This window comes from Azolla caroliniana, unplaced genomic scaffold, assembly GCF_043228905.1.
Source record: "Azolla caroliniana isolate FFs.n. ecotype wild unplaced genomic scaffold, voAzoCaro1.0.p SCAF_12, whole genome shotgun sequence".
Lineage (NCBI taxonomy): Eukaryota > Viridiplantae > Streptophyta > Polypodiopsida > Salviniales > Salviniaceae > Azolla > Azolla caroliniana.
The window spans coordinates 11012044-11073934 of record NW_028230447.1 but is presented as its reverse complement, the minus strand read 5'-3'; the positions used below and the strand labels follow the sequence as shown (position 1 = coordinate 11073934).

Here is a 61891-nt window from a genome sequence, read left to right as displayed (position 1 = left end):
AAGAACCTGGCACCGTTGATCCGTTCTAAAAGACTTGAGATAAGGGGAAGAGCATACCTATTTCTTACTGTGACCTTATTCAAGCCACGGTAATCTACAACGAGTCGAAGCGAGCCATCTTTTTTCTTGACGAAGAAAATGGGTGCGCCGGCTGGAGATTTCGAATGCCGAATGAAACCGTTCTCCAAATTCTCCTCTATATAGGCTCGAAGGACTTCTAGCTCGGTTGGTGACAAATTGTAGATCGGTCCCCATGGCGGCTCTTTTCCCGGTTGTAAGTCGATGGCGCAATCGTACGGCCGATGATGAGGAAGTGTGTTGGCTTGTACTTTATCGAACACATCAGCATACTGACGATACTTCTCGGGAAGTTGAACGGTGGACTCCTCTTTGGTGGTGCTGGAGGGTTGTACTGATATTGCGAAGAGAAACATTTCCTCCTTGCGCCCTTCCTCACGCAACTGACATAGCGAAATGGTTGCAACCTTCTGGGTAGATCCTCGGGTTTGTCGCAACCGGATTTCCCTTGTCCTCCAATCTATGTCTGGGTTATGTAACTCGAACCATGGTAATCCTAAAACTATGGGATGTTCTGGAATACTAATAATATTAAATGATACTACACATGTTAAGTTATCTAGGACAATATTAACGGGTTCCGACTCTTCTATGATATTACCAGAAGCAATGGGACGACCATCAATGACTATTACTGAGGCTGGACATGGGAGCTTTCTGAGAGATATCTGATGAGCTCGGGCAAAATTCCTATCCATGAAGCAAGAATTAGCTCCGGAATCTAGAAGGGCTAAGGTATGTACTGGAGGGGTACTTTTAGTACTAACTGCTACTTGGGCTACGAACACATCACTAACTTGCTTAGAGGGAATGGAACCACTAATGGGCTGCACAGATCTAGGGCTGTCCAACCAAACGGCTCCTATTTTGGCTGGACTTAGTCGTTTAACTCTTCTTCTAATTGGCTAAGGACATCAAATTTGTTTGCGAGATTCGGACTACTATTAGGACTATTATGACTATGAGGACTATCAGAGATTCCTACTGAAATAGACTCGGGTTTAGTATAGTCAGAACTAACAACGACTTGGTTTACCTGCCTTCTTGGTCTATGGGGACAGTTTATCGCGATATGCCCTGGTCCACCGCAATAAAGGCATAATCGGTTTGTTCGGCGTCGTTGCTTTTCCTCCTCCGATAGCGGCCCACGACGACGTGTAGTGTCAATTTCCATTGGAGTTGGAGTACTTACTGGAGGCGCATTATGTGACTCCCTTTGAAAAGGTTTCGCTACCACTGAGGCATAGGTAGGCTCGGATCTTGCCCTCGGCATCTGAAATTGTCGTTCCGAACGTCGCTCGAAGAGGCGGTTGTCACATCTGACCGCTCGACTGATTGCTTCTGTTAATGATTTTGGCTCTTCAGGGAAAGTCAAGAGTAAATCCTTGACATCGTTGCGTAGACCATAGCGGAACTGCTCCATCAATGCTTGATCATCCCAGGGGATATCGGCGGCGAGTAGACGGAAATCTGCAGCATATGCGGAGGCTGGACGGTCACCTTGGCGTAATCGCCGGATTTTGTTGATTGCAGTCCTTATGCTGTCAGTATCTCCAAAACATGCTTTAAACTCACTTATGAATTCTTCAAAATTATTTAGTACTGGAGATTCCTTTTCTAGTAGCGGAGCGAACCATGCTAATGCTGAGCCATTTAACAACGTGCCTACTAAACCCACTCGTGATGCATCGGTGGGATATCGGGACGGATGCATTTGAATAACTAACCGTACCTGGTTAAGAAACCCTCTAAACTGCGATCGCGTTCCATCGAACTTCGTGGGAAGGCCAATCTTGGGTTCTTTATGAATCCCTTGTGCTCCGTGCCCTTGTTGTTGCATTGCTACGATGGTTGCTTCGAGTTGTTGCACGCGTAACGCAAGTTCCCCATGTTGTTGTTGCGTTTGCTGCTTTTCTAAGGAAATTTGCTGAAGATCCCCCAACAAGCGTTGATTTTCTTGTTCCAAAGCATGAAACTTCTCTTTCAAGCATTGAAATTCCGAGAAAACGGATTGATACTCTTCAGCGCTAACGGTGGCCATGGGATGAAGGAAAAGGGAAATAAGAGACTAGTAGGAAAGGAGGGAGACAGAAGGAAGAGGGAGAGAAAAGACCAGACAGGCACCCAGAAATCGGTTCAAACTGTCAGGAACTCTATTAAGGCAGAGAAGGAATTAGTACTAAAAGAAGGATTAGTACTATTGTTGGGGAATAGTACTAAGACAGAGAAGGATTAGTACTATGAGAGGTGTCGAACTTTGAGAGAAGGAATGAGTGAGTGAGAGAGAGAGAGAGAGAGAGAGAGAGAATGATGATGCGAAAGATATATGTATTATATGAAGGAAGATATACAACAGTAGTTAGAAGGCTTAAGACTGGCGTTGAACCGATTTGGTTCGAACTAATGCCTTGCGCCTCCTTTTATAGTGTCTTCAGGAATACTCCTGAAGTTTCTAGAATGTTCCAGAGAAATCTGGAATATACATCAATTTCCCAATAAAACCTAAATGAAAATAATATCCTTCAAATTACAATTCATAACCTAATGGTAAAGTCTCGACCCATGTAACAAAAGGTTATGGGTTCGAGTCTAGTTATGACACTCTCTTCACTTGCGCATACTTTCGTTGACGTCCGCTAAGTACCTTCGCACCAAATCGAATCGGATGTCTTTCTCCTTCCTCATCTTGTTGGCTTATTACCCACCCGATTCCAATCAGACTTGAGTCAACTGTGAGGATTATTGGTTGGGTGTAGTCAGGTTGTTTCAATGCAAGAGCTTTATCCAGATTCTCCTTCAGTCTTTTAATTGTATTTGAGTGTTCTTCTGTCCACTCAAATGCTTCCCCTTTTCTTAATAGCCGATACAATGGATCTGATATGTGGGCATAATGTGGAATCCACCTGCAATAGAAGACACATGCACCCAAGAACCTCCGAACTTCAGATACAGAGTTGCATTTTTCTTTCATATTCGGTATTGTGTTGATCTTTGTTGGTGCTGGCTTTCTTCCGTATGGCCCACACATATGTCCTACCACTAGTACTTCTTGAACCCCGAATATTGATTTTGGGGCCGAAAGTGTTAGGTGTACCTCCTCTAGTCTTGAAAGCACTTTATCACAATCTTCTATGTGATCCCTGACGAACTTCCAACATCCACTACTATCCAATTCTTCATTCTTCATTCTTTCCTCGCATCCTTTAATGGGTATATCATCCAAGAAAGGCATGGTTATGTGAGGAATAAAATCTCAGAGAACTTTGTGCACACCATTCATCATGTGAGCGACTGAGTTGGTCGCACCTTGAGGTAGGGTACACGTTCGAAGTAATCCAATAGGAGTCCTAATGGAGGTGATATCCCGACTATCGACCACAAGCTGGAACTGGTCATAACCGGAGTAGAGATCACCCATAGAGTAGATCGCTCTTCCAGCGAACATCTCTGCAAACTCATCTACTATCGGCCCTACTCCTGAATTCCGGATAGTAACTTGATTCATAGGTTGCATGTGTTGAATGAATCGAAGCCGCCCATCCTTCTTTTGCACCGTAAACCATCTACTCGAGCATGGAGCATTTGATGGTTCCAAGATGCCCATGTCCATTTTCTCTTTTAGAAGCTCGATTAATTGCGGTATCCTTGCTCTTGGCACTAGGATTGGCTTCAGATTCCACAGAATGTGTGGGATCGTGAAGATGACCATTGGTTCAACTACTTTCGGATTCACACATCCAATTTCTTCAGGGTTGAAGGAGAATGCTTTCCCATTCTGCCCTAGCATTTTTCTGAATTCTGCTTCTTCTATAGGTGTTAGGAAGTCCTCCCCTCCAATTCTTAGTTCTTTAATTGTTTCTTCCATGAACTTGTGCCCAATTCTCTTTGGATCCCGAAGAATTGGCTCGGTCGACACCTCCTTCATTATCTTTTCATTGTCTTCTGGAAGTGGTGTTGCTGTTGGCCGGACCTTCTTCTCCATCATTTTGTACTTGGTGTTTATTTGAGCTTTTTCATTTTGAACATACTCCTTGATGGTTTTGAATAGCTCGATGGAATTTACCACAGCGTATAATCCTGAGGCAAATGGAAAGATAGAAAGAGGTCATACCCCGATAGTTAAAGCACTTGCAAAAGCATGTAAAGGCAAAGTAGGTAATTGGCCAAAGGTCTTGCCATATGCATTGTGGGCGGATAGGACCACACACAGTTCGGTGACAGGATATATGTTGATAGAGCTCATGACAGGACAAAGGCCGATGATGCCGATTGAAGAGAAGATTGCTACATGGGCAATGCTACCATGGGAGTCAGAGAGGAGTAGAGAAGACTTGCTAGTAGTTCGTATCCGACAACTACAATGTCAAGCAGAAGATGTAGAAAAGGCTACTAAGAAATTGAAGGAAGCTCGGATAAAGAACAAAGCAAGATTTGACAAAGTAAATAGATTAAGACCACGAAAGATTCAAGAAGGAGATTGGGTGTTGGTACTGGATAGTAGCCTCGAGAACCAGTACAGTACAATGAGGAAGTTCGCAAAACGGTGGTTTGGGTCTTACAAAGTACGGAAGGTGACTGATAAGGCTACCTACTACCTAAATGAGTTGGATGGGACTGAGATCTAGACACCAATTGCGGGAAAAAGAATAAAGATTTTTAAAAGAAGAGAAGACACCGAAGCTAGTCTCATAGAAAATGAGGATAAAGAATTTTTCGAAGAGGATCAAAATGAAGTGGTGTGAACTCGCCCATAGGTGTGCAAGTTCAGAGGTGGTGGGTGTCGTGAAGTGTCAACTTCACGACACCGCTTATGGTGTCATCTTCCCCCAATAAATTACATTGTTTGAGATACCTTCCGTACCTCTTGTCCCTAGGCTTATCTCTATCACTTAAACTAGTAATTTTACAAGCTCCATTTTCGGAGAACCAAAATTGTTTCCTATTACATTTAATAGTTTTACAAGGGTTTAGGGTCTTAGTTTGCCTCGGGCTATTGCGGCCCCACTCTTTAATAGCCCGCATCAAAAATCCTCTTGGCTCTCCCCTTTGAGGGAGGCTCGATTGCGCTCATGGTTGGGCCTCACCGTAAGGAATTGGACCGAATGCTTCCCATCTTGGCTCTTGACCCTTGCATATGCCGACCTGTTGTCTAGCACCTTCGTCTCCATGCGAGCCGCCGTGATGTATGGTTCACCCAAGATGACCGGGTGCGAGGATGTCTCTTGAACAAAGAAATCTTGATCTATTTCTACGTCCCCCACCTTCACACGTACATTCGGGCAAGCCCCGTATAGCTCCTCGGTTGCTCAGGTCGCCGCTCTAATCTTCCACCCGTGCTTTGTGTTGATCAACCACTTTCCCTTTTTATAAAAGTTCATGGACATAAGGTTGATCTCAAAGCCATGGTCGATCAATGCTACAACCGGCTCTTGTACATATCCGAACCGTACCGGTGTCTCCGTTGTCGCTCTCGTCCAATGCGGCCTCGTGTAGTGACTATCCGCATAGTCTTTGTCTTCCTCAGGAACCTCAGTTGACAATACATTTACAATCGCAGGCTTTGCCACTTCTTGCTCCATCAAGAGCCGCTTCCTCTTCATTAGGTCAATGATGACCTCGTGGAATTCTTTCTTGGCAATTCCGAGGACCTCTCGCAGAGTAAACTCTACGCAACTATCGAGGATCCTTTCCTCCACTACCTTCTTCAAGTTCGTTGCTTGTTCAATCTCAGAGCAAAGCTTGAAAAGTTAGGGGGGTTCCCCTTCTCTTTCCATCTTTCGTGCATGCTTGAGACTGGTTCGGCTCTTCCCTTCTTCGTGCACCTCGAGCGTTGTATTTCCTTGATGAACCGGCTCCCTCGTCATTTCCTACCTCTCTTCTACCATTACTTCGTAGTTTTGGCAAGCGGCTTCCACGAAGCCTGTCTTTTCTTCCATCGGATCCTTCCACTCGGGTGCTTCTTGGACCCTTCTTTCCGCGTTGTCCACTTCTTCTCTTTTGAACTTTCCCCTAGAGAGGCTTCCAAGGATTGACGGCCAAAAGTCAAACTCTTTCTCCTCTTGCCTCCTCAACTCTTTCCCCACTCCAATCCCAGCCAACGCCGAGTAGTGGATGGCTTCAACATGTCATGCTTTGGCCTCCTCCATTAGCCTTCTCATGCCCCCTCGGCCTTGATTCAATCCTAAGGGGCACCTTGTCTCCATCGAATAGACCCTATTGTTCCAAAGATAGACAATATCCCTTCTTAGGGCCTCTTGAAAGTCTCCACACTCCCTTCGTAGGTGGTCGGGATTGTCGCACCACATACATCCTTGCACGAACGGGGGACGTCGATCTTGAGGGCCGCCACTCTCTCTCCTAGCTTGCGCTATTTGGAGATCTCATACCATCTTTGTGAGCTCGTCTATTGCCGACCCTCTCGACGGTGCTTCAACCACGTTTCTCTCGGGGACGAACCTTGCATTGGCTTGATCTCTTTCTTGATGTGCTCTACCACCACTGGTTTCGTATGTCTCACTAATGGAGCCTGTGGATGTTTGGTTGCTCGACGGAGACCCGTCGTTCCATTCCCTTCTCTTATCGAAGCGACTACAAACCCGTTTTACCATAGCCCAATCCGTTGTGAGCCCATCATCAGTTTCGAAGAGGAGCCCCACCTTCTCTTGGTCTCGTACATCAACAACTTTTATGAATAGGAGGACCTTGCTTGTGTCAAGCACCATCCTATCGAGAACCGAGAGTTGCGCGAAGCGCTTCTCAAATTCTTGTAGAAGTGCCACAGTATTTCTCCCCTTGCCGGGAACCTCAACCCACTCCATTAGATCCCTTTTCGAAATTCTGAGTGAGTCATCAAGGTCATACTTCTCGAGGAGTCTTTCTTCAAACTCCACCCAATTGCAACAGTCTGCTTGGATCTCGAGTACCTCAACGTGGATACTCGGCGTTACCACTCTAGTAAATCTGGTTAGCCGCATATCTTCAGGACGTTTTGCATAAGCATTTAGGCCTTATAGGCATCCAAGTAGCTTGTGGTATCTCTTCCATTGAACTGACCTGTTGTGTTGACCACCGTCTTTATGGCCTGGTCTAGGCCGGTGATGCCTTTTCGGGCAATTACCAAGCGGTCCACCACCGCCACCATCGCTTCAGCGAGTTCTCCTCCTCGCATCTCGGTTCTCCCTTTCCGCCCTTTCACATCGGGTTCCCCAATTTATGTCGTGATGTTTCACGCATGTGTGTTACTTGGGCAGGACCACGAGGGTCTTGGACTAGGGAGTATTGAAGGGATAAAGAAGACCCGAGGTTTGCTTTTTTCATGATAACACTCACATCATGCATCGAAAGGATCATGACACTCACATTATGACTCGAAAGGATTTGAACCCACAACCTTGTTGTACACATGTCAAATCCTTAACCATTGTATTAATATTCTTGTATGTATAGTTTGTAGAATATGAAATCTAATAACATAGGAATATTCTATATTACTCTACATTCTAGAATGACCTAGAATATTCTAGAGTGTTCTATACCACTAGAACTTTCTAGAATACTCTAGAGATCTTCTAGATTACTCTACATTCTAGGATAACCTAGAATATTCTAGAGTGTTCTCTATTACTTATAAATAGGGATCTACCACTCATCCCAAACCTAAATTGGTTCAATGCCATTTTGTAGCCTACTCTTTGTAATACATTTTACTCTTCAATATAATAATTCTCTTTCAATTATCTCTCTATCTCTCTTTCTCTCTCTCTCACTATCTCTATCTTGACAGTTTGAACCATTTTTTTCCTTTCATCTCTTCATCTTCCATAAACCCTAACAAGTTCTCTTCCTCCTTCTCCTCTCCCCTCATAAGCTATGGAGTCCATGAGCAAACAAGAATACATCCGTGCTCTTTCTGAGCTCAACATGGTCACAAATAAATTTTGTGGCATTAGAGCATGAGAATCAAAGGCTACTTGGAGACCTACAACACGTGAGCACCGAAAAAGCTCAACAATATGAAGAGTTATCACAGCGGGTTCATCAACTCGAGGCGACTATATTGTCATTACGAGAGCAAGCGTCAAGGACTCAGAACTCCCCTAGAGAGCCAAAGATCAGCCTCCCCGCCAAGTTTGATGGTACAAGGTCTTTATTTCGAGGCTTTTTGAATCAAGTTCGTCTGGTTATTCAGCTACATCCCAATCGGTATCCAACTGATGCTACTCGTGTGGGATTAGTGGGAACTTTGCTATGCGGTACGACGTTCGCATGGTTTGCACCACTTCTCGAGAAGAAATCACCATTATTGGAGGATTTCGAGGCATTTGTTAAAGAGTTTGAAGCTAGTTTCGGAGACACCAACAGCACTAGGACAGCGATAAACAAGATTCGAAGGCTCCGACAAGGAGATCGTCCCGCGTCAGCTTACGCAGCCGATTTCCGTCTCTTGGCATGTGATATCCCTTGGGATGAGGTGGCCTTAATGGATCAATTCCGTCAAGGTTTGCGAAATGATGTCAAAAATCTTCTTCTTACTTTCCATGAAGATCCGAAGTCGCTTACAGAAGCCATTAGTCGAGTCGTGCGATGTGATAATCGCCTATTTGAGCGACGTTCTGAGCGCCAACAAATGTTACACCACCAACCTGAGCAGACTTACACTTCCGTAGTCACAACGCGTCCACAAGTTTCTAGACCCATTACAAGGGATGGCCCAACTCCAATGGAAATAGAGTCAACACAACGTTGTGGGCCATTATCAGATGCTGAGAAGCAACGGCGTCGAGCGCATCGCCTCTGCCTGTATTGTGGCGGTCCAGGACATATAGTTGTAAATTGTCCACTCCTGAGAGTCCATGGAAATCTATTTCATTGGACTTCATTATGGATCAACCACCTTTCAAAAGTTTTGATTCTATTCTCGCGGTAGTAGATCGTTTTACGAAGATGGCACATTTTATTCCATACACGAAGGCCATTACTACCCAAGAGATAACCAAGTTACTCATGCAAGAGGTGTTTCGGAATCATGGTCTTCCCGATGATATTATGAGTGATCGAGGTCCCCAGTTCATCCAAAATTTTGGCGGCACATGTTCAAACTCTTACATACTTCTTGCAAAATCTCTTCCGGCTACCATCCAGAAACTAACGGGTAGAGTGAGCGCACCAACCAAACAGTAGAACAATATCTTCGTTGTTTTGTCAACTATCAACAAGATGATTGGGTTGATCTATTACATTTGGCGGAATTTTCTTACAACAACTCAAAACAGTCTTCTACTGGATATTCCCCATATTTTGCGAACATTGGGTACCATCCTCGTTGGATGATTCTTGAACATCCCGAACTCCCGACAATCCCGGATGCTGAAGATCGGCTCACCCAACTCAAAGAAAGTCAGGATATCATTTCGCATTATTTATGTGATGCTCAAAACACTCAAAAGAAGGTTGTCGACCGTCATCGACGTGATTCATCGACTACGTTTCAAGTGGGAGATCAAGTATGGCTCTTACAAGCATTAAAACCACCCGACCTTGCTACAAATTGGATTATCAACTTTTTGGCGCATATGTGATATCTAGTAACATCAATGATGTGGAATTTCGCCTTGATCTTCCTCCTCATATGCGTCTTCACCCGATCTTCCATGTTTCACTTTTGGAGCCCTACACAACCAGTTGTATTCCGGGTCGTCTTACATCTCCCCCGCATCCAGTCGAAGTTTTCGATGGCTCTGAATATGAAGTTGCTACCATTCTTGACTCCAAGATTATCCGCAACAAACTGTATTATTTGGCTGACTGGTTAGGTTATACACCTAATGATCGAAAATGGGAGCCTTCAAGAATCCTGCTAATACCTCCAACAAGGTTGTTGCATTTTCACAACAAATATCCCCATAAGCCTGAAGTTCGAAATCTTGTCTTCCGACTCATGGAACTCGTCGTCGAAAAGAGGGGATAATATCATGAAGACATACATTTCGGCTTACAAGGATTCTAACGCACAACATCTTAGTCTATATGTTAGACCTTTAACCATTATAATAACATATATGATATATACTTATAATAATTATATTATTAGTTATTACAAGATATTTAGAGTATTCTAGATTATTCCATGATTATATTAAATATCTAAAATATTCTAGAACATTCTAGAATACTTCATAAGGACCTATAAATAGGTGTTTATTCATTCATCATAACTCATTCGGTTCAACACTAGTCTTTAGCCCTTTAGCCTACTCTTTGTAACCTTTGTTCTCTTATAATATAAACTCTTTGTGATTTCTACTGTTCTTTCTCTCTCTCTCTCTCTATACTTTCTATCATCATCTTTTTATCTTTCTCTCTCCTACTCTCAAGTCACGACAATTGGCACCGGGCCAATAGTTCGAAAACCATTCGATGTTGGGGGTTACGTGAAATGTGGCACCGGAGTCTAGTAGCCACGTTTGTGTGTCGTGCACACTATAGAGGACTTCTCCAATCATCGATTCCTCTAGAGAGAATTTCTCTTGATCGGGAGCTGACAACATTGATTTGGTTGCCGACTGGAGAACAGTTCGAGTCGGATCATCCTGAGTTCCGCTCGAATCGTCAACTATTCTCCTTCCACTTGATCGACCACCCGTCGGAAATATTGTGACTAGCTTTTCTGCAATGTGTGCAAAAATCACTTGACCTACTATTCCTCGACTTCGACCATTGTCGGTCTCCCCTCTTTCTCGGCCGACTAGAGATTCGACTTCTTCATTCAACTTGTTCTCTCGATTGATTGGATCGCTCGATCGACTCGATCGAGTGGTGGGCTTCTGCCGACTGGTCGATGGTGAGTCCGATTGATTTTCGCCAAATGTCCTCTGTGAGGACTTGGTTGATTGTCTCATCCAGGTTCATCCTAGGGCAACTATTGGCAAAAGTCTTGTAGAATACCTCCCAACTCACCAGCAAGCTCAAAAGGAGGACAAGGGCCTTGACTTCTTCTTCAAAGTTGATCCCTTGGGAGGAGAGTTCAGACAACACCTGACGGAAGGTGTTGATGTGGGAAATTGTTGGATCTGTCTCTTTCATCTTCATGTTGAATAACTGTCGAATTAGTATCAACTTTGAAGAGCAGGACTTCTTCTCAGATATAACCTGTAACTTCTCCCACAAAAAGAATGATTTTGTCTCCTTAGCCATGCTAAAATAGACATTTTCAACCAGATGCATCCGAGTGGTGGAGTGTACTATTTCATCCATGGATCTCCACTCTTCAGCAGACATTGAAGCAGACTTTTCCCTATGCCAGATGGCTTCAACTTGTCTTCAAATTATTAGCACGTCTTGCATCATTTCATTCCATAAGGAGAAGTTCTTTCCATTGAACATCCAGATCTCCACATTTGTGACAGATTGTGTCGCCATTTTTCGGGAAGATGAAGGTCATTGACCTAGTCTTTTCTTTCTGCTTTTTCATTGTCGCAAAATAGGAAATCCCTTTTATACCACTTGAAGGAAGATATGCGGAAGAATGTGTGAGGACCTGTTGAGTTGTGCATAGCAAACAACACAGATAGATGACAAAGGGAGAAACATAAAATAGACTCAGATACGAGCTTCAATGGAAGTTCTTCTTCTTTCTCTCTGTAACTCATACACTCCAAGATTATTCTTTACAATGTTAGGGTTGAGCTCATATACTCAAGCCTTAGACAGAGGACATGTTCACACTAGGATACAAATTGGAAGGATTTGGCCTTTTTTGCGAACATCCTACGCATACTCTTAGTTACAGAGCCAACTACCCACAATAAATCATACATCATACCTACAAATGATTTGTCGTAAGTTGTATTTATACTAATACAACTTTAGGGTTATTTACAATTCTGGCCCAAAATAGGTGCGACAAAATCTATTTACGAATATGATTTGGATCTGGTTTTTCTTCTTCCTCGGATGCAACTAATACGACTCGATCTCGCTTCCCATCCGGAGGGACTTGCTTCCTAAAAAACCTAACACTAGTGACGTTTAGTTACATAACTATGTATGTCAAGATGCATCTTAGGCTAGTAATATGGAGTAGAGATGAGAACAAGTGTGTGATGTATTCCAGTGTGCCCTGTTGAGGGGTGCATCATGGCATTCAAAAAGAATTCTCTTTTTGACCTCAGGAAAATCTAGAGCACAAACCTTCCCATTACGGTAGAGTAGACCGTTAGCAATGTGGAAGGATTCCTTCAAGGATGTGGTGTTGTCTGTTCCAGACTCAACTCTTGCCCAGTATTTTCCAAAATAATTGTCATCAGGATACTTTCCTTGAAGGTGATCATAAAGATTTGATATTATTTCAATGAAGATAAGCATGTTAAGTTCACAAATGCGACTCAGTGCATCAACGATAGTGTTTATGGAACCTTTACGATATTGTGTGGAAAAATCAAAGTCCTGGATGAGATTTTCCCATCGTGCCTTACAACCCTTGAGGTCTTGTTGGTCACAAAAATATTTCAAGGACTCGTGGTTCGTAGTTACCACAAAACGATTTCCATAAAGATAATAGCACCATAACTTTGGCGCATGGATAACTGCAAATAATTCCTTACCGACATTGAGCATAATCAAGTTTCTTACTTTTAAATGTTATTGGCTTACCATCTCGATATAGGACAAAACCTATAGCATAATCACTTGTGTCGGTTTCAACCTGAAAAGGTTTGATGGATCTGGTAAAAGAAGTAAAGGAACCTTGCACACCTAGTCCTTTAGTTCCTTAAAGGCGAGGTCTAGTGTGGCATTCCATACAATAGGTTTTGTAGACTTACGCGTTTGACCTTTTAGAAGATCAGTAAACGGCATTGTCAATTGGGAGTAATTGCGAAGAGATTTTCCCAAAACCCCAACAAAACCAAGGAATGATCGAACTTCTCGAATATTCCGAAGAGTGGGCCAAAGTTTGACTTTCTCGATACGACAATGATCAATTTCAACTCCTCGTTCGGTTATGAGATGTCCAAGATAAGTAATTGATTTCTTCAAGAACTCGCATTATGAGATCTTCACATAGTTTTGTTTGTTGTGCAAGGTTTGTAAAACAAAGCGGGCATGTTTAGCATGTTCTTCTAATGTATGGCTATAGACTAGAATATCATCCAAGAAAATAACGACAAATTTCCAAGTTGGTCTCATAAAGTGTCATTCATTTATTGTTGAAATGTGGTCGGACCATTGGTCAAACCGAAAGGCATGACAAAAACTCATAATGGTCATAGCATATATGAAATGTTGTTTTAGGAACATCTTCCTCACTTATACGAATTTGAAGGTAACATGTACGAAGATCAAGTTTCGTAAAATATCAAGCTGCTTGAAGACAGTTAATCAGATCGTCGGCCTGGGGCAATGGTTATGAATTCTTGAGCGTCACTTTGTTCAAGCGTCGGTAATTAATACACATACACCATGTGCCCTCTTTCTTTTTTACCAAGAGAAAAGGTGCACCCGATTGAGATTTACTATAACGTATATAAACCATTCGTAAATAGTCCTTGAGTTGCTTAGATACCTCATCCTCTTCAGATTGACTTAAGCGATACGGAGGTATACTTATTGGTGCAATGCCAAGTACAAAATCTATACGATTGTCTATATTATGTTTAGGAGGTAACCCATGTGGTAGTTGACTCGAAAAAAACATCACGAAAATCATTTAAGATTTCATCAAGTTGTTGTTGTTCAAAATATGATAACTAACCTGAGACACTATCGATATTATAAACATGAATGCTTGGATCAGGTACACAATAAAATAAAGAAGAACAAGACAATTCAGATATTGATGGAGAGGAAACAATCGAAAGAGATTTTTCTTTTACACATTTTTTTCTCCCGTAAATTGCTTTAAGACAAATGATGGTTCACCTTGATGCTCATCGGGTCTATTAGTATCACGTTGTACACTAATGACATGTGCCTCAAGAGGACTATGAGATTGTTGAAATTAAGGTAGAATTAAGGAAATTTTGTATTTGTAAAAAATACGACTCAATGGGGATTGGGCTAGGAGGATTTCCTTGAATTCCTTCTGCTTGGGTGGATGCCATCGGGTCGTTATTATGAGCCATTAATTCATAATTTCTTGCAAAGAAATAGGATAAGGTCAAACAAATAGTAATAACATCATGTCGTGATGTAGACCTAAAGGCGAAACATGTTTTATAGTCATATGTATCAATAATGTTGGTCATATTTGAACTCAAGACCTCGAGAACAAATACATTAAACACTTAAGCTAACCAAATGGTATGCTCTGTTTGAATGTTTAACATTTTTGCGTATGAGAGATATGTGAAGGCATTTGCCCATATATGTTTTTTAAAAGAAAATATATGTGACTAGAAAGCTCATTTCCCCCTCTTTAACTAGACAACTATGTTGGTATGTTACCCAACCTCAAGTCTCGTCATTACAATGGCATACCATAAGGAGAAACAGAATGGCCAAGCCAACAGTAGCCAACTTTTTGTAGTAGGCCCACGTGGCCCATCACATGCTTATGTCATTACAAATACCTTTCGTAATGATGATCTCATGGTGGCATTGTAATCATGTAAGGAGTGAGGGATGTTGGATGGATGTGTCATAGGGGTGACCTCACATGAAGTGGATCAAGTCCTTACACTCACAACCTCATTGTGGGTAAGCTTTTTTTGTTCTAACGTGTCGCGAAATCGAGGTGACCAAGGGGAATAACAAAAAGAAATTTGTTTAAATGATGGTGACTATGCCTTTCTCACAAAAAATGTGAGGACGACCACCATGTTCCTTTCCCCGAAAAGGACAACCGTCGATATACCAATATCACGTAATAAATATTAATATCAAATGCATAAAAATTGAGGTATTGATCTCATACGCAGACTACTCAAATCACATATCAATCATATGTCAATTGAGGTATTGAGCTCATACACATACCTATGTACGTTTTATACAACCAATCGATTACCACTACAACACATTTTAATGATTGAAATTAATACATAATGACATAAACATGATTAGAATGGGAGAATAAAGAATATAAAAGAAAGAAAGAAAGGAATACTGAAGTTCTTTTGTTGCTACGTTCCTAGATCAAGTTGGACCGCACATTGATCGATAACCATCCAACCAAAACAAAACAATAAACAAAAGAAACATTAGGAATCAAGGCTCGGATACCAACTGTTAGAGCTAGATCCTAATGTAAGCATATGATAAGGATATAATAGGTAGATAGAAAAGAAAAGAGACACAGAAAGAAGGGTGACAATCCACCCGACCACCCCCGACCGAAGGGATCAATACGGAGTCGAGCCTCAATGAGCGTCCCATACCACCGTTATGGCATCGAGTCGTACCTGGTATTGGCGTGCTCGCTTACAAGAGTTTAATCACCGCGACGACAAAGTCTGGACATAGTCGATCATCCTCAAATTAGGGTAGCTAGGCCTCATTTTGATACCCAAACCTAAGGCCCCTAGGCAAGTTCACACTTGACCTTAATGGGTTGTCTCAATCCCAAGTATTAAAAGTAATCTATCCCTTCTTTACACTCCTGTTTAACCCTCACACGTCATCCACGTGTATAGATTACTATGGTATAATCTTAGCACAAGATATTTTATGGTCATGCCCGTAATAGCCATCCTCAACAAACAAAAGACACAGATTATCGCTCACGTCAACAAAAAACGAGAACACGAGGATTTTTTTCTAGGGGATCTCGTGCTTGTAAGTGCATCAAGCTGGCCATTTCCATAGAGATTAACGCCAAAGTTCAATAACAGGTTCTATGGTCTCATATGTATACGACTAAAATCACATATCAAGTATATGTCAATTGAGTGTAAAAGATAGTGTGTGGAAGCTTGACAAAACTAGTTTAGTCGGGCAACAACATAGAATAGAAAACACAGGTTCAATGGAAGCTTGAGAATATTTAGCATACACAGGAGAGACAGAGAGAGAGCAGAACATAAAACTCTATTCTAAAATAATAGTCCTCTGTGTACATAGTTTGTGCTCAGAGAGCACTTTTATACAAGTCCATAAAGGACTGACAAAAGTATTAAAAGGTACTTCAATGCTCATACGAGCGACTGGCACTGACTCCCAAAAATATGCCTACGTACTAGGCTGGATCCGTAGGCCTCTAATGGCCTACCGGTTTCAATCCGATCTGGCTCTCTGATATGGCTCCTGGTTCCGGACACCGATTCGGTTCTCCGTTCTGGATACCTATCCGGCTCTGGCTTATTCAGCCGATACGGATCCGGTTGAGCTTGCTCGCTCAACACTCTCCCTCAAGCTCAACTTGAGGTCGGATCGTGGTGCCAATGTCTGCAGTAGGCGGTCCTTTCCTCGGCCTCCTTCTTACGTCCTCCCGCCTTGTTCACGCTCCTCGTCCGGTCTAGTTCTGCCTCCCATGACCCGTCCGGTTTTGCACACCTCATCCTCCTTGGTCGACTTGTCTATTCAGCAAGCCCATCTCAGGTCCTTCACTGCTATGACTTTGGCGCTTGTCGACCCATCAAATCCTCCGTGTCGGTGTCGACTTCCTCTACCTTCTCGTCCGCTTGGCCTTTAGTTGATCTAGCTCTTCCGAATCCAACTGTTGCACCGAATCGGCTTCCTCCGATTTGTTCCAGCTCTTGTCCGAGTTGGTAGTTTCCAACTTGTCTTCCGTTTTTAGGCCCTTCACCACATCGGACCACGTCCAGGTCTTGGCCTTCATCTAGTCGGCTCTATCCTTCTTGACTCTGTCGTTGTTGCCGCTTCCTCCGACTTGTTTGGATGTACTGACTCCTTCGGTCGGCTCAACTTCCTTTGTCTGCTCATCTCCCCCCTTGGTTCTTTCTTCCTCTCCGGCTCCTTGTTTGGTGCCATCAGTTCCCGTTCCCGTTCTCCCCCTCAAGTGCGGCACATCGAGATGTTGAATGTCGAGCATCTCCGTAAAAATGTTGCAACTTGTCTGATCCGAGCGGCTTGGTGAAGATGTCGGCAACCTGCCGATCCGTGTGAACATACCGAAGTTCAACTTTACTGCTCAGGACCCGCTCACGAACAAAGTGATAATGCACTTCTATGTGCTTTGTCCGAGCATGGTATACAGGGTTCTTGGCGAGTTGTATGCTACTTACGTTGTCACAATAAATCCGGATCGGGGTCGGCACCTCGATCCGGAGGTCTCGCAGCAGTCGTCGAAGCGAGATGGCTTCACAGGTGGCAATGGTAGTGCCCCGGTACTCAGCCTCAATGCTCGACAGAGCCACTGTTGGCTGCTTTTTGCTACTCCATGCAACAGTCGCGGTACCAAGAGAAAACATGTAACCGGAGGTGGACCGGCGATCCGATGCATCACCAGCCCAGTCGGCATCGGTATACCCGACCAGCTTCCCAGCTATACTGTGTCGGTATAATAGTCCCCAGTCCTTCGTGCCACTCACATATCGCAATAGTTGATGCACGCACTGAAGGTGCTCCATGGTTGGCTTCTGCATAAACTGGCTGATCACCCCAACTAGATAATTGATGTCGGCTCGGGTGATCGTCAAGTATATAAGGCTTTCGACAATTTGCCAGAACCGTTTCTCATCGTAGGTCGGGCGGGAGTCCAGACGTAGCTTTACGTTCCAGTCCAAGGGTGTGGAGATCGATCGGCATTCCGTCATGCCAAACTTGTACAGCATATTCAACACATAGTGTCTTTGTGAGAGCAATATGCCATCGAGGGTCCGGATCACCTCGATCCCAAGAAAATAATGATGGTTCCCCAGGTCCTTCATTTCAAATGCATCTAACAACTGGAACTTCACACTGCCAATTTCATCTAGTCCAGGTCCGATGATGACTAAATCATCAACATATAGCAGGATACAAACCGGACTATCCGGACCTTTCCGGATGAACAGTGACGAGTCGGATTTTGAGGCCGCAAACCCCATCTTACGCAACCGGTGCATGATCTTCACATTCCAAGCTTGGGGGGCTTGTTTCAGACCGTAAAGCGGCTCCTTGAGTTGGCATACTATCGACTTGTTCATCTCCGATTGGAATCCGGGGGGTTGGATCATATAGACCCGTTCTTCAAGGTCACCTTGAAGAAATGCATTCTTCACATCCATTTGGTGAAGACGCCATCCCCTTGTCGCAGCAACAACCAGTACCACACGAACCGTCGTCATCTTAGCTACCGGAGCGAAGGTCTCATCGTAGTTGATTCCGTGGGTCTGTGTGTATCCCTTTGCCACTAATTGGGCCTTGTACCGGTTGACCAAACCGTCGGCATTGTACTTCACCTTATATACCCATTTGCAACCAATTGGCTTACACTGTTAGGGAGGGTCAACTAGGTCCCATGTGTCGTTGGCATCAAGTGCCCGCATTTCTTCCTCCATAGCAGCATGCCAATTTGTGTCTTTTTTCGCTTCTGCGTAGCTCTCCGGCTCACACACTTCCGCCACCTTAGTCATGTACGCATAGTGATGCGCCATGTACTCATTGTATCCGTACCTCTAGATGGGGTTCTTCTGGTAGATTGAGCGGTGTAACTTTTCGTTAGCCGGTTTGAGGCCCTTCTTGGCCGGTTCGGACTTCCTTTTTGAAGATCCGCCTTCTTCCTTTCCAGGGTCCAATTCGCTCCGATCCGACCCTTCACTGCCAGTATCATATTTCGGCATCTTCTTCTTCCCCTTCTCTTTGCGCGTGAACCGTCTCCTCAGTTCCTTGCGCAGGGAGAGCACGACAGAGTCTCCACTACTCATCAGTTCTTCATCCGAATGGTCATCCCGAATCAGCCGCTCATTCGGTCCACTTAGCCGGAATGAGATCGGACTCTCATCTAAAGTACCGAATCCTTCATCTTCTTCTTGAACCTCTCCGGGTTCACTAGCCTCATCCTCCAGAATCGGCTCTTCATCGGGAGTTCGATTCGGTAGGGAGTACCATGATGCCGACTCATCAAACTCAACATCTTGACTTACTCGTACCTGTTTAGTCTGGGGGTTATAACACTTATACCCCTTATGTTCATGCAAGTAGCCGACGAGTATGCACTTCTCCGATTTCAGATCCAGCTTCCTCCGCTTCTCAACTGGTACATGCACATATGCTATGCTACCGAGTATCCGAAGGTGTCTCAAATTCGGCTTCCGCCCGAAATACAACGTCCCCGATCCGGTTTTGGATGTAGGCATCCATCTAGACCGCCTCAGCCCGTAGAATTTGGGCATGCTCTTCTCCTCCAACATTGCCCTTGCCGCGTCGGCCACACCATTTTGTTCCGGTGTATATCAGTAGTTGAATTCTCTCTGAATTCCTTTTTGCTGCAGATAACTGTTGAATTGGCCGGAAAAGTATTCTTTTCCGCTATCCAACCGCAAGCACTTTATCTTCATCTCCGTTTCCCTTTCGACTAAGCTTTGAAGGTTCCGGAAACAGTCGAAGACTTCATTTTTCTTCTCAATGAGGTAGATCCACGTGTGCCGACTGTAGTCGTCGATGAAGGAGACGAAATACCGACTCCCGCCAAGACTAATGTTCTGTGCCAGTCCCCATACATCTGAATGGATTAGATCGAGCTTGTTATGGCACCGGTTTCGTTCGGTGGGGAATGGAAGCCGGTGTTGCTTCCCGAGTTGGCAAGCTTCACATATTTGGGCCTTCCGGCCACTAAACTTCGGCAATCCGAACACAACATGTTTCGATTGCAGATCTTGAAGCCTCTGGTAGTTGACGTGGCCGATCTGCTTATGCCAGATATCGATGTCTGATTCAATCTTCTGTCCTTTGGCAAAAATGGTGGTGCCAACATCATTTGTGTTGAGGATGAACATCCTCCCTTCCCTGCACCCTTGCGCGATTATCCGGCCTTCTTCCTCAATGAAGCACCCAAGGTGCGTAAACCGCACTTGCATTCCCTGGTCGACGATTTGTCTGACTGACATCAGGTTCTTTGTGATTGTCCCAATGTGTAGTACGTTCATCAGCTTTCCCTTTTGTCCAACATGGCTTAAAGGGACTTCTCTGACATGCACAATCGGGTGAGGGGGGTCGTCTCCAGTTTCGACGATTCTCGGTTGTTCCGATTTCTCCAAAAACGAGAACCACTCTTCGTGGCTCATCATCTAGTTTGACGCTCCGAAATCAACACACCATACTTCCTCCGATCCGGAAGTGGTCTTCTTCATCGAGTTCGCCTTGTGCTTCATCACGAAGACTAACCCTTTTCCGATCTTCTAGGTTCTGGATCCTTCCGATCCTTCTGCGTAGTGCGAGCTTTGCCGGTTCCCTTGTCCGGCCTTGCCGGATCTGGATTTATCCGAATCGGCACGCTTCTTCCAGCACTCCCTCTCTCTGTGGCCTTTCTTGCCACAGTACCAGCATTCCGTGTTAGTTTTCGACTGTCGGTTTTCTGCTCCGACTTGACTCCCCCTGCTTGTGGAGGGTCCTGAACTGTTGTCGACACCGTCTCTATGCCTTCGGTTCTGCTCTTGCCGGTCACCTCCATTGCGTGCTGACCCACCTCGTCCTCCACGCCCACGGGGTCGATCCACCTCTATGTACAACATCCGACTATCCAATTGAGTGGTCCTCGACCCACTCGCGTGGTTTTCTTCGAACGTCAACATGGATTGTAAGTCGAAGAAGGACTATGGTTTCTCCCACATGCAAATTGTCATCCGGATTGGCTCGTACCATTGTGCTAGACCACCAAGATAGATCTGGACCATCTCGTCTTCTTCCACCATTACGTTGATCGTAGATCTCCTTAATCTTGGTGGTATAGTCCGTAACCAACATATCTCTCTACTGGATGTTGTTCAGCTCTTGCCGGAGCTGCAACTTACGGGTTGTGGTACTTGCAGCGAAAATCTTCCGTAGATTTTCCCAGGCCTCCTTTGGCGTTTTTGCATCCTTGATGTAGCCGAGCATCTGATCATGCACACCGGACGCGAGGCAGTACAATACTCAGCTCGCTCCTTGCTCCCATGCCGGGAAGTCTTTGTGTGTCGGCTCCAGTGCTTCCTCGTTGGTTCCTTCCACATAGCTCCAATATCCATGCCCCAGCAGGTACTGGTGCATTTTATATGACCAAGATGTATAGTTGATTCGGTCGAGCTTTTCTGTGGGAAGCAAACTTGCCATACCTCTGTCCATTTCGGTTCTCTACTGTTCTTCACCGAGTGTTAGGGTTTGTCTTCGAAAGCATATGTCGGTTGCAGAGGAGTCTCAACCCTCGCGCTCTGATACGATGTAAAAGTTAGCGTGCAGAAGCTTGACAAAACCGGTTTTGCCGGGCAGCAACAGAGAATAGAAAACATAGGTTCAATGGAAGCTTGAGAATATTTAGCATACACGGGAGAGACAAAGAGAGAGCAGAACATAAAACTCTATTCTAAAATAATAATCTTCTATGTACATAGTATCTGCTCAAAGAGCACTTTTATACAAGTCCATAAAGGACTGATAGAAGTACTTACATGTACTTCAATGCTCATACGAGCGACTGTCACTGACTCCCAAAAATATGCCTACGTACTAGGTTGGATCAACAGCCTACCGGTTTCAATCCGATCCGGCTCTCTGATCTGGCTCCTGGTTCCCGATATCATCCAAACACCAATCCGGTTCTCCGTTCCGGATACCGATCCAGCTCTGGCTTATTTAGCCAATCTGGATCCGGTTGAGCTTGCTCGCTCAACATTGAGGTATTGACCTCATACGCTGTCGCGAAAATACGACGAGGATACGTGAACGTTGAGGCAAGACCCCGGGGCCTTTGTCTAGAGGATATCAAATTCGTGTATTTATGTACTAAGAATTAACCGAAATGAGAAAGATTAACAAATTTCATTAATAAAAGGGAAAGAAAGATTACAATCAATCCCAAGATTGGGATTACAAAAGTTTTATCTTATGGAGATGATTAGAATAATAGATTAGAGGAAATAAGAGATTATGATTCTTGAGTGATATGGCTTTTACAAGGAATTTTGGATTTTGAGAGCTTGCTTCCGTATGGAAATTATGGTTTACTTGAGAGATAACTTCCATATATAAATTTAGGGTTATTGGCTTCGATAATATAAGAGAGCTCCCAAAGAAAAGAAAAGAAAATTAAGATAACATGGAGAGTCCCCCCTAGTGTAGGAAAAAAATGGAATAAATATGGAGTTCTCTCTTGATCATAGCCTTTTCACTTTTTGTTGCATGGCCTCTACTTTTAGTTGCCTAGCTTTTTCTTTTGGTTGCATGTGACTGTCCACATGACCTTTACTTTTTCCATGCACTCCTTCTTTAGTTGCTTGTGTCCACATGGCCTTTACTTTAGTTCTCTTCACTTTACTTTAGTTTGTTGCATGATCCAATCTTTCGTCTGTCCGCATCCAACCTCGTCCGCTAGCCGGTTCCGATTTTGCTTGCCGACCGGTTCCGGTTTGCTTGCCGGATCCGATTCCGATTTTGCTTGCCGGCCGGTTCCGATTTTGCTTACCGGCCAGGTTCCGGTTTTGCTTGCCGGCCGGTTCCGGTTTTGCTTGCCGGTTCCGGTTCCAGTTTGCTTGCCGACCGGTTCCAGTTTTGCTTACCGGCCAGTTTCCGGTTTGCATACCCGTTCCAGTTCCGGTTTTGCTTGCCGGCCGGTTCCGGTTTTGCATACCGGTCGGTTTCCGGATTGCATATCGGCCGGTTTCCGGATTTGGGGGAATTTGGCTACCATCATCCATCAAGACAAAGTGGCCAAAGTGCTCTTAGCACAAATGAAAAATGAGGAAGCTCAAGGTGTTTATATAGTCAGGGCCTTAACTTTCCTATCTATGTGGGATAGTTCTAATTTCCCTATCTAATCAAACTTTATTTTCTCATAACTTGATATGTATTTCTCCATTTTGTATATAGTAAAATATATTTTGAAGCTCTTGAATATATCCATCTTTCTATAGTAAGCTACTAATCTAATCTATAATAATTATTTCATTTTATTTTTTACATAGTGTGTGAAGATTCACACGACAACGCATATATACATATGTACGTTTTATACAACCAATTTATTACTACTACAACATATTTTAATGATTGAAATTAATACATAATGACATAAACATGATTAGAATGGGAGAATAAAGAATATAAAAGAAAGGAAGGAAGGAATACCGAAGTTCTTTTGTTGCTATGTTTCTGGATCAAGCTTGACCGCACATCGAGCGATGACCATCCAACCAAAACAAAACAATCAACAAAAGAAACATTAGGAATCAAGGCTCGAATACCAACTGTTAGAGCTAGATCCTAATGTAAGCATATGATACGGATAAAATAGGTAGATAGAAAAGAAAGGAGAGAGAGAGAGAGAGAGAGAGAGAAAGAAGGATGTCGATCCACCCGACCACACCCGAGCGAAGGGATCGATATGGACTCGAGCCTAGATCGGTGTCCCATACCACCATTGTGGCGTTGAGTCGTACCTGATATTGGCGTGCTCGCTTACAAGAGTTTAATCACCGCGAGGACAGAGTCTCGACGTAGTCGATCATCCTCAAATGAGGGTAGCTAGGCCTCATATTTATACCTAGACCTAAGGCCCCTAGGCAAGTCCACACTTGACCTTAATGGGTTGTCTCAACCCCAAGTATTAAAAGTAATCTATCCCTTCTTAACACTCATTTAACCCTCACACTTCATTCACATGTATAGAATACTACGGTATAATCTTAGCATGAGATATTATATGGGCATGCCCATAACAACCATCCCCAACAAAACAAACACACAGATGATCGCTCGCATCAACAAGAAACGAGAACACGTGGAATTTTTTCCAGGGGATCTCGTGCTTGTAAGTGCATCAAGCTGGCCATTTACTTAGAGATTAACGCCAAAGTTCAATCACAGGTTCTATGGTACGTATGTCATCACAAAGAATATGAATAACGTGTCTTACAAACTTCAATTGCCAATGACATAAAAAATACATGACGTTTTTCACGTTAGTCTATTGAAAAGATTTCATTCAAATGCGACATGGAGCCGAGATGAGCACAATAACACGGCTTATGAGCCAAAGGGAATTTTGAAGAAGCAAGTCCGACGGGGAAATTTTCATTTCTTGGTCTCAAGTGGCAGGGACGATCAATAGCGGAAGCTTCATGGGTGACAAAAGAAGCATTGCATCAACCAGGGTTTGAATGGTTGATAGCACCATTAAATCAACCCGATCTTTGTTAGCTAGCAGTTATCCTAGTTTCATGGTCGAAACTCTCTTCCATGGTGGGAGATTGTTACGATTGTATAAAATAAAGAACTGTTAACTTAATATAAATATAAAAGAAGAGGAATCGTTTTAGTCATGAAGCGATCCCTATTCCTCATTCCTAGGTAAGATATTTAATAAACCTCATCTTCCTGGAAAAGGGGGCCTCCCATTTTTGGGAAGCGGAAATGTGCTCTAGCGTTCAATAACTATTAGTTATCATTCAATAAGTACTAGTTTGTGATTTCCTAAATTAATTTACCTTATCTCCTTTTATTTCTATGTCTCAACCTTACAAGTATTATACTTCCATAAAGAATTTTTGACATGGAAATTTGAGTTAGACAAAGTTATGGGAATTTGACGAAATCGACGTGCCATAATGAATTATTGAACTGTCTCACTAGAAAACTCATCTGGTCAACACGAAGACTTCGCTTCGAGGATAGTAATAGTTTTTTTGAATCTCAAATTTGACCATCAAGCAAGGAATTGAATCTACTCATAAAGTTTTGGGCGACGAGAGTCGAACCCGTCATGTCATGCCAGCCGAAACTAACGTCCCATCCACCGGATGACGCACGAGGACAAGGCCGAGACGCAATTTCTGAAACTACCCGCCTCCATGAGGGAGGGGGTACTTTTATTTTATAAACATTTTTATTCCCCCGCCTCAAGAGGGTTAAACAAGTAATAATAATAATAATAATAATAATAAATTCAATTTGAAAACGAAATTAAATAAAAACAAGCATTCGCCTCTAAATAGATTCGATTACTACCCACAAGTCCAAGGCGTTGCTGCCTTAGCCTTCTTCAAGTGGAAGATTCAAAGCTTCGACTAGAATGCACACTGTTATATCGAGGGTTCAACTTTGAGTTTTCGAGTGAAAGGCTCGGCTCGGTTGCTGTTGCAGCTGCCTATTGCCGTCAACCATCGCCCAAAAAGAGGTTGTTCAACCTTGAATGAACCTTTTTGACTTTGAGGCTTCGAGTCAAAGGGGCTCTCTCTTGCAACTGTCGTTGCCCACTTTGCGGTGCAGCGTGGCCATCCTTCTGATTGCCTGTTTCCAACATGATGGGTCTCAACACTATGGCCATTATCCCTCTATTCCTCTATTACATACTTTCTAATTGTCGTTGTCAACTACAACTATGTATGCATTGGTCGTGTCCGCCGCCAACACACATCACTACATATGTTGCTAGTCGTCGTCATCAGTCACTGCTCACTCACTCACTGTTGGACAACTAGATTATTATTACTAAATTTACATAGATACTATCTTATTCATTTAGTAATATATTGTGAAATGCACATAAGAGATCAAAACCTGCCTAGTTAGCTTCTTACTTCTTACTCAATTTATAGTTGATACAAAGGTACCCATTTGGGTTGGCTTAGCTAAAAAGGGTGTGCTAAAAGGGTGGGTCGGCTTAGGTACATGCATCCTAAAAAGGATGTGCTAAAACAATGACACAATGACACACATCCACACCACATTTCCCCCAAGAGAGAAACAAGGAGGTTTACAACATGGGGAAAGGATGGGGATCAGAAGATGGGCCTAGGGTGGCATGTTGCAGGTTTGGAATGGACGTCAATGGACGATTCTGGTGGGAGGCGAGGATCACGCCCATAGAGTGCTCGAAAAGGGTTGATTCGTGCGACAACCTCCTGCTTGAGGGTCTTGTTGAGGCGTTCGGTGAGGCCATTGGTCTAAGGATGGTATGAGGACGTAAACACTTGTTGGACACATAGTTGAGCTGGAACGACGTTGAGGACATCCTCGTGGAATTGGCGGCCATGATTAGATAATAGTTGGATGGGGCTAGTGACGAAAAATGAGCTAACAATTGGCGGATAGAGATAAATTCCTCTTGTAGACTGAGGGCCACCTTGACTTGGCTAACGTGGGGGATAGGAGGGCTATCATGTCGGAGGGGGATCGGGGAAAGGTCAATTGGCAGAGAAAGAGCAATTTCTCCTGTGGACTGAGGGTCACCTGGACTTGGCTGAGGTGGGGGACAAGAGGCCTATCGTGTAGGAGGGGGATCGTGGAAACTTGTGGGAGAAGAAGTTAGTGGGCAAACTAAGGTGAGGGGGAAGAAGTGGATGCTTGGATGTGGGGGACTGGTACCCCGCATCTCCACCAATATGTGAGAATGCACATAAGAGATCAAAACCAGCCTAATTAGCTTCTTACTTCTTACTCAATTTATAGTTGATAAAAGGTTACCCATTTGGGTTGGCTTAGCTAAAAAAAGGGTGTGCTAAAAGTGTGGGTCGGCTTAGGTACATGCATCCTAAAAAGGGTGTGCTAAAAGGGTGGCACAAAGGCACACATGCACACCACAATATGTATGTATTAAAAAAATTATAGTAAATAAATGTTTATTTAATTAAAATATTATTATTAATAAATATTGGTAAAAGTAAGAAAATAACAATAATAAAAGTACATAAACTTAATAATAATAATATGGAGTTTGGCAATATGTATGTACATATATAGAAGGAGGAGGATGGTGTGGACTAACTTTGTGTTTGGAGGTATCTATTGCCCAAGTTTGGTAGATTATTCAACTACAGACATGTCAACACTACCAATCTTGTTGAGAGATAGACATTTGGCAATAATTTATCAAGTACATACACACTGCTCCGAGAGGAAGAATAAACCATTCTATTACCGATCTTTTGCATGTCTTAATCAAGGACAGTGAAACATACACACTTGCATTGGGTAAATGCAAAGGCAAGAAAGATGTGAGTGGTATATTCGCACCCCATAAAATTTGTGAGGATCAAAGCTAAAAATTTAAAGACGCCTAGAGGATACTAAAAAGGTATGTGACTAATAACAACACAATGCATATTGTGGATGAGACCCGATATTGGTTTAGAATATTGAGCATGACCACTCTCAGTGTATGGTACAATATCTCCCTCCAATGCTCTTATTGTGATTGTCAAGACCTTGCAAGCAAACATAAGCATTTACTCGGGATTCAAATAACCATTGAGAGACATGTCATCCCTATGTGGGTCATTACCATTGGTGGCTAGAATTTCTTGGGTCTTTGAAATCGATTAACAATCAGCAACGGTTTGGTTCGGTTCGAGAGGGTTCAAACCGAATCGGTTTGGAACCGAACCGTGAAACCGCAAAACCGAACCGTTAAACATTTTTCAAACCGTTAAACCATTAAACTATAAAAACCGCAGTTTCATGGTTCGGTTTCGGTTTTCAACATAGGTCAAATTTTTTATTTTTTAAAATTTATAAAATTTCATTATTTAGACTTTTTAAAAATTTTAAGATATTCCTAAAATTTGAGAATAAGGTGTAAAAATGAAAAGATTGTTTAAAAACAATTTTTAAATTGTTTTAGAATTATTTTTTAAAATTTTAAAATTTTAAAATAAATAAATATAAATAAAAAAGTAAATAAATAAAAATTGTTAAACCATTAAACTAAATCGAAACCGAACCGAACCGTTAAAAAAAACCTAACCCTGAACTGAACTGTTGAAACCGTTAAGCCGTTAAACCGCGGTTTCGCGGTTCGGTTCGGTTCAAACCGAATCGTTGCCGATTGTTAAAATCAATCAAGGTTAGGTGTTTATGGTTATGCCAAATAGTGTGAACTTTGAAATTTGTGTAAGTTGAAGTTTCTCGTATCTTCAAAGAAAAATTTGGTTTTGAAATTTTCAATGTAGCTAAAATTTGTTGTGTCTCCAAAATCTCAAAAGGTTCGGTGATTATAATGGTTTTGCAAAATATGTGTGATCTTTGTTGATTTTCTTGGCTTAACTTTTATTTCATTTAAAGTTTCGAATATCTTCAAGAAAGGAGTTGGTGCTCAAAATTTAATTATTGTGGTTGAAATCTGAGAATGGCGTTTGGGAATGATCAGTGACTCCTTGTTTATGATGGATGGCCCAAGTTTTTGGTGAGTATTGTAGTTTTTATATTTATAACTCAAAGAATTTGATCTTTGAATATGTTTTACATTTTATTTATTTATTTATTATCTATCATCTTAGAGGAACTTTTTTATCTCAACAGAAAATTTACCTGTGCTAGTTGAGTTAGCCTTGACAAAGGTTGGACAAAGTCGGGTTAGTCGTGACACTGCAAGGGGCAAAGCAGGGTTATTAGTGACATAGGTTGATGAAAGTCGGGTGGCATGCACTTTTTTGGATGATGATATGACAGTGCAGTTCGCATGTGCTTTTGTGGATAATGATCTGAGAGTGTAGATCCAACGCGCCCATTCGAAACGTACCTTGCACCATCCGTGATTGTGATTCTCTCGCTAGCTAGACTTCTTTATGATTTGGTAGCAAATAGTCACGAGTAGGATAGATAGATATGTTTTTAATGTCGATGGAAGATCCATTGTGATGGGGGGCTGGCTGACTACGAATAGAATAGAATAGCGGGAGAAGAGGAGAGAAGGGTCCATGAGTCATGAGCATGAGCATGAGCATCCCATCCCATCCCATCCAAGAGAAGGGAAGGGCTCGGGAGGCAGGGGAATTAAAAGGTTTGGTTTAGTCAGTTTTTATTTTCAAAGAGGAAGTTTCTTTTGTTTTTTGTTTTTATCCTTTTTTAACTACATATGTATGTACATAGTTACTCGACACAACAACAAGATATGAGAGAGAGAGAGAGAGAGAGAGAGAGAGGTAGTGGAGTGAGAGAGTCTCCTTCCTTCCTCCCTTTCTTTGTTTTTTTGGTTTTGTTTTGGTTTTGGTATGTATTCATTCATTCATTGTCCAAGAAGAAGAATTGCAGTTGGAAGAAATTACATACATATACATACATACCCATTTCTCTCTCTGTCTCTCTCTCTATCATCATCATAACTCTCACTTACATACATACATACATACATACTTATAGCTTTAGCTTTCTTTCTACTCTTTAAGAAAGAGAGCGAGCACCTTCTGTCTCTGTCTCTGTCTCTGTCTCTCTGTCTCTCTCTCTCTCTCACAACGTTAGTAACATAGAGGAAAGCAGAGTGTTTTAGTCTCCGTCTTCTTCTTCTTCTTCTTCTCTTCCTTGGGATATGGATCCTTCGTCTTCTCCTTCTGACTCCACTCATAATCCTGGACTAACAACTAGAGGAACTTGGGCTAAACGGACTGGGTTCAAGAGTAATTTGTCTGGGGAGAGCATCAGTGATACAGAATCCAAAGATTTAGAGATGGGTTCAACAGGAATGGCAGCTCAGACAAAAGTATCAGAACCTCCAGATTTAATAGGAAATCCTCACCCTAACACTAAAAGGGAGCAAAATGGTAAAGAGAAAATGGCGAAACCTCCAGAGAGTCTCTTAAAGCCTCCTACTGCTCCTCATCAAGTTCCTTCTCCAAGAAGTTCAGGGAAAGGGGTTAAAAAAGAGGGCAATAATAAAAATACTAGTACTGGTGGTTACACCACCAATCATGGTAGCAATACCAATATTGATAATGATACTAGTAATATTGTAGAAAATAGCAGTGGGCATCCAGCAATCCGAATTGAGCCCATCAAAAGAGTTAAGGACTCTTCAGATGTGGATGCCACTTCGTTGTCCCAAGATTCAGATGATGATCACCTGGCCAAGCATTCCCACATCAAGTATGAGATTCGCGAGACTCCTCGATATGGTATGTATATGTGTACTGTCTGTCTATATGGCATGTATGTATGTACCTACGAGACATATGCAGGTAGGCATATAGTTTTTATTTTTTATTTTATTTTTATAGCAGTTAGTTTTTTCAGGTAATGCATACATGTATACATTCTACTGCTTATTTTTGTTAGCATTTCCTTTTATAAGGTAGTGTATGTATGTAGACTACTTCTTTTTGTTAGATTTTCATTTTAGAAGATGCTGTATGTATGCAGACATACTAACGCTTTTTTAGCTAGAATCTCTTTTTTGTAAGTCAAATTTATTTACATACGCATCCTCTTTATGTTTACAAATTTCCTTTTAGAAGGAAATGTAGGTATGTGTATACACTAATGTACGCATAGGACTCTTTCTTTCATTAGAAATTTTATCCTATTATAAGTAAGGCAATGTATGTGTTTCTGAATGTTGTGTGCATATATTTTTGTTTGAATTTCCTTTCATACGGCAATGCCATCATTTTTGAGCTTGCGTCAGTTTGGGGTATGTGTGGTGTTTATACCCATACTTCTTTCTTTTGCTAGCATCGGTAAGATAATGCTATCATTTGCCACTTCTTTATTTGCATTTATAAGGCAATGCAATTCTTTATAAACCTTTTGTTGTTGAAAATGAACTTACAAAACTATTATCTCTAATTAAAAATATGAAAGATTTCACCTGACATGATCTCAAACTAGAAATTTAAGTGAATTTGTAATTCTATTTTTTAATAGCAATCTGTCAAATTTGACATGATTTCCAAGAATCCTATGAATGCAATATCAGGCCCATTTCTCCAACTTTTAACCATCAACCTTGAAGGTTGGCTTTACTCTACATGATCAAGTTTATCTATTAAATTGAAGGATTTGAATAAGGCAAGCTAACGAATCTATAAGAAGGAAAGTAATATTATCATCCACAAAAGGCCAAAATGACCCATGAAGCTTAAGCTTATTCACAAATGTAAAGAAACATAGCAGTTCTTAGTAAGGTCAAACTGATAGAGAGTATCTAAAATTTCTCTCATATGATGCTTTAGAATGTAATATCTTGTTTTCTACAAAATCATCCATAATGTCTATGGCATGACGTTGTCGAGATTTGATGCAGGTTCCCTTGTTGTTTATGGAATTCAGCAGTTTGTTTCCATCATTGGTTCTCTTGTTTTGATCCCGCTAGTGATTGTCCCAGCCATGGGTGGAGATGATGTAAGTGGCAACAACTCTGCTGGCATAGGTGTGAAATAGCTAGGTTAGAATTCACAACATGCAATTCTAAGCAGTGGCACTGGTTATATATCTCTTTGCAGAAAGATACTGCTTATGTAGTGTCCACGGTATTATTTGTCTCTGGCATCTCAACCCTTCTGCATTCATCTTTTGGTTCAAGATTGCCTCTTATACAAGGTGCTTCCTTTGTTTATCTGGCACCTGCCCTTGCCATCATCAATTCATCAGATTTTACAAGTATAGGTAGCAATGTAAGGTCACACATACATATTACATCTTCTGTTTTGCTCATACCATTTGAAAAATTTGTGTGGATTTCATTGAAGTTTTTACACTCTTCTTCTTGAGGCTCATAGAGATTTAAAGAGACAATGAGAGAACTTCAAGGATGCATACTTGTAGCATCGATCTTTCAAATGTTCTTGGGCTACTCAGGATTAATGGCAGTGCTTCTAAGGTTTCTACAACAAGTTCTCAGTTTAAATATAGAATATTATTATTATTAATTTTAGATAAGACTTTCACTTTGGAAATTAACAATGACTTAGTAGATTCTCGTTCGCAGGTTAATTAATCCAGTGGTTGTTGCACCAACTGTGGCAGCAATCGGGCTTTCATTCTTTACGTATGGCTTCCCTGTTGTGGGTACATGCATTGAAATCGGTGTTCCACAGATTGTGATAATTATATTTTTTGCATTGGTTAGTATATCCTCCTCTCGCTGTAATAACTGACCAAGAACTTTGTTTGCAAGAAGATTGATCATATTTAAGTATGATTTCATCTCCTTATAAGATGTTTCTGTCTTGTAAAAACTGTTACTGACACAGTATTTGAGAAAGATCTCAATCATGGGTCATCGGATTTTTCAAGTTTATGCGGTAAGATACATATTTATTTATTGCTTGTGATCCTTGTCTATGCCATTTTTTGGAGACTACCATATATCATTTGTTTCTGTTTTCTATAGGTTCCACTAGGCCTCGCAATCACATGGGCATATGCATTCATACTTACAGAAATCGGAAACTATAATTATACAGGATGTGATTTTAGCATTCCTTCATCAAATATCTCATCTGAGAGCTGCCAAAAACATGTGTTTACGATGAAGCATTGTCGTACCGATACATCCGATGCATTCAAGACAACTGCATGGATTAGATTTCCATATCCTCTACAATGGGGAGCACCAACATTTCACTATAAATCATCAATTGTTATGATCGTTGTATCCATCATAGCATCAGTGGACTCTGTAAGTGTATTGCCATGAGAATGGTTATGGTTTTGGAACACTACTATTGCAAAAAAAAGGATGAGCTTTCACAGCACGAAAACTTTTACCACTTGAACTTTCCCTAAAGCTACAGCACAAATTCTTGTCACATTTGTTTAAGCATATTCTGTTCTTGTGCAGGTGGGAACATATCATGCATCATCCTTATTAGTAGCATCAGGAGCCCCTACACCTGGTGTGGTTAGCAGGGGAATTGGAATGGAAGGTATCACCAGTGCCATAGCTAGTCTTTGGGGCATCGGCACGGGGTGCACCACCCTCACAGAAAATGTACACACCATTGCCGTAACAAAGATGGGAAGCCGACGAGCTGTGGAGTTTGGGGCTTGCATGCTTATTCTCCTCTCCTTCATTGGTATTACACATTTTTATGCAAATTGATTCTTTAAAGAAACCAACAAATCACATTCACAGGTTTTACCTTTTCTTGTCTTTGGATAGTGAGACGTTTTAGGATGCATATGAGAAATATTAGAGGTCCAAAACTTCCCATGTCTTATATATAAAGTTATTTGGTTTTGTTCTGAGGACTTATTTTGGTGGTAGAAACATTTTAGATGTTGTTTTTCTGGAATCTGTATTGTACATAGTACCAAACATTACATTGTATGGAGAAAAAGAAGAGACATGTTTTATTTATTTCTATACAGGTAAAGTGGGTGCATTTATTGCTTCCATTCCACAAGTCATTGTTGCTGGGCTGCTATGTGTAATGTGGGCAATGTTAGCAGCTTTAGGTCTTTCAAATCTTCGCTACAGTGAGACTGGAAGCTCCCGGAATGTTGTCATTGTGGGGCTCGCGTTGTTCTTCTCTTTGTCGATTCCCACATTCTTTGAGGATTATGGTGTGAGCCCTGACTTTGTAGCCACCACATCAAGCTATCTCCAGCCTTACGTTGTTGCATCTCATGGGCCATTTAATACGAGTTCTTTGGGGGTGAGTATAATTTTGTCAAAAATCATAAGGTTCATATATATACACACAAACACACGTAACTCTTTCTATGCTATACATTTTTTTTGTGTCAAATCTTAATGTGAAGGTGAGAATCTACAAAAAAGACATTTTATTTGCACATATATATGTATATGTATATGTATACCTATATAAATGCTATTGGTTGGTGAGAAATCTGAATGAGTTGAAATAAATATCATTATCATTAGTAATCGGCAACAGTTTGGGAGTGGGAGTCTCAGACTCAAACCATTTAAAACTTTTCAAACTTAACCGAACCATGAAAATTTTAAACCAAAACCATTTAAACTGAAACTGTTCAAACCGAACTGTTTGAGGAATTTTCAAGCTCAAACCAAATAGTTCAAGAGATCTACAAACCTTTAAGCCATGGTTCCATGGTTTGGTTGCGGCTCAATTCAAATTATTGGCAGATGCACACTTAGTTTTTGACTTTTCAAGAAAGAAAACTAAACTTCAACGAATTATTCACGTTCAAAGTTAAAACTTCACATCAATATTACTTATCCCAAAATTTATAAAGTTATTTTATAAATATTTCAAAAATGTTCCCATGAACTGTTAAGTCATATAAGTTGTTAAACCATTAAGCTGTTAAGCCATTATACCATTAAGCTGATAAAGGCTCAAACCAAACTCTTTAACCCTCAAACCAAACCGGTTATAGATTTCTAAATTGAACTGAACGGAACCAGTGGTTAAGCTAAGGAGCTGCAGTTTGGTTCAAACCGTATCGGTGCTGATACCTAATCATCACATACACATGCACATGCACAATCTATATTCATACATGTCCACATGCATATGCCCTCTCTGTACATACATGAACACATACACATTTTTTTGTTTTTATGATACTAATATTATTAGGGAGACTACATTGTACTGAAATCTCAAGAAATAAATTGTTTTATAATGAATGATGAGTTGGTGTTTACTAATATACACATAAACGTTAATATTATTAATGGGAGACCACATTCTGAGGTGAAAACACAAGAAAAACAATGGTAACGACTGGTCAGTTATTATATCTATCTTCAGGTACACAGACATAGTCACAGGGACATGCACATGCATTTTTTGTACACATAGGCATGCATTCCTATCCGTATCCATGTACATATATATATATATGCATGTACATGTGTGCTTGGACATGGACTATATAAATACATATATAGATATATATTTTATACATACACCTGGACATATATTTTGTTTTGCACAAATCTTCATCTAACCATGGCTCTATTTCTTTATGCAGCTGAATTTTATACTGAACACACTTCTGTCCATGAATATGGTGATAGCATTCATTGTGGCATTTGTCCTTGACAATACAGTGCCTGGGAGTAAGCAAGAAAGGGGTGTCTATGTGTGGTTAAATCCGAAAGGTGCAAGGGATGAACCTGCTGTGGCCATGGATTATGGTCTTCCTCTTGGATTTGGACGATGTTTCCGATGGTTCAAGTGGGTAGGGTTGTAAAGGCGGTAAATATCCTTGTTAGCTTTCGATGTGTTTATTCATTGGGAGGACTTGGTACACATGAAATTCAGCTTTTTCTTCTTTCTTCGGCACCAGTTAGTAATGAAAAAATCATTCCAAGGATCGTGTTTTATGGTGCGAAAGCTATTCCACTTTGCAATGGTCTTTATATATGTATCATTATAGGAGTATTCAGAGTCAAGAATCTACCAATGACCTCAAACGCATCAATGGCATTGGTGGTGTTGCTAGTAATGAGCATACTAACATTTGTATACTCATTAAAGACCAAACAAAAGAACCAAGTCTCCTAACCCTTCATGTGCATAGTTTTCCACAAGGTATGAACGATGGAATTTGCTCATTATAAGATGATAGACTGACTCCTTGTTACAACTTACATGTGAGGTGTATATACACCAAACAAAATTTTATATTGCATGTATGATATCATTGTTACTACGTTTTTCCTTTGCAATTCAAAGAATTCTATACATTTTGCTACCTGTCATATGTATTGAATGAATGGGCCTAGATTCATTGACGCAATTTTTTCTTTTCTGCTTTTTTATCACCTTATGTTTTATACATAATAGAGATGTGAATGTCTAATGTAGTTGCAACTGCAGTTCTTTTAATATCTATAAAAATGAAATAATAGCTCAACATATGCTCTCTTGTAGGATAAGAGATGAATATTCCAATATGCATGTAAATGTAAATACTTCTTTATTTCATCTTAAGATTTTCACTGCCTTTTGATAAAAGATTAGAACTCTTTCAACACTAATCTAGATACACAAACCTTTCTGTTGGCAATGCAAGTTGTGAAATACTTCTTTATTTTATCTAAAGTGTCCCCCACTGCCTTTCTATAAAATAATAACACGCTTTCTACATTAACCGAGGTACAATTCTTCTTATGGTTCAATGATTCTTGATGTACACGACACTAGTACCTTTTTGGCATGGCAAAATTTGTGCAGCATATATCTCACCAAATTACAGTTTGGGAATAAATAGGAGCATGATTTCCCTTCAGGCACACCTATGCAATCTCAGTTGAGTTTCAATTACCATCAAAGAAACTGCTACATATAGTTTTTGTTGGCCACACTCACTAACAAAAGAAACAATCATCAAAATGAAGACAGCTGAAGGAATTATTCATGAAAATCTCCTCTGGTTGGAACTCTTAATCTTGGGCACCAAGTCCTTTCAAAAACAAATTGATAATATTCTTTGGTTCTCCATGTCACTTCTGGCTTAAGGGGAAATTTCAGAAGTGGTAACTATGCCTTCTTCTATATCAACATATTGTGGTGTACAGTAGCATATACATTTTGTTGGCCATAGTCACTAACAGAACAACCAATCATCAAAACGCAGACGGTAAGGAATTATGCATCAAAATCTCCTCTGGTTGGGATTCTTAATCTTGGGCGCTGTCCCCATGTCTTTTCCAACACATTGATAACATTCTTTTGTTCTCCATCACTTCTGGCTAGAGGGGAAATTTCAGGATTGGTAACCATGCTTTCTTCTATAGCAGCATAATCTGGTGTGTAGTACAAAGCTTGTCCTGACTGAACCTCCTTTTGCTAAAAACTATGACACAGATTGTAGAACCCAACATAACCAATAACAAGATTGAAAATCACACCCCACTTATAATCAGAAGCTTGATATCTACCTAAATACTTTTTAAATGCAAAAATGTAGATTATTAAAGCTCAACAGAATATTGACTCAACACTTAGAACCCCCATCATAGAATATAACAAACAAACTAGACAATTTCAAACCTAGATAAGAATGAGTGTAAATCACATAAAAATAATGATACAAATATTTTCATCAATTCTATTGAAAAAAAAACTGAAAAACCAACGCAAAATCTAGTAATATATCGTAGTATGTAAAAATAATGGTCATTCTTTTACAATGAGCTTGCATTATTGCCGGAACTTTGGATTAAAATACAAGGCTTCCTGGTAGATCAGATCTCGAATTTGATTCTCTGTTAGTCGATCTTCTTCAATATCGAAATTGAAGGGTTTGGGACAGATGGGCTCATTAGACACGTCATGGATAGATGCTAGGTAAGGATGAGCAAGGGCATCTTCCACTGAAGACAAAAAAATATAACATAGTAAAAAGTACATCAAGAATAATATGAGCCACCATTGCTACAGTTGGAATTCCTATTATTTGTAATTATGATCTGCTTTTTGGATACTTAAACATGAAAAGTGACTGCAGTAATGACCATCGCATCCCAGCTCGATCCCACACAAATAAATCATAATTCCAATAAAGTCAATAGGCAATCCATGTTGATACACAGATGAGTTACAGTTGGTATTTGTTGGGGATATTGAGATTATTATTCGTATCATTGCAGTTATTAATGAATATTTTTGGATATTTGCATAAACCCCAATACTAGTTACTTGCACATAGAATCTCCACAAACTAATCACAGTGACAAGAATTCCAATGTGTTAATACTCAAGATGAATTACCATTGGTATTGTTGGAACTGTGAGTAATTGAATTAGGGAAAAAATACGAAATAATATTTCCCAAAATACCTCTACGTTTCAGTTACTTCCCCAAATGCCCAGTTGAACTTTTCTTGAGCAATTATATGGTCATTTCATTGCATCTTTCTCGCTTACATGTGCTAGTTGTAATTATATGGTTAATCTGTCCCCTTTTTCTCTCTTTTGGGTGTTGACTGGGTATTTGACGAATTCAACAACGCTTCAGGGGCATTTTGGAAATAAATTAAAAATCAGGGTATTACTTTTGGGAGTTGTTCCCTGGAAAATTATTATTCAAGTTACAGTATTACTTTTGTATAACTAGCACTAGTGAAAATGTGCACAAACCCAATCCTCATTATCCCCATGGAAAAGATCCCAAAAGCAATCCTAACTACAACCAGTATTCCGCATTAATACCACAACATGAATTAGCATTAGAAGACCACTGGATCAATAAATGTGAATATACCTGTGATTCTCTTAGCCGGATCAAATTTCAGCATATTCTCAACAAGATCTAGAGCCAAAGGAGGCACCGTGGGGAATTTTTCCAGCAAAGATTGTTTCTCATAGCGTGGTAATTCACGAAGATATCTTCTCGCATTTTCACTCTTGACAAAGCTCAGGCTTGATTCATCCGGTACACCAATCAACTGTTGCTTTGAAATGTCATCATATAAAGAGAACGAACTGAAGAAAATGAAGGGGTCAAAACTGCTACAAAGAATTGTGATACTAACCTTTGCAATGGTTCGTAATTGATGCATATAATCCTTTCCTGGGAACAATGGCTCATGAATGAAAAGCTCCATAAAGATACACCCAACCGACCACACATCAATGGCAGCAGTATAGTCAGCTGAATTTAAGAGCAATTCAGGTGCTCTATACCATCTAGTCACCACGTACTCTGTCATATTGAAGTCTACTTCCGAGCTTGATGATGTTCGGGCCAATCCAAAGTCACCGATTTTCAGCTCACAATTTGCATTTATGAAGAGATTACCAGGCTTTAGGTCTCTATGCAAAACATTGGCAGAGTGGATATATTTCAATCCTCTAAGAATTTGGTACAGGAAATACTGTTAACAAAATACATACAAATACTTTTGTAAGTCCAAAGTGAAAGCAAACAGTACTCTCCAAGACGACATTTTTATAATGTGGTATATCATACACCAATCCAAAACAAAAGACGAATAGTTAATTCTTCCCTCAAGGTGAACAAACAGTAAAATATGCACTACAAACATTGATTTTCACTTCACAACTACCGATAAGAGCTGAGTGTACAACTTACTCGACAATGTCCCTCCGTCAAACTTTGCTTGGACTCTACGACCCGCAAAAGATCTGAATCCATAAGCTCATACACCACATAAACATCATCAAATTTTTGCCGATTAGGAGGTGGCAAAATATCCTTGATTGCAATAATCTGTCACAGAGACCACAGCTCAATAATAATAACACGTTGATATTGACACATTAAATCAGAAATGGACAAGGCTAACATTGTCATGCTTCATATGGCGAAGAAGCTTTATTTCTCTATAAGTTCTTTTGGCATCAACTCTATTGCTGAGAACATTGCCGATCTTCTTTATTGCAACATACTCATTAGTTTCAGAGTTAAATGCTGAGCTGTAACCAACAAACAAGATTATGTTCGAACAATTAGTTGTATTATATTATCGCTCATGCACAGAGATAAAAATACCAGAGTACTTGGATATCCATTCCATGTTTTGTATATAAGAGCATATGAGCAATTAACATTAATTTAAAATCACAGCAATTGATGTTCAACTAGTATGCACAAAATCCAAAATGAGAAAAGGGATCTACTTCCAAAGATATGTATTCCTCATTTCTCAATATTTAAAATGGGATCATTAAAAACAGCCTTTCACTTGCAGGACAAGATTTTGAAGCTACAATGTAGCAATACAAATCATAAAGAATAACCACTGAACAACGCTTTCATTTGCTTCTTTCTATCTCCCCCTTCAGCTAGCACTTTTGACATGTTGTCGTTTTCTCAGTGCTTCCTCTCTTCTTGTTTCATTGTGAGCTCGCCCCATTTAAGGCCACAAGTGCCCTCTTACTAGGCTCTGAAAACCTTAGATTTAGGTTTTACATCATTTTTGTTTTCCTTTCTTTTGCTTTGGATTTATCCTGTTCGGAACCTATGCTTTCACTAACATACATTTTAATAGTATCTTGATTTAGGCTCTTTTGCTTTTCCTTACTTTAATTTTTGAACCCTATGGTTCCACTAACATACATTTTAGTAATACCTTTACTCAAATAGTTTTTCCAAAATACTCCATATTGCAGTAAGAACCTTTACATAGTCACATGCACACATTAGAAAACATATAAAAGCACATATGCTCTCACACTCATACTCTACACACACATACGAAAGCACTTAGGATGCACAACCGAAAAGCATTCAAGTAAAGGTACTACTAAATGTATGTTAGTGAAAGCATAGGATCTAACAAATAAAGCAAGGAAAAGCAAAAGTACCTCAAACAAAGGATTACGCCGGTGAGAAGCTTTAACCTGGTCAAACGCACACATTCAAATGGCTTTTTTACCGCAATAAAGGGGATAACCTTTCCAATGTCGAATTGTTATGGCTGGAATTACATCTTTTTTTTGAATTTCATGTTTCCTGCTAGGGTTTTAACGGCAATTTTAACTTGTCTTAACTGTGTTGTACTATAAACTTTGTGTTCAGGGAAAAAGCTAGTTGAATGGCTAACCAGTCTTCAGCTAGGTTACAACTTCCACGAAAATCAGGGTTTTAACAGGCAATTGGGCATTCCTTCAAATTTGCATAACGAGGTTGACTAGTCATGTCTTATTGGCAACACAAGCTTAAGGATTGCCTTGTCTTAGCTGTATTGTACCCATAGAATGAACCATACGTATCATACGCGCATTCGCATTCGCGTTTGATTCAATAAAACGTGAATGGTAAATCAACTAAAAGTTGGATTGGTTTGACACGTTTGATTGGATTAACTATGGTCTATATTATGGGCTAAATTTGCAATGTAAACAAATGAAAAAAAGAAAAAAAAAAAGGAGCACGTATTTTTCCCCTTTCAAACGTGTACGTTTTCAAACGTTTGAATGCCTCCACGAACACGAATATTACGTTCTATGATTGTACCATAGGCTTTGTGGTTAGGGAAAATGTTACTTGAATGCCCAATCATTCTACTTGCTAGGTAACCAACTACCATAAAAATCACCAACTTTTTCAAGCAATTAAGTATTTGTTATTAGTAAGAATTCTTAAGACTAATACCATTAGTAAGAATTCTAAAGACCCAGATGCTTGAGTATGCACTTGTCTTTCTCTAAACTTTCAGCCAATACCACCATCTTCTACTTAAGTGCTCCAAATGACTTTAATATTTAAAGAACCTTAAAGGTGCAAATGTTATCTTTATCATCCCCAACGTTTTGATGGATATTTTTTAATTTGAAACACTGGGTTGTAGACTACAATTTATCAGCATGGACAGTGGATGGTATGATTAACCTCAGTTTATACACATGTTCTCTCATACTCTTGTTTCCACTATCTGGCATTGAGATTGTAGTCAATCTGATAAAATATCTAAAAACCTTGAGACGGAAACTGTTTACCATGTTGTAGCAGGGGGGACCTGCCTTAAGATCATAGTGGAGGAGAGCTTTTGAATGAACAAGTGTGGACATGGCAGTGTATCCAGTTACTTATAAACCGAGGCTTGAACCTCAATTCTAGTTTGATGACCACGAGACAGTGGAGAGCCCATGAGGCTAGCATAGCAGAATTCACGAAAAGGGTGAAACTGGAAGATATGGGACACACAATCTTATCATCCTTGGGGCAGCCATCACGCAGTGTATAAGTTCAGATGAAGAGTTGCAACTAAAAGATAACTCAGAAGACAAAATCGACATTTACAACTTTCCATGATCAGGTTCATTTGAGAAAAGATACAACTAGTACAACTCCCAGAAGGTAAGGGATGAGGGACAATCTCAATAAATTGCCTAGAGTCACCTGAGCCATTGAGCCCGTGCACATGCTTCTCCATTCTTTTTTCTTTTGTAAAGAAATTATTGTCTGCTTTCCTCAGATGTATGTTGGGATCCTAGATCCTTAGATAAGCTTTATCATTGGCAAGGCAGATTCAAATGATATATTTTTATAATCATATCGCTATTTTGGATTAATAACATTGATTGTTTTTTGCTGGATGTTGGGATCCCGGATCCTGATGTAAGGTAGATCATAAACCTTATCATGTGCAAGAAGAATTCATAATGCAGTATGTTTTGGTACTACCAACATTGCTAATTAGGATTTATTAAATTAATACGTTTCTTAGATCCGATCATGATAAGGTAGATCTAGGATTAAGCATTCGCATTCTGTGAAATAACGGAAACCCTAAGGGCATTTGGAGAAACATGGAATCAGAGGTTTTCAGTTAACAACAAGGCAAAAAAGAAATAGGAAAAATGATAGAATAGGAATGTGATCAGAATACTGTACCAAACAATGCCATAAGCGCCTCTACCAAGGGCCTCGATGGGTGGGCGATATTTTGTAGTGATTTCAAACGGGTCCCCATAGACGTCATACAGTGAGAAAAGACCGGCATGAGTGGGAACCCCCTTCCGAATGACACCATCCATCGAATCATTTTCTTCTTCTTCTTCTTCTTCTTCTTCTTCTTCACTGTCTTCTTCTTCATCCCTTCTTCTATCACCTAGTGCCGTCTTCGTCTTCTTCTTCTTCTTCTTCTTCTGTGGTCTATCTTCATCTACCCTCCGTTCTTCTATTAGGTTTCCACAGAGAATGGAGCACAGAGAAGCAAGGTAATAATCTAAAGCCAGCTTGATCCCCTTTTTCTTCAGCTCAGCTTCTTTAATGACCTTTTTGGAATCTAAAATTGAATGCAGCGGTAAAAGAAACGGAGAGATGGAATTGGGATTGAGGAGGAGGAGGAGGAGGAGGAAGAAGAAAGAGGAGCGAGCGTGTAGTAGTAGAAGGAAGCAAACCCTTTCTCTGATCTATCTATCTATCTATCTATCTATCTGATCTACCTGTGTCTGTGTCTGTCTGAGGGAGGGAGAGGAGGGAGGGCTGTGAAACCCCTAATGGCATCCACCAACGATCTCATATATTCCTTCATTCATTCATTCATTGACTTCACTTTTGATCTGATTTTTTGATTCGCCTTTCTGTCTTCTTTCTGTTGGACAATGGAAACACAACATGAATGACATATGTACATACATACATACGCTCGTGTCTAACTACTACCAAAAATTAAAGAGGGCAAGTGAGGGAATCGTGGGCACGGACGGTGCAGGTCGCTCAACTGATGGCGCGTGCGATCTCCACCGTCCAATCTGGATAAAAAGCTAACAACGTCCGTCACCAAGAGCCCGACTCTCTGACAACCTCTACCACTAGGAGCTCGACTCTGTCATAAGGAGCCCCGTTGTTTGACAGCCTTTAACACCAAGAGCCCAACTCTGTCAAAAGGAGCCCTCCTCCGCTGTCTGACAGTCTTTGTCACCAGGAGCCCGACCAACACTGGGTAGGAACCCGACTCTCAAAAAAATAAAAGTAATAAAGAAAAAACAATAATTATAGCACCAACAGGGATTTCTCCTTCTTGGTATCCTTTAAAATCTTCTGTACGATATCCACAAACATTCTCGATCTTCGATTCAATGTTTAGAGATATTGGTTGGACGATAGTAACTATGTATTGTGAATCATCAATAATCTTGACGGAAGGCGATAGCAAAATGTCACCAACGGTTACTTTCTTGGGACCAGTATACTAAACTAAAAAGCATAGTGGTAAGAGTTATTTCTAAGATTTGTTAGGTTTATAGTTCAAAACCTTTTCTTCTTTGAATTCTTTCTCTTTCGTTTTTTTCTTCTTTGATTTCTTTCTTTGTTAGGCTTTCGACATTTGGTTATTCACTTTACACTTCATTTACATTTAAGGAGGTCATAATAGTGGTATTGAATTCTCGTCTTTATAGGTTACAACGTGATGAATTCTCGTCTTTTGCAATTGTAGATCTTTTACCCTATGATCCTTCTAATCCGCATCCTGCCCTTAACATTTTTGTTCAAGTATAGTTAGTTCTTACCATTTGGGCTATGTTGATTGTCACTTTAATATGCAATTCACTCATGTTCCAAGTAAAGTTAACTCTCGTAATTTGGGCTTTTTCTTGATTCTTTGACTTTATTTATACCATGGAATACTCTACCTATGGATCATGAGCCAACACAAGAAGAAATGACACAATGACACATTCACATTTTCAAACTCACTCATTCACTCTATTCACAATAGTATGTAATTCACTCATGTTCCATGTAAATTTAGCTTTCATAATTTGGGCATTTTCTTGGTTCTTTGACTTTCTACCATGGAATACTACTATCTATGGATCATCAACCAACACAAGAAGAAATGACACAATAACACATACACATTTTCAATTTTGTAGGAAGCATTGGACACCATTTGGAATTTCCAAGGTTAATAGACATAGCAAATAACTACTAAAGAGTACCAGAAATAGTGGCACCTATAACATTTCGATTCCACATGAAAGATTCCATATTAGCGTGTAAAAATAAATTCCCATACATACATCCCTCTAAAGTACCAGTATCAAGATTCAATACAATACTATCCTAGTCTAAATATATACAAGGTATGCATAGAAAACCTTGTGGATGCAATAAGTATGATGCCATACTAGAGAAGCATGATACTCAAATCCCACCAAGAAGGATGAACATATAATCTGTTACGGGCATGACCATATAATATCCCGTGGTGAGAATTTACCGTAGTATTCTATACACGTGGATAAGTATGAGGGTTAAACGAGAGTGTAAAGAAGGGGCGGATTACTTTTAATCCTCGGGATTGAGACAACCCATTAGGCCAAGTGTGAACTTGCCTGGGGGCCTTGGGTATCACTATAAATAAGAGGCCTAGCTACCCTCATTTCATCATCTATTGACTACGTCGAGACTCTGTTCTTGTGGTGGGTCAACTCTTGTAGCGAGCGTGCTAGCACCAGGCACGACTCGATGCCACGACGGTGGTATGGGACGCCGATTGAGGCTTGAGTCCGTCTTGATCCCTTCGCTTGGGGGTGGTCAGGTGGATCGACACCCTTCTTTCTCTCTCTCTCTCTCTCTCTCTCTCTCTCTCTCCTCTCTATCTAGATCTATCGTTTATCCTTATCCTTTGCTTACATTAGTACATATCTCTAATAGTTGGTATTAGAGCTCATGTTCTAATGTTTCTTTTGTTGATTTTGTCTTCTTGATGGATGGCGATCGATCAACGTGCGGTCGACCTTGTTCCAAACAACAATCAACAAAGGAACTTCGGTAATCTTTCTTGTTTTTTTTTTCTATTTTTTCTTCTCTCTTCTAGTCATGTATATGGTCATATGTAATTTTTTTTCCATTAATTCAATGATGTTGTAGTGGTAATTTATTGGTTATATAGAACGTTTACATATGTGCACAAGGTCAATACCTCATTTAACATATATTGAATATGTGATTAATGTCGTGTGCGCATGAGGTTAATACCTCAATTGCGTATTACGCTCACATACATATGTTACGTATGCGTGCGAGGTCAATACCTCGATTTTGTTGTAAATGATATGCATTTGGTCTCGTATGCGTAAGAGGTGAATACCTCAAATGCGTATCATGATGAACCCTTATTTTAGGATGTTTCGTGTGCATAGAGGGTATATGCCTCGATTACGTATCTCGATTAAATCATTTTTGGCTATTTGATGTAACGATTTGTTTAATGTACACATATGTGGTCACGTGTATACGTATTTGATCGTATATATGTGATAAGTAAACATACATGTATATTTGATATTACGTTATTTCTATCGAATGTTGTCCTTATCGGGAAAATGATCTTGGTGGTCGTCCTCACATTTTTGTGAAAATGGCGTGGTCATCATTCCTTTTTCAACAAATTTTTATTGTTGACATCCCCGTTGGTGACTTTGATTTCGTTATGTAATGAAACAATATTAGCCACAATGGTGTTGAGAACATAGGGCTTGACCCACTTGATGTGAGGTCGCCCCTATGACAGACATATCCAACATCCCTCCCTCATTACATGGATATGATGCCACCATGTGCTCATTCTTACGAAAGGCATTCGTAATGATGTAACCATTTGATGGGCCAAGTGGGCCTACTACGAAAAGAGGGCTCATTTGGGTTGACCATTAGGTTACATTTTGGCATATGCCATCGTAATGATGAGACTGGAGGTTAGGTAACGTACCAACAAAGTTTGTGGTAATCGAGGGGGAAATAAGGACTCTTGACATATATGTTTCCTTTAAAGAAATATATATGGGCAAATGCCTTGCATATCTCTTATACACATTAAACATGAAACATTCAAAAAGAGCAACCTAATTGGTTAGCTCAAGTGTTTAATGCATTTGTTCTCAAGGTCTCGAGTTCAAATATAACCAAGACCGTACAACATTGTTGATACATATGACTATAACACATGTTTAGACTTGAGGTCTAAGTGCATTTCGGGGTCCTCGTAATAGGACTTAAAGAGCCGAAACCACATATGTGGGCACTGAAACATAGTTTATTGTTAACATTTTTTTCGTGTATAAACTATTCGTGACGCGAACATACATGGTTGAGTCTCGGGGAGCCGCCATGCAAAAATCGATATAGAGATCAGGGAAATACATTAAATTGTCACCCCCATGGTTTTTAAAACACCTTTGTGTTACCATCCTGATCTTGAACCTCATCTCATAAGTCTAGAGGGGTATTGACGTGACATCATGATATCGATTAATGTTTGACCATGATATGTTTACATCACGACATGATGTTATGACTATTGGTCTGACCTTATCCTATTTCTTTGCCAGAAATAATCAATCAATGGCTCAAAATAACGACCCGATGTCATCCGCTCAAGCAGAAGGAACTCAAGGAAATCCTCCTGGACAAATGTCCATTGAGATGTATTTTTCACAAATAACCCAATACCTTAGTTTCACCGCTCAAAAGATGACTGAACTTCAGCAATCTCAAAGTGCTCTCGAGGCATGTGTCATTAGTTTACAATGTGAGACTAATAGACTTGATGAGCGACAAGGTGAACCATCATTTGTCGTTAAGCCATTTATGGGAGAAAAAAAGGAAAGAACCGAAGAAGCAATCTACACGTGGTTGGGCCGATGGGAGTCTCATTTTGAGCTCTATCCCATGCCAGATAGTACGAAGATTGCATATGTCGGCCGAGAACTAGGGGGTAAGGCTGCCGCCTGGTGGCATGGGCTCCGAACTTTGGGGAAATTGCCCGATACCTGGACAAATTTTGTCACAGTTTTTAAGGGCCAATTTTTGCAACCTCCCTCTCGAACCGAGGCAACTCAAGCTTTAATGAACCTCTCTAGTAGGAAAGTTACTTCGCTAGAAGACTATGTTCACCATGCTAGAACCCAAATCCAAAAATCGGGTCTAGAAGGGGACAATTGGCTAATAGCTTGTTTTGTCAATGGCATCCCCAATTCGGACTATCATTGGATAGTGCACGATAAGGATCCAAAATCCTTCATGTTGGGAAAATCGGTCTCTCCGGATGGGATCTGATGATGAATAAAGAGGACCCAGTGAGAACCGGAAGAGAAGACAGATTTGTAAATATGTCTTGAATAAGCCCATTGAGGCTATATTTGTAAATAGACCTAAGATCATATAACTATAAATATGACTTAGGGCAATCATTTTATGTAGAGAGAGTGTGATTGTGTTATTGTCATATTGTTGTAATTGTTGTACAAAGGGAGAAAGAGAGATACAAAGCGATACTCTATCGTAACCGCCACTGTGCGAAGAAACAGAGCTCGAGGTCGTTGCTTCCGAGTCTCTGATTGTACCCCTTTCTCTTCATAGTGATAGTTCGGAGTCTGTGGGCTCCCGTGGTTTTTCCCTATTAAGATTTTCCACGTAAACATCCTGTGTCATTTCTGTGTTTTGATTCTTATAGAAGTGTTTTATTACTCGGTTGTGGCCGAGGGATATTCCGCGCATTTCCCAACGATCTGGTATCAGAGCGGACAACATAGAAAATGGAAGAATCGTTCGGCGGCATGTTCAAGTTCACCGGCTCCAACTACTCAGTGTGGAAGTCGAAGATGAGGAACATGCTGGTGGTTAAAGATCTTTGGTTGCCCGTTCAGTTTGGGGACAAGAGATCGGATAAGATCGACGCCACAGTGTGGGAGGTGATGCATATGAAGACGACGACATACATCCGGTGTTTCACCGACATGAGCATGTACAACAACTTCAATGAAGAGAGCAATGTTCATGAACTTTGGGAGAAGATCGACATCATGTTCCAGAACAAGAATGCCGTTAATCGGGTTTCGGTATTCCGGAAGCTAGTGAGGCTCCGGTACCAGGACGGCTCCAGTATGGCGGAGCACATGAATGCCTTCTAGGGGTTGATACATCAAGCAACCTCGTTGGAAGTACCTCTCGCCAATGAGGTACTCGCATTGCTCCTGCTCGATTCCCTCTCGGATAGCTGGGAGACGTTAGTTGTCGCGTTGGGCAACGCCGGGCCGGAAGGAAAACAACTATCCCTAGCAGGAATCAAGTCGAGCTTGCTAGATGAGGAGGCGTGTTAGAAAGACAAGGAGGTGATCTCTGACGCCAAAGCCCTCCTTACCGAATCGGAACGTGGAAGACAAAGGAATCGGAGTCCCCAGAACCGGAAAAAGTCGGGGACATGGTCAAAGTCAAGGGGGAGGCTGAAGGATGTCCGACACGTTCCGGAGGTTCAACTGAACCTAATATCAGTTGGTCGGCTAGATGATGAAGGCTACATGGGTAGCATCCGGAACGGAGTCATGAAGTTTAGCAAGGAGAGCCTAATAGTGGTTCAGGCCCGGAAAGTCAACACATTGTACCTGATGAACGCCCGGCTATGCCGGGAAGAAGAAGTGAACATTGCTTCCGACATTGCTGATGAGTTGTGGCACAAAAGACTGTGTCACATGAGTGAGAAGGGGATGAAGAGGCTTGTCGAAGACAACCTCATTCCGGTGAAGGACATGCAACTTGAGAAGTGCACCGATTGCTTGGCCGACAAGCAAAACCGAACCTCCTTCCAGTCAAGACCACCGATGAGACGGAATGCACTACTAGAGCTGGTGCATACCGATGTGTGTCAAGTGGACACGAAGTCACATGCCGGATCACAGTACTTCATGACGTTCATAGATGACCACAGCCGAAAGCTGTGGGTCTCACCATTGAAGATGAATGATCAGGTGCTATCCGTCTTCAAGGAGCTCCATGCGAGAGTGGAAAGAGAAACCGGCCGAAAGCTGAAGGCGGTTCAAGCAGATAACGGAGGAGAATACCAGGGGTAGTTTGAGGAGTACTGCCGATCGGAGGGAATCCGGCTCGAGTTTACTGTGCCGAAGACGCTGGAACTAAACGGGATGGTTGAAAGGATGAACCAGACCATAATGGAGAGAGTCCGGAGCATGCTCGCACATGCCAAGTTACCCAAGACATTTTGGGCTGAGGCGCTGACGACGACGACCTATGTGATAAACAGATCACCCTCAGTATCCTTGGGAGGAGACTCACCTCAGAAGGTATGGACCGAAAAAGATGTATCTTACCGGCATCTGAAGGTGTTCGAGTGTCTGAATATGTGCATGTGGCAAAGGACAAGAGAGAAAAGCTAGACCCGAAGTCCCGGCCATGCATATTCCTTGGATACGACGACGATGAGTTCGGTTACCGGGTGTGGAATCTGGTCGACAGAAAGGTGTTCCAGAGTCGGGACATAGTCTTCATGGAAGACATGACCATTGCCGACTGGGAGTCGGAGAAGAAGGTAAAGAACTCCGAATCATCCATTGAAAACTGGCCTGAGGAAAAAAGGATATACCTAGTTGAAAACCGGATGTTAGCCGGTAACCGGATGATACTCGACGAACCGGCCGGATACGGATGAGAAACCGAACCGACCGAAGAAGAAGAAGAAGAAGAAGAAGAAGATGATGATGATGATGAAGTCACCAGAATTGCACAAGATCCCGAATCGGATTCGGATTTGGAACAAACGGAGGGACCGGTAGTCAGAAACCAAGGATGGAGATATCCTCTCCGGGAGAGAAGAGCCCCCGAAGATTTCCGGATGCAGAGCATGTGTTGCTAACCGATGAGGGGGAGCCGGAAAGCTTTGAAGAAGCAAGGGGAGACACCCACAGTCGCAAGTGGTTGAGTGCCATGCAGGATGAGATGGATTCCCTGCATGAGAACCACACATACGAATTGGATTCGGATTTGGAACAAACGGAGGGACCGGTAGTCAGAAACCAAGGATGGAGATATCCTCTCCGGGAGAGAAGAGCCCCCCGAAGATTTCCGGATGCAGAGCATGTGTTGCTAACCGATGAGGGGGAGCCGGAAAGCTTTGAAGAAGCAAGGGGAGACACCCACAGTCGCAAGTGGTTGAGTGCCATGCAGGATGAGATGGATTCCCTGCATGAGAACCACACATACGAATTGGTGGAGTTGCCGAAAGGAAAGAGGGCACTCCGGAACAAGTGGGTGTACAAGCTGAAATCGGGAGACACCGGAAATCCACCAAGGTATAAGGCTCAAATCGTGGTGAAGGGCTTCTTGCAGAAGAAAGGAGTGGATTTCGATGAGATCTTTGCCCCGGTAGTAAAGATGACATCCATCCGGACAGTATTGGGCATAGCGGCAAGCATGAACCACGAGGTAGAGTAACTGGACATGAAGACGACATTCCTTCATGGTGACCTCGAAGAGGAGATCTACATGCATCAACCGGAAGGATTTGAGAAGAAAGGGAAGGAGCACCTAGTGTGCTGGCTGAAGAAGAGCTTATGCGGACTGAAGCAAGCTCCCCGGCAATGGTACCGAAAGTTTGACTCCTTCATGACCGACCAAGGGTACCACAAGACGCAAGCTGATCACTACGTGTTTGTGAAGAAATTTGACAGAGGAGACTTCTTGATACTCGTCCTATATGTGGATGATATGTTGATCGTCGGACGAGACCAAGGCAATATTCGGATGCGGAAGAAGGCCCTGAACTGGACCTTCTCAATGAAAGACTTGGGTCTGGCAAGACAGATACTGGGGATACACATCATCCGGGACCGGTCGAAGAAGCAATTGTGGCTGTCATAGGAAAGTACGTGACAAAGGTGCTTCAACGGTTTAACATGTCAGAAGCAAAACCGGTCCGATCGACACTCCTGGCAAACTACAGATTATCAGGTAAGCAAAACCCGAAGACAAAGGCAGAGAAGGCGGATATGATGAAGATTCCATATGCCTCTGCGGTCGGGAGCTTGATGTACGCAATGGTGTGTACTCGACTGGATATTGGATACGCAGTTGGTGTGTTGAGTCGGTTCATGACCAACCCCGGAAAAGAGCATTGGAATGCGGTAAAATGGATACTCCAGTATTTGAAGGGCATTTCGAGTATGTACCTCCGATTCGGGTTTGGTAAACCCCTCATGGAAGGATTTACCAATTTGGATATGTCGGCTGATGTGGACACCAGCCGGTCAACTTTCGGATATGTCATGAACTATGCAAGGGGAGCCGTTTCGTGGTAGTCGAGGTTGCAGAAGACGGTTGCGTTGTCAACCACAGAGGCGGAGTACATGGTAGTTGTGGAAGCCGACAAGGAAATATTATGGATGAAGGACTTCATTGGAGAGCTAGGGATCCGGCAAGAGGAATACCGGCTCTACTGCGACAGTCAAAGTGCCATCCACCTTGCAAAGAACGCGGCATACCATTGTAGAACGAAGCACATCCAACGTAGGTACCACTGGATCCGGGAGCGAGTTGAAGATCAAGAGTTCGTGTTGACAAAGATCCACATGGAGGAGAACGGGTCAGATATGCTGGCCACGGTACTGACACCCGACAAGTTGGACACATGCCGGAAGTGGATCAGACTTACAAGACATCCCATACCGGAGTGAAGGGGGAGATTGTTGGGAAAATTGGTCTCTCCTGTCAAGATTCGAACTCTTGACACGACCATGTTATAATCTACTATAATGAGTTAACCAAGATATCTAGTACTAGTTATGTATGTAATTGGTCCTTATTATTTTGCTAGCATCATGTGCATAGTTGCTCCCTTGTAGTATTTACACTTGGCACATGCATGCATACCTACATGCTCTATTGTAGATTCACATGCGTGCAACAAGTGTGCATGCCATGTAGTATAAATAGAGGAGTTCACCTTGAAGGAATTCAAGGTGAACAACACCAGTTATGGAGTCTTTCCTTTAGTACTATCTTCTTTCTTGTCCATTTAGTTATCTTCTTGGTTGTCTCTTGAGTTTATGATCCGTGACATCTCCGGATGGGATCTGGTGATGAATAAAGAGGACCCGGTGAGAACCGGAAGAGAAGATAGATTTGTAAATATGTCTTGAATAAGCCCATTGAGGCTATATTTGTAAATAGCCTTAAGTTCATATAACTATAAATATGACTTAGGGCAATCACTTTATGTAGAGAGAGTGTGATTGTGTTATTGTCATATTGTTGTAACTGTTGTACAGAGGGAGAGAGAGAGATACAGAGCGATACTCTGTCGTAACCGCCACTGTGCGAAGAAACAGAGCTCGAGGTCATTGCCTCCGAATCTCTGATTGTACCCCTTTCTCTTCATGGTGATAGTTCGGAGTCTGTGGGCTCCCGTGGTTTTTCCTTATTAGGGTTTTCCACATAAACATCCTGATGAGAAATCGTTGCGGAATATAAATCACAAAGAACGAACTACGCGCTGAAATACGAATTGCAGAAATACAGAAAGACAAGATAAACAGAGATTTACGTGGAAACCCTAAAACGGGGAAAACCACGAGAACAGATTCTTCACTATATCTAGTGGATATACAACACGGAGATGATTACAACACTCTGTTGAATGTATCAGCCGCACAGGGCTCTTCGCATCTGTTGTTACGCACACAGCTATGACACGGCTCTACCTTCTCTCACACACACACATGCTCTCTCATTCTAACTCTGTTCTACACTAACACATTCTACACACACATAAAGTTTGCCCTAGTTGTATATATACTTACACAACTTTCCAGCTATTTACATACGTAGCCCTCATGGGGCGCACATTTAGACTATTTACAAGTATAGTCACCCAAGTTGGCTATATACCCAATTCAGGTTTCGGCCTCGGCTGAGTTCCTCATCAACACGACTCCAGTTTTCCCGACTCTTCGACTGTTGGCTTTCCGAACATTCGGATCATCCTCCCACTGGAGGGACATATTCCCAACACATCCTGTGTCATTTTTCCTTGTGGACTCTCCACTTTCCATTTCTGTGTTTTGATTCTTATAGAAGTGTTTTACTACTCGGTTGTGGCCGAGCGATATTCCGCGCATTTCTCAACACTTCGAAGAGGCCGTTTTTTGCAACCTCCCTCTGTACAACGAATTCATGGATCACGATTGTAAGCGACAACATCCTTTTTGCATATTCTGCAAAAGGAAGGGTCATACAAAAGAGCAATGTCGAAAGCTCCAACGGAAAGAGCATGACAACAAAGCTAAAGCTGCAGACAATAAAGGTTAGATTCCTAATGTCCTTCAGGTCTATACACATCATTTAAGTAATTGTCAATGTTCTCTTGCCTCATTATGTTTTGGGTCCCAATGATTTACTACGTGCAAACGAGTATATCAATGGATGTCCCGTACAATTTTTGGTTGATTCGAGAAGCTCACACAACTTTGTGAATGATCGTTTGGTTCAGATATGGGGAATCCAACCCACCGTAAGTGATCACACCTATACGGTGAACTTGGCTGATGGAAGAGTACAATACATCAATGGGGCGATTCATACAACAACAACTTGATGAAATCTTAAATGATTTTCGTGATGTTTTTCCGAGTGAACTACCAGATGGGTTACCTCCTAAACGTAATATAGACCATCGTATAGATATTGTACCTAGCGTTGCACCAATAAGTATACCCCCTTATCGCTTAAGTCGATCCGAAGAGGATGAGGTATCTAAGCAACTCAAGGACTATTTATGAATGGGTTATATACGTTATAGTAAATCTCCATGGGGTGCACTAGTTCTCTTGGTTAAAAAGAAAGAGGGCACATGGCGTATGTGTATTAATTACCGACACTTGAATAAAGTGACGATCAAGAATTCATATCCATTGCCCCGGGCTGATGATCTAATTGATCGTCTCCAGGGAGCTCGGTATTTTATGAAACTTGATCTCCGTACTGGCTACCATCAAATTCGTATAAGTGAGGACGATATTCCAAAAACGGCATTTCGTACGCGCTAAGGCCATTATGAGTTTTTGGTTATGCCTTTTGGTTTGACCAATGCTCCGACTACATTTCAACAAGAAATGAATGACATTTTCCGAGAACAACTTGGAAAATTTGTCATTATTTTCTTGGATGATATTTTAGTTTATAGCCGTACATTACAAGAACATGCTAAACATGTCCGCTTTGTTTTACAAACATTGTGTGACAAACAACTTTATGTGAAGATCTCAAAATGTGAGTTCTTCAAGAAATCAATTACTTATCTTGGACATCTCATAATTGAAAGAGGAGTTGAAATTGATCCTTCTCGCATTGAGAAAATCAAGCTTTGGCCCACTCTTCGGAATATTCGAGAAGTTCGATCATTCCTTGGTTTTGTCGGGTTTTTGCGAAAGTCTCTTCGTAATTACTCCCAATTGACGACGCCGTTTACTAATCTTTTAAGCCGACGAGTAGATAACCGTTTACAACTGAATCTGTTGTAGATACACGCCGGAGCAAAACGGCGTGGCTGAGAGGAAAAATCGGTTGGTTGTGGAAGCGGTACGGGGCCCAAGTTCTACTGGGCCGAGGTAGTAAGGACCGCGGTATACATCCAGAACCGGATCGGAGACAAAGTGTCGGCGCACGAGCTATACTTCGGAACGAAGCCGAACTTGCGACACTTGAGAGTTTTCAGTAGCATTGCGTATGTGCATGTGCCGAAGGAGAAAAGGAGGAAGTTGGACGCGAAAGCCGAGAAGTGTATCTTGGTCGGCTATTCAGACGAACAGAAGGGCTATAAGTGCTATAACCCACGCATCAAACAAGCGCGCGTGAGCCGCGACATTGTGTTTGACGAGTCCGTGTCCTGGTACTTGCCCCCGACTCCGGACCTCACCTCCAATCCGAGTTCTGACGATGAGGTCAGCAAGGCCGAGATGTCTCCGGATGAGCCGGAAATCGGGACCCATGAAGAGAGTCCGACTTCGTTTCAGGTAAATGGAACGAATGAACGACTGAGTCGGTATGACCAGTCCGATGAAGAGCCGACGAGTAGTGGAGACTTGGTCGTGCATTCCCCGCGCAGGAAGCCGAGGAGACGGCTTACGCGCAAAGAGAAAGGGAAGAAGAAGGTGTCGGATTCCGGCACAGATAGGAACGAGTTAGGCCAACGCGAGTCCGACTCCGAAGGAAGCGGCGACGGGTCTTCAAGAGCGAAGTCCGCGCCGGCCGAGAAGACCTCGATATCGGCTAATGACCGATTACGCCGATCTACCCGCCAAAGGAACCCAGTTGTGCAGTTCGGATACAACGAGTACATGGCGCATCATTATGCGTACATGACCCGTGTCGCGGAAGTGAGTGAGCCAGAGAGTTACGCAGAAGCGGCTAAGGACGCGAATTGGCGCGCCGGGATGGAGGAAGAGATGCACGCATTGGCGGAAAACGAGACCTGGGACTTGGTTGACGCATCGAAGGGTGTGAAGCCGATCGGATGTAGGTGGGTGTACAAAGTCAAGTACAACACCGACGGCTCGGTCAAACGATACAAGGTCGAAATCGGACTCTTCCCTGTTCATCCGGAAAGGTCGACTCGGGCCGGTTAGTATTTTACTATATGTTGATGACTTGGTCATCACCAGCGCCGACTTAGGTGAAATCGACCGCGTAAAGCTCCAATTTGCGGCATCATTTGACATGAAGGATTTGGAGGACCTTCATTACTTCCTCGGGATCGAAGTGATCCGCACCCCCGAAGGCATACTAATCAGCCAACGTCATTACGCGCTGAATATGCTCTTCAAATTCGGGATGGTAGACTGTAAGTCCGTCTCGACTCCTCTTGATAGAACCGTCAAGCTTCGCCCCAATTCCGGAAAGGTATGCGACCTGATGAGGTTCTGACAAATTGTTAGAAGCCTTATCTACTTGACAATCACTCGACCCGATCTCGGTTATTCGGTCGGGGTGATCAGTCAGTTCATGGCGCGACCTACCGAGGAGCACCTTTAGTGTGCGCAACGCGTACTACGGTACGTAAGCGGCACTAAGGACCGGGGACTGCTATATCGGACTAGTATCGCCTCGCAATTGGTCGGCTACACTAATGCCGACTGGGCTGACAACGTCGCCGATCGCCGATCCACGTCCGGATACGCGTTCTCTCTTGGGAGTGCCGCAATAGCATGGAGCAGTAAGAAGTAGTCGACAGTTGCACTGTCGAGCACCGAAGCTGAGTACCGAGGAGCGGCTGTCACGAAATGCGAAGCCATATGGTTGAAGCGGCTACTTAAGGATCTACAAGAGGAGGTGTCCGATCCAACGACGATCTATTGCGACAACGTCAGCAACATCCAGCTCGCGAAGAACCCCGTTTTCCACGCCCGGACTAAGCACATTGAGGTGCACTACCATTTCGTTCGTGAGCGTGTTCTCTCCGGTGACGTCGAGCTTCAGTATGTTCCGACGGATCGGCAGACCGCCGACATCTTCACCAAGCCTCTTGGACTGGTCAAGTTGCGACATCGAGTCAGATGACGAATTCGACTTTGGATCGGATGAAGAAGCCGAGGGCAGATCCACAGAAGAGTCCGAAAGCGTACATAAGGGGAGCAACTGGAAGAAAGAGCCAAAGCCAACCAAGCATGGGGGAGATGATGCCGTGAAGGACGAGAAGACTGAAGACGAGTTGGAGACAACCAACTCGGACGAGAGTGAAAACCGATCGGAGGTAGCCGAGTCGGTTCGAATGTTTGATTCAGATACACTGAATCAACCGAGGGCCAAACGGAAAAGAAGGCAGCAGGAGAAGCGCCAACACCGCGACAGCAAGGGAGCTGTGAAGGGCCGTACCGACCGGAAGGGTCGAAGCACGCAGAGTTGAACAGGCCGAGGAGCGCGAGCGAGGCATGGAGCCAGGAGGAACCGGAGCGGTGATCCGGAAGATCCCGAAGAGCCTCAAGTTGAGATTAAGGGGGAGTGTTGAGAGACAAGCTCAACATCGGCCGGATCGGCTGAGCAAGCCGAGGACCGGATCGGTTGGGATCGATCGGTTAGGCCGGATCGGTTGGAAACCGGTACGTAGACCGGTGCGTAGGAAGGCCGGATCGGTGCAGAAATCGGGAGGCCATCGGAAAGATATTCCGCAAGGAATATATTTGGGAGTTAGTGTTGAGGCTCATTTATGAGCAGTCAAGTACTATCAGTACTTGCATCAGCCCATTGTTAGGGCTTGTATAAAAGGTGCTCACTGAGCACGATGTAAAGATAGTTTGAGTATTATTTTTGAATTAAGTTCTTGTGTTTTACTCTCTCTCTGTCTCTCCCGTGTGTACCGTGCAGACCTAAGCTTTCCATTAAACCTGCGTTTTCTGTTGTTTGGTTTTCCTATATTTCTTCTGCACGCCATTCTTTTCATACCCGACTCAAATTCAGACATGAAAAACTTCACTAAAAAGTTAAATTCCAAAATTCCACTGAAAAAACATCAATCTTCCAATTACGCACAACTTAAAACTTCAAATTACAAAATCTATCATTACAAAATGTCCAAAATCTAATATCACAAGTCGTCCACAATCCAAGTCCAAAACCCTAAGGATGAAAACTGAATCCAACATATGCAAAGATTATGGCTCATGTGGGGATGATGGCAAAATGACACCACAATTTCTGCAACAATTAGCATTCGAGTCATTTGAGGTGAAGGTCAAGCTATTGCAATGCAAACATCGAAGAACCTTCTCAATCTCATATATTGGCAATTACCTCCTCGCCCCACTTGCACCTCTCTGTAGTTTTCCGGTGTGGGATTTCGAAGGGTTTTGGGGAGCTGCTAATAAGTTTTTGCAAGATGTTGATCGTTGCTCCTCTTTTTGCACCAATTTGTTGTTTCTAACTTTAAATGGATCTACGCCTTCTTCGTTGGTTGATTTTGATGCCCCAAAACCATATATCTTTTGCCGTAGATTTGCCATTTGTTGCAAACAATCCTCAAAATCAACATGTTCAAGGGATCCTAACCCTTGCTCAAGCCATTGAATAACTTCCGTGGTTGTTAACTTTGTATTTGAGACTTCCATGATTCCATGTCTACTGGTTCGACCTTTGTTTCCACGACTGGTTTTGTCTCTATCTCCACTTCTGTTTCCGTGATATCTCACATTCATATGATCTATATATGGTGATGACCCACATAGGGATGACATATGCCTCTCAACGATCATCCAAATTCCAAGTAAATGCTTACATTTACTTGCTAGGTCTTGGCAATCACAATATGAGCATTGGCATGAAACATTATACCATATAATGGGAGTCTTCATGCTCAATATTCGAAACCAATATTGGGCCTTGTACACAATATGCATTGTGTTGGTATATGACACATACCTTTCAAGTATCCTCTCAGCCTCTACAAGTCTTGACCTTCCATCCTTACAATTTGCATGGGGTGCAAATCTACCACTCTCACGTATTTCTTGTAGTTGCATGTACCATTCTATGATTGTCCCTCTGATGCAAGTGTCGATTTCATTGTCCTCGATTAAGACATGCTCTATATCGGCCTATTCTTTCTCTCAAAGTAGTATACTTGATAAATTGCCAATCTCTCTCTGCAATATCGGTAGAACTTGTCAACATATCCATAGTTGAATAATCTACCAAACTTTGGCCATAGTTTCTTCCACACACATGTCAAGCCACACCATCCTTCTTCAATATATTGCCAAACACCGGGTTTGTCCACATATTCTACCTTTAACCCCACAGATTGCATTGAACGCTCATTCCGTAATGCAATGTATAAGTTGGCACATCCGTTGATAGAGACGGTTTCTCTTGGCAACACTTACTTTGGGCAACAAGTTGTACACTCATGATTTTTTTGCTTGGACAATAAAAGGCGACAATGTGTTTGCGACCGTTGCCCATTTATCGATCGGTCTTATCCAACATTTACCGATCGGTATTGCATTTGGCCTCACCTTGGGCATCCTTGCGAATATTATTGTTAAGCAAGTTTCTAAAACAATTTGCTCACGATTTGACCCCTTATTAGAACTACATATCATGTACCATAATGGGATCCCAAATCCCATGGTGTTTGGGGCAACCACAACATATAATGGTAGCTCAAATTGGTTTGCTTTAAATGGGGAGTCCATTTCCCAAGAATTATTTTGCGACAACCTCTCACACATTTCCAACGTCCATTGATCTTGAAGTATCAAGATAGATGGTTGCGTGGCGGGAGATCCTAGTTCACCAAGGAAGTAGGGTTGGACATGAGCCACTTTCCCAAGATCTTGAATTGCATGGGCATCTTGCATCATCAAAGACCAATCAATCGACATGGCACTGCCGATTTTTAAGGCATTTGCCATGCTATGGGCCTTCGTTGGTATCATAAAGAATTGGTAACTAACAAGTTCTAATGAACTAGCCTTGGACTTGTGATATGCTTCTTTGCACATGCTCATCTGTGCAACATGTTGTGCACACCCAACATGAAATAGGTCATCTTTGCAACAACTTATGACATTTGGGTGTGCTGGCAAATGGTATACATTTGGTCTACTTCCTGGTACATGACCACTATGAGGTCCATATATTGAAATGTTCATGGTCCCTTGGTCAACCCCATCATTCCTTCGCACGTCGACATGGAAGCAACACTCACATAATGATGAACCCTTGCACTTGGTGCAAGGATTCACACGTCGAGATTTCCCAGCACAATGACAAGTATACCTAGTCACATGCATACCCTTTTGGTCCCCTTTTTGAAAGCATGTGTGATACTTGGTTTGAACATTGTTGAGCGCATCATCTAACTTAAGGGATTCTACCTCAATCAACCTGATGGAACTAGTCTTGTTACATTTGTTATATTCTACCTCAATCCCCCATGTCTTTTGGTGTTGCCTTTGACACTGATTGGCAACCACAATGGTCAACTAGTGCTTTTACGTATGCACTAGTGATGCCATGATCACAAAGATCACAAGCCCAATGTCTCTTTCACTCTTTAAGAGTCTTTGACAATGGGAGATGCGATGTACCACCATCTGATGCGAATACTACCTCCCTCCATTCCTCTATATATATGACTTGAAGGTTAGTTGATGCCTTAAGGTAGATCCCACTCTCATTTCCTAGCATGTGTCAACTCTTCATGCACCTCCATGCATGGAGATTGATAGGTGCACCCTTGCAACATCACGTAATGATTCCAACATTACCTTAACTTTTCCTGATAAATCATTAAACATCAAATCATATGTACCTCTTGTAAACACAAAATACCCTGGGGAACAAAACATGAAGGGACCCACCGCCTCGTCCTCCCTTTCAAATGTAGATGACTCATTGTTTTCCTTAGATGTTGTGGATTATGATGAAGAATGATAAGAATCATCCTTTGACATTGCAAAGATTGTTGAAAGAACAAGCTCAACAGGAGCCCGAAGCCGACTCGGCAAGAGCTAGAAGCCCGAAGACGATTCGGTTGTGGGCCGTTAGGCCATAGTCTGAAATGGATGTATGGTCGTTTGGACCTATATTCCTAAGTTAGTAATAGGAATATTATAGGTTGGATAATTGTCAAAGCCCATAAGTGAGCATTTAGTGTTGGGAAACATGTCCCCCCAGATGGGAAGAGAAGTACCGTGTTGGTGAGTATCTCGGCCGAGGCCGAAATTGAAATTGAAAACTGAAAACGTTTTGAAGGACTATAATTGTAAATAGTCTAAAAGGCCCTTGTGGGTTATACTTGTAAATAACCAGAAAGTTGCTTTTGTTTATAAGCCACTAGGGCAAACTTTAGTAAGTGTAGTTGATCATTATTGTAAAGTTAGAATGAGGTAGTTGCCTCTGTAACCATGAGTGAGAGTGTACTCTGTAGTTGTATGTCAGATGAAGGAGAACTCGAGGTTCTTGCCTCCGACTTCCGTATTTGTACTTCCTCTCTACTATAGTGATATGTTTTTCTCCGGGTTTGTGGAACCCCGTGGTTTTTCCCATTTCGGGTTTTCCACGTAAAATATCAGTGTCTCTATGTCTTCACGTTTTCGTCTGTGTACTAGTTCTTGGTTTCTGCACATGAATACGAACGTATAATTAGTTGTGGCCGGTCGATTCCTAACATTTAGTACTTGTGTCAGTACTTCAGTCAGCTTACTATTAGAGGCTTGTATATAAAGCGCTCTGTGAGCACATTGTTTGTATTAAGCATTATTGTATTGAATAGAAATTGTTTTTGTCTACTTATAATCAATGATCAGCCCCAAGTTGTAAATCTATCCCCATATGTGCTCTTAGAGTGCACATTTTGTGATAGTGCCCCAAATGAGGAGCGGCTAGTGTGCAACTCGACCATATGGGTCGATAAGGTGTTAATATAGGAAACTGTAGATGCGTATGACATAATGGATTTAGGAAAGAGCGAAATAGGTAATAGGATTGGCTAATCAAGTCAACTAGAATATTTTTGTGGGAAAGTTATAATGTACTTAGTCTTGAAGTATGTGCCATTGACTTCAAGATAAGTAAGTACTATCTAGCACTAGCCTGTATCTAGGGAGTTGGGTCATATTAAATGACAGGTCAGTTGACAGAAAAGGAATATCTCCACTACTATCAACTGACATGCACATTTAATGTTACACTCAGACCAAACAAAGAATATAATCCACTCTCTTACACAGTGGTGTATTGATCATTAGTCCCTACTAATTTTGTAGTGAGCTAGACCAGATCCCATCTAAGCTCTAAGGTGTGAGCGCATGGGTGAACTACCATTGTG

The 61891-nt window shown here is 41.8% G+C and overlaps 4 protein-coding genes across 6 annotated transcripts; 2 read left to right on the top strand and 2 right to left on the bottom strand.

The window, feature by feature from the left end:
* Window positions 1-3331: 3331 nt before the first annotated feature.
* On the bottom strand, window positions 3332-4060 carry LOC147857130 (uncharacterized). The gene has a single exon (XM_087328131.1). It carries the CDS (start codon window positions 4058-4060, stop codon window positions 3332-3334), a length of 729 nt encoding a protein of 242 aa, XP_087184257.1.
* Window positions 4061-4130: 70 nt separating this feature from the next.
* On the top strand, window positions 4131-4703 carry LOC147857129 (uncharacterized). Its single transcript, XM_087328130.1, has one exon. The coding sequence runs from the start codon at window positions 4131-4133 to the stop codon at window positions 4701-4703; it is 573 nt and encodes a 190-aa protein (XP_087184256.1).
* A 24679-nt stretch (window positions 4704-29382) lies between these two features.
* On the top strand, window positions 29383-35588 carry LOC147857128 (nucleobase-ascorbate transporter 12-like). Of its 2 annotated transcripts, XM_087328373.1 has the most exons (10): window positions 29383-30032; window positions 31160-31257; window positions 31359-31529; window positions 31635-31735; window positions 31844-31979; window positions 32109-32159; window positions 32249-32536; window positions 32699-32933; window positions 33229-33515; window positions 34825-35588. In XM_087328373.1, the coding sequence occupies exons 1-10, from the start codon at window positions 29450-29452 to the stop codon at window positions 35044-35046; spliced, it is 2172 nt and encodes a 723-aa protein (XP_087184499.1). In that variant the 5' UTR covers window positions 29383-29449; the 3' UTR covers window positions 35047-35588. The 2 variants fall into 2 exon arrangements, with proteins under 2 accessions (XP_087184499.1, XP_087184500.1); XM_087328374.1 differs by lacking the exon at window positions 32249-32536.
* Window positions 35589-36836: 1248 nt separating this feature from the next.
* Window positions 36837-42558, bottom strand: LOC147857127 (mitogen-activated protein kinase homolog MMK1-like). 2 transcript variants are annotated; one of them, XM_087328344.1, is made up of 6 exons: window positions 42163-42556; window positions 39110-39239; window positions 38896-39033; window positions 38336-38677; window positions 38065-38248; window positions 36837-37174 (listed from the first exon to the last, which is right to left on the bottom strand). In XM_087328344.1, exons 1-6 carry the CDS (start codon window positions 42303-42305, stop codon window positions 37002-37004), a joined length of 1110 nt encoding a protein of 369 aa, XP_087184470.1. In that variant the 5' UTR covers window positions 42306-42556; the 3' UTR covers window positions 36837-37001. The 2 variants fall into 2 exon arrangements, with proteins under 2 accessions (XP_087184470.1, XP_087184469.1); XM_087328343.1 differs by having other exon boundaries at window positions 38065-38677; window positions 42163-42558.
* Window positions 42559-61891: the final 19333 nt, after the last annotated feature.

Excerpts from the sequence above, each read along its gene's own strand:
- LOC147857130 (XM_087328131.1), bottom strand. The coding sequence starts at position 4,060 with ATGGAGAAGAAGGTCCGGCCAACAGCAACACCACTTCCAGAAGACAAT.
- LOC147857129 (XM_087328130.1), top strand. The coding sequence starts at position 4,131 with ATGGAATTTACCACAGCGTATAATCCTGAGGCAAATGGAAAGATAGAA.
- LOC147857128 (XM_087328373.1), top strand. The coding sequence starts at position 29,450 with ATGGATCCTTCGTCTTCTCCTTCTGACTCCACTCATAATCCTGGACTA. Across the intron at positions 31,530-31,634 it reads TTACAAGTATAGGTAGCAAT|AGATTTAAAGAGACAATGAG; the intron begins GTAAGGTCACAC and ends TGAGGCTCATAG. Across the intron at positions 32,537-32,698 it reads TCATAGCATCAGTGGACTCT|GTGGGAACATATCATGCATC; the intron begins GTAAGTGTATTG and ends GTTCTTGTGCAG.
- LOC147857127 (XM_087328343.1), bottom strand. The coding sequence starts at position 42,305 with ATGGATGGTGTCATTCGGAAGGGGGTTCCCACTCATGCCGGTCTTTTC. Across the intron at positions 39,240-42,162 it reads GGCGCTTATGGCATTGTTTG|CTCAGCATTTAACTCTGAAA; the intron begins GTACAGTATTCT and ends TGTTGGTTACAG. Across the intron at positions 38,678-38,895 it reads TGACGGAGGGACATTGTCGA|TATTTCCTGTACCAAATTCT; the intron begins GTAAGTTGTACA and ends TTTTGTTAACAG.